This window comes from Felis catus, chromosome B4, assembly GCF_018350175.1.
Source record: "Felis catus isolate Fca126 chromosome B4, F.catus_Fca126_mat1.0, whole genome shotgun sequence".
In the NCBI taxonomy this organism is placed as follows: domain Eukaryota; kingdom Metazoa; phylum Chordata; class Mammalia; order Carnivora; family Felidae; genus Felis; species Felis catus.
This window is the reverse complement of record NC_058374.1, coordinates 96156714-96220631: the sequence shown is the minus strand read 5'-3', so window position 1 is coordinate 96220631 and position 63918 is coordinate 96156714. Positions and strand designations below refer to the sequence as shown.

The 63918-nt window shown below is 37.1% G+C and overlaps 1 protein-coding gene across 1 annotated transcript; it reads right to left on the bottom strand.

Annotated features, from left to right (window-relative positions):
- Positions 1-13809: 13809 nt before the first annotated feature.
- RAB21 (RAB21, member RAS oncogene family) lies at positions 13810-58770 on the bottom strand. The gene is made up of 7 exons (XM_003989049.5): positions 58378-58770; positions 46520-46579; positions 45640-45747; positions 42114-42177; positions 35646-35700; positions 35094-35182; positions 13810-20198 (listed from the first exon to the last, which is right to left on the bottom strand). Exons 1-7 carry the CDS (start codon positions 58525-58527, stop codon positions 20056-20058), a joined length of 669 nt encoding a protein of 222 aa, XP_003989098.1. The 5' UTR covers positions 58528-58770; the 3' UTR covers positions 13810-20055.
- Positions 58771-63918: the final 5148 nt, after the last annotated feature.

Below are 63918 nucleotides of genomic sequence, written 5' to 3'. Positions count from 1 at the left end.
CATTCTACATGCAATTAATTATCCAGAATTGCTCAATATGCAAGCTCAAAACAAGGATTAAGTTAGCCTCTTTGTGGTGACAAATGAACAACACAGTATCATTTAATAAGAAGAATTAATCTGTGGTAGTACCACAGTCTCCTAATGGAATTCATGTTCCTCTTTCTAATTCACTCTCAGAAAGTAATTTAAGGGTTGAAAGAACTGGTTGATAATTAACCTTTTAGAAAGCTTCAGGGAAGAAGAATGGTTTTTTATTTTATTTTATTTTATTTTTTAGTTCCTATTAGTGTCCCATAAAGTAACCATTAAGTATTTACTTGGTTTTGCTCTTACGTCCCTTCGAGTGTCTGGATCCAATTACTAGTCATGCCTATAAAAACGCAGTAACAGGGTCTGTCTATGGCCCATTATTACTAAAGAGGACCTTAAGTAACCATTGGGGACATTTTGCCTCTCTCGAGAAGAACTTTGGACTTCCCTTGTAGCCTTGCCCCATTTCTCAAGGATTACCTATTCCAGTGGTTCTCAACCCTGGCTGTTAATTAAAATCACGTGAAGAATTTAAAAACTGTCTATGCTCAGGGTGCCTGGGTGGCCCAGTAGGTTGATCATCGGACTCTTGATTTCAGCTCAGGTCATGATCTCACAGTCTGTGAGTTTGAGCCCCCAGGCGGGCTCTGCACTGACAGCATGGGTTCTGCTTGGAATTCTCTCTGTCTCTCTCACTCTCACTCTCTGTCTCTGTCTCTCTCTCTCTCTCTGCCCCTCTCCAACTCTCACACTCATACACTCTTTCTCTCTCTCAAAATAAATAAATAAACATTTAAAATAAAATAAAGGGAAGAAAAGTTAAATAAAAACTATCTGTGCTCAATCCTTAGCCCTAAGATTTTTGGGAATGGGGTGTAGGTATCAGTATGGAAATTCTCCAAGTGATCGGAATGTGCACGCAGGGTTGAGAACTATGTCCAATGTTCTTTCTTTATGCTTTCCTTCCTTTGTCTTTGGCTTAAATTTGACATTTTCAAACTTACTTTAGCAGCAGAACTATTTTTAATTCCAGTATAGTTAACATACAGTGTTATATTAGTTTCAGGTGTACAATATAGTGATTCAGTAGTTCTATATATTACTCATTGCTCATTATAATAAGGGTACTCTTACTCCCCTTCACCTATTTCACCCATTCCTCCCATCCACCTCCCTTCTGGTAACTACCTTTTTGTTCTCTATAGATAAGAATCTGTTTTTTTTTCTCTCTTTTTTCCTTTTATTTGTTTTGTTTCTTAAATTCTACATATGAGTGAAGTCATATGGTATGTGTCTTTCTCTGACCTATTTTGCTTAGCATTATATTCTCTAGCTTCATCCATGTTGTTGCAAATGGCAAGATTACATTATTTTTTTATGGCTAAGTAATATTCCAGAGTGTGTGTGTGTGTGTGTGTGTGTGTGTGCACGTGCGTGCACACTATGTCTTTTTTTTTTTAAGTTTATTTTTTTATTTTGAAAGAGAGAGATCATGAGCAGGGGAGGAGGGGCAGAGAGAGAGGGAGAGAGAGAGAATCCCAGACAGGCTCTGTGCTATCAACATGGAGCCCAGTGTGGAGCTTGAACTCACAAATCATGAGATCATGACCTGAGCCAAAACCAAGAGTCAGATGCTCAACCAACTGAGCCACCCAGGTGGCCCAACATCTTCTATATCCATTCATCTATCAGTAGACACTTAGGCTGCTTCCATAGTTTGGCTATTGCAAATAATGCTGCAATAAATATAGGGGTGCAGCAGAACTATTTTTAAGGAATTCTAATAAATAATACAAATTAAAGGTATAAACAGGGTGATGGTTAATTGTATGTGTCAACTTGAGTGGGCCACAAGATGCCTAGCTAAAAAATTGTTTCTGGGTGTATCTTTGAGGGGGTGTTTCTGGATGAGATTAGGATTCGAATTGATGGACCCAGAAAAGTAGATTGCCCTCCCCAGTGTGCTTAAGGATCATCCTATTCATTAATGGCCTGAATGGAATGAACAGTGGAGGAAGAAAAATTCATCCCATTTTTCCTGTCCCTCTGCAAGAACTGTGACTTCTCATCTTTTGCCCTGGTACTGGGATTTATACACTCAGCTTCCCTGGTTCTCAGGCCTTCAAATTCAGACTGAATTACACTGGCTGTGTGCTTGTCTGACTCAGTTGGTGCAGCATGTAACTCTTGATCTTGGAGTTGTTCGAGCCCCATGGGAGAGATTACTTAAAAATAAAATCTTTAAAAAGAAAAGAAAAAAAAATAATTATACCATTGGCTTTCCTGGGCTTCCAGTTTGAAGATGGCAGATTGGGGGCCTTCTCAACCAATTCCTTCAATTAATCTCTAGATAGAAAGATAGATATAGATAGATAGATAGATAGATAGATAGATAGATAATCAATCTCCTATCGGTCCTGTTTTTTCTGGAGACCACTGACTAATACAATTTCTTTAGACAACTTAAGTCTCCATTGTTTGCAAAATCCTCATACCAGCTCATTGAGCTCTAAGATTGCCAAGTAGAAATTAAAAGTCACTTTTTGGAGGGGGGGGCACCTGGGTGGCTCAGTCAATTAAGCATCCAACTTTGGCTCAAGTCATGATCTCATGGTTTGTGGGTTGGACCCCGCGTCAGGCTCTGAGCTGACAGCTCAGAGCCTGGAGCCTGCTTCAGATTCTGTGTCTCCCTCTCTGTCCATCCCCCCCACTCAAAAATAACTAAACATTAAAAAAATTAAAAAACCACTTTCTCAGGCCTTGGAGTATCCTCCAGAAGCATTTACCAAAAATACTGGAAACATAGTGACTCCCCACAAATCCATCATATTCACAGTCCCATTTGGGTCAGGCTCTGAGCTAACAGAGCTAGTAAAGAGAAAGGAGGAACAGTTCCAGTCTTCAAAGTAGCTCCTGGTCTAACACAGAAGACAGAAAAAATAGATAATCACAACTCAGTGTTCATTCATTTGATTCAGATTTAGTGAGTGCCTATAATGTTTAGGCATTATTTTAGGTGATGGGGATGCAGGAGTAAACAAAGGAGACAAAATTCCTGTTCTCCTTGATTTTACATTCTAACCAGGGAAAACAGATATAAACAAAATAAACAAGCAAAAATTATACTATGTTAGAGGGGATAGTTGAAAAAGTTACAATTTTAAGGTAGTAAGGAGGTCTTGGGGTACAATGGAAAAACACAGGAGAGGCATCTTGAATATAGCTGTGCTTAACCTTGGTAAATGCAATTTTATGACATGATGGGGTCAAGTTGAAGACTGCAGTACTTTGAGGAATGAAGGGAAAGTAGGAGAACATGGAGGTTCCAATGTGGATTTTCAATAAATTTCATTATAAAACAAGAAAGAAGAGATGCTCACAATTAAGGATGGATTTTGTTTTGAGTGGGAGGCTTTTGATCATGTTTATATTCTAGAAAAAGGGGCAGTAGAGAGAATGTTGTTCAATATGCTGTGAGAAAAATGAGATCATCTATTAAAAGACCACCAGGTGGGAGGAGGTAGGATAGAGCTGGTGGGAAGTGTTAGCCTTGGGTGAAATAATACAGGCAAAGTCTTTTGCTAATAGTAACAACTGCTAATATTTATTAAGAATTTATCATCCTGAGCGTGTTCTAAGCACTCTATATGTAATAACTCATTTAATATTTTCAGCAACTTTACAAAGTACATACTATTATTATTTCTACTTTATAAATGAAGAAGCAGGGCAAAAAAGTTGCATTTCTCACCAGGAAATACAACATAAAATATCAAAGCCAGGCATCTGGCTTCAGTCTTCAGTCTCAATTCCTATCCTATACTGATAAGTGTGAATGGAAAGGAGGAAGGACGGTCACGCGGTTTGAGTAATGACTTGAGTTTTTACAGAGATGGAGATATCTAAGGATGGACAAAGGGTTAGGGGTATTTAGAGAGTATCAGACTGAACGAATACATAGCCAAAATTTTGAAACAAAGGGGAACATGGAGGTTGCTCACTTCGTTGAAGCCCAGAGGTGCCCTCTAGACTAAGCTCTATCAGAACAGGGATCACATCCATTTGGTTCACCGCTAGGAACACATGCAACATGTAGCACTGGACCTGGTGAATAACAGGCAATCATTAAAAATATCTGTTAGCTGAGTTAAGAAAATTGAAGGTAGATATGTGCCTGGTTAGGTTGGTATTGGGTTGAATGTTACAAAATTACCGTCTATATTAGTCTTAATTCTTCTGTGAAGGACTTACCTTTCCTTCCTATTTTTTCTACCAGGCACAGTGCCCCCTGCCCCCAGTCAAGTCAATTTGCTTGCTAAAGTTTGCCACTTCCCATTTTCATGCCATTGCAAATTTCTTCTTAAAATGTCTACTTCATCCTCAATTCATGTCTTGCTTTCAAAGTCTATGGTAAATATTACCTACTCTCAAGTATTCTTAAATGATTAAACCTACCTTTGTTAATTTTAAACTTTGTGATCTCTTGTGTCACATTCTTAAGATATTTCTTTGCAAAAATACTAAGTTTTTTTTGTTTTGCTTTGTTTTTAGCAAATGCTCTGTTTATACACCTAATTTTTATTTCTTAAGTTTTATTTATTTATTTTCTGGAATAGGCAATATATTTGCATGGCTCCTATTAAAAAATAAAAATAAAAACATATCCAATAAGAAGAATGTTTCTCTCCCCTTTTGCCATCTAACTCAATTTGTCTCTTCCGAGGTAACCAATATTATCAGTTTCTTATGTATCTTTTTGGTGACATTCTAGGTCTCTGGAGTCAAATATATATATACGGGTTACCCTTTTTTTCTTTTCCAATGATGAAAAAGATCAGGAATAAGGCAAGGATGTCAATTCTAATCACTTCTATTCAACATTGTACTGGAAGTTATAGCCAGTGCAAGAAGGCAAGAAAAAGAAGTAAAAACACATCCAAATTAGAAAGAAAGAAATCTCGGGGCGTCTGGGTGGCTCAGTCGGTTAAGTGACCGACTTCGGCTCAGGTCATGATCTCACAGTTTGTGAGTTTGAGCCCCACGTTGGGCTCTGTGCTGACAGCTCAGAGCCTGGAGCCTGCTTCGGATTCTGTGTCCCCCTCTCCCTCTGCCCCCCCCCCACTCATGCTCTGTCTCTCTCTGTCTCAGAAATAAATAGAAACATTTAAAAAAAATTTTTTTAAAGAAAGAAAGAAAGAAAGAAAGAAATCTCTTTGTTTTTATTGACTGATCATATAATATGTATAAAAAAATCCCATGTAATCTACAAAGAAGTTATTAGAACTGATAAATGAGTTCAGCAAAGTTGTAGGATGCAAGATCAAGTGGTAGAATTTGTTTCTATATGCTAGCAATAAATATTTACAAATTAAAATTTGAAATATTATATGCAATAACATCAAAAACATGAAATACTTAGAAAATCATCTGGCAACGGGGCGCCTGGGTGGTGCAGTCGGTTAAGCGTCCGACTTCAGCCAGGTCACGATCTCGCGGTCCGTGAGTTCCAGCCCCTCGTCAGGCTCTGGGCTGATGGCTCAGAGCCTGGAGCCTGTTTCCAATTCTGTGTCTCCCTCTCTCTCTGCCCCTCCCCCGTTCATGCTCTGTCTCTCTCTGTCCCAAAAATAAATAAACGTTGAAAAAAACAAATTTTTTAAAAAAGAAAATCATCTGGCGAAAGACCTGTGCACTAAAAACTATAAAACATCACTGAAAGAAATAAAGAAGTCCTAAGTAAATGGAGAGCTATACTGTCTTTATTGGTTTAAAGATTTAATAATTAGGTCTTTTCCCAAATTGATCTATAGATTCAATGCAATCCCAATCAGCATTCTAGCAGGGTTTTTAAAAATTATTTTCATAGAAATTAACAAACTAATTCTAAAAAATTCATATGGAAGTGAACCTAAAGTAGCCAAAAACAATTTTGGAAAAAAAACGAAACTCAAGGACTAGCATTACTTGATGTCAAGACCAACTATAAAACTATAATAATCAGTACAGTGTGCTGTTGGCATCAAGATAGACAAATAAATCAGGGTGCCTGGGTGGTTCAGTTGGTTAAGCGTGGGACTTCGGCTCAAGTCTGATCTCACCATTCGTGAGTTCAGGCATTGCATCTGGCTCTGTGCTGACAGCTCAGAGCCTGGAGCCTGCTCCGGATTCTGTGTCTCCCTCTCTCTCTGCCCCTCTCCTGCTTGCACACTCTCTCTCTCTCTCAAAAATAAATAAAAATTAAAGACATGTGTTTTAAAAAAAGACAAATCAATAGAATAGTGTTCAGAAATAGAACCACTCATCTGTGGACAAATGATTTTCAACAAAGATGCAAACAAAAGCAATAAAGAAAGGATAGTCTTTTCAACAAATGGGCTGCAGCAAAAAAAAAAAAAAAGTTCAATGTTTACCTTGTGTCATATAAAAAACATAACTCGAATGAGCCATGGACCTAAAAGTAAAAAGCTTTCAGAAAAATACATAGGAAAACAATCTTTGTGACCATGAGCTAAGCAGAATTCTTAGAAACAAGACCAAAACACAATCCATAAAGGAAAAGTGGTTAGATTTCATCAATATTTAGAACTTCTCTTGGAAAGACATTAGAGAATGAAAAGGTGAGATCAGGAGGAAGTATTTCCAGGTCATATAACTTTTTGTTTTTAATGTTTATTTATTTACTTTGCGAGAGAGAAGGAGAGAGAATCCCAAGCAGGCTCTGTTCTGTCAGTGCAGAGCCTGATGTAGGGCTTGATCTCAGGAACCATGAGATCATTACCTGAGCTGAAATCGAGTTAGGTGCTTAATCGACTGAGCCCCCCCGGATGCCCCCAAATCATATATCTGATAAAGACCCTATATGCAAAATGCATAAAGAAGTCTCAAAACTAGATAATATAAAAATCAATAAATACGGACAAAATACTTGAACAGACATTTCACTAAGAAGATACAGAAGTCAAATAAGCACATGAAAAAATGCTCAACATCACTTGTCATTAGGAAAATACAAATTAAAACCACAATGATATATATACATCTATTTGAATGGTTATAATTTTAAAATTTTCCCGTATCAAGTGTTGGCAAGGATGAGGAGGAACTGAAAGGAAGGGATTACAAAGAGGTATAAGGATACTTTTTGGGGTGGGGCACCTGGGTGGCTTAGTTGGTTAAGCATCTGACTTCAGTTCGGTTCATGATCTTGCAGTTTGTGAGTTTGAGCCCTACATTGGGCTCTGTGCTGACAGTTCAGAGCCTGCTTCAGATCCTCTGTCTCCCTCTCTCTGCCCCTCCCCTGCTTATATGTGCTCTCTCTCTCTCCCTCTCTTTCTCTCAAAAAATGAATAAACATTTTTAAAAAGGATACTTTTGGGGGTGATGGATATATTCATTATCTTGACTGTGATGATGGCTTCATGGGTCAAACTTGTCAAATTGCTCACTTTAAATATGTGTACTTTACTTTATGTCAACAAAGCTAATTACTTTCTTTTAAAGCAGTAGACACAGTTCTGCTCCCTGGCCTTTTTTTTAATTGTTAATGTCTTTAAAAAATGTTTTTTAATTAATTAATTTTAAAATTTACATCCAAGTTAGTTAGCATATAGTGCAGTAATGATTTCAGGAATGGATACCAGTGATTCATCCCCTATGTATGACACCCAGTGCTCATCCCAACAAGTGTCTTCCTTAATGCTCCTTGCCCATTTAGCCCATCCCCCACCCCCAACCCCTCCGGCAACCTTCAGTTTGTTCTCTGTATTTAAGAGTCTCTTATGTTTCATCCCCCTCCTTGTTTTTATATTATTTTTGCTTCCCTTCCCTTATATTCATCTGTTTTGTATCTTAAATTCCTCATGAGTGAAGTCATATATTTGTCTTTCTCTAATTTTGCTTAGCATAATATACTCTAGTTCCATCCATGTAGTTGCAAATGAAAAGATTACATTCTTTTTGATTGCCAAGTAATACTTCATTGTATATACATACCATATCTTTTTCTTTTTAATATGAAATTTATTGTCAAATTGTTTTCCATACAACACCCAGTGCTCTCCCCAACAGGTGCCCTCCTCAATGCCACCTTCCCCTCCCTCCCACTCCCCATCAACCCTCAGTTTATTCTCAGTTTTTAAGAGTCTCTTATGGTTTGGCTCCCTCCCTCTCTAACTTTTTTTTTTCCCTTCCCCTTTCCCATAGTCTTGTGTTAAGTTTCTCAGGATCCACATAAGAGTGAAAACATACGGTATCTGTCTTTCTCTGTATGACTTATTTCACTTAGCATAACACCCTCCAGTTCCATCCACATATTATATCTTCTTTATCCATTCATCCGTTGATGGACATTTGGGTTTTTTGTTTTTTGTTTTACTTCATGTGCCTTATTAATTGCTTCTTCTAAATATACAAAGCTCATTCTTTTTTATAGTTACCTAGGATTCTATTATATACATACACTATAATTGATTTTATGATTCCCCTACTGATGTCAGTTTACAAACAAAGCATTGAAAACCCTTACAAACTCGTTACTTTCACATACAAGCATGTCTATAGGATATATTCCTAGAAGTAAAACTGCAAGATCAAAAGGAAATACATTTTCATTCTGATTGCCATTGCCAAATCAATCAGGCAGTTTTCAGTGCAGGAAACAGATGCCATTCTAGATATTTTAATTAAAATTTTTTTTTTAACATTTATTCATTTTTGAGAGACAGAGACAGAGCGTGAGTGGGAGAGGGACAGAGAGAGGGAGATAGAATCCAAAGCAGGCTCCAGGTTCCAAGCTGTCAGCACAGAGCCTGAAGTGGGGCTCAAACCCATGAACTGTGAGATCATGACCTGAACTGAAGTCGGACGCTTAACTGACTGAGCCACTCAGGCACCCCATCATTCTAGATATTTTAAACATGAAGGCACTTGTTATAGGCACCTTGGTACTTAAAAGGTCATTGGAAGGGCTGAAAGATCAGGGTTTAGAAATCTAAGTGGAGCCTCCCAGAATGAATCCCACTGTGATACAGAACTGATTCACTGGAGGCTACTACCTCTGGAGTCATTGTGGAGCCATGCTGGAAGCCAGAGGCTATCACCACCTGCTCTCACTCCTGGGAAACTGGAGAAAGAAGATATACCACAATCCAGGGATTAAAATGTTATTTTAAGAAGCTGCTGCCACCAGGGCACCTGGGTAGCTCAGTCGATTAAACGTCTGACTTCAGCTCAGGTCATGATTTGTGGGTTTGAGCTGCGTGTTGGGCTCTGTGCTGACAACACAAAGCCTGTTCAGGATCCTCTGTCTCCTCCTCTCTCTGCCCCTCCCCCCACTTGCACACACTCTCTCTCAAAAATAAATAAACATTTAAAACAAAACAAAAAAGGGGCGCCTGGGTGGCTCAGTCGGTTAGGCAACTGACTTCGGCTCAGGTCACGATTTTGCGGTTTGTGGGTTTGAGCCCCGCGTCAGGCTCTGTGCTGACAGCTCAGAGCCTGGAGCCTGCTTCGGATTCTGTGTTCCTCTCTGTTCCTCCCCTGCTCGTTCTCTGTCTCTGTCAAAAATGGATAAACGTTAAAAATATTAAAAAAAAAAAAAAAAGAAAAGAACAGAAGTTGTTCCTGCCACCATCACTACTTCTCCAAATCCAGAAAGTTGGAGAATAGACCTTTGATCACTGCTGCATGGGAACATTTCCCATATTCTTACAACATGCAAGAACTTCAAAAGATCGCCTCTACCTCATTTCTCTTTTCAAGTCATGCGGAGAACACATAATTGGGAAAATCTAATTAGCTTCCAGAACACTAGCAGCACAAAAAAAAATCCGGGAAATTAATTTTTTCCCAACCTTTCTGACTAGGAAATAAAATTGGTGGTTGAAAGAGTAAATCTACAATACATAAGCACACCATTTTTAGAGCTTGTTCTAATTTACACCTCAACCAGCGCAAATACTTGTTCCCCAATTCTTATGAATAATATCTAGGATGTAGCACAGTGTTTTTATAAAATTAAAAAAAAATCTCCTTGATCAAATATGTTAAAAACTAGTATAACAGTATAGTTTTATTTTGTACTTCTCTTAACAGTTAAGTTGAACTTTTATTTTCAGTCTATGTCATTTGTATCATTTTCTGTGGAAACTCTGTTTATAGTTTTGGATCTTTTTCCTTTTGGACTGTTGAATTTTATCTTACTGAATTTTAGGAATTCTTTATATATTATAATATGCATGCTATGATTTGCAATTTTTTCAAATATGTAATTTCTTTTTGCTTATGGTAGTTTTTGTGATGAAGAATTTATTTTATATAGTGAGATATGTATATATATCACTACATTATTGTAAATTTGTAGTGCATACCATTTTTATTGCTTCTGGATTTTACATCAAATTTAGAAAACACTTCACCACACTAAAATCTTTTAAGATTCTCCTATGATTTCTTCAAGTATTTTGAGCTTTTCAGTTTTCACATTTAAAACTGGATTTTATTTTGGTTGAGGTATGAATCCAACTTTTATTTTTTCCTGCAAATAGCTACCCAGGTGTCCTAACACCTTTTAATGAATAAGCCATATTTCCTTCACTGAATTGAAATGTCATCTTTAGCTTGTGCTAACTCTCCATATCTGGGTCTATTTTAGACCTATTTGATTCTAATGATCTGTCTAGTTATATGCCAGTACCAAACTTTTAATTACTGGAGTTTCTATTTTTAATATTTTGTAAGACTTGTCTGTCCTCACTGCTTCTCAGAGCTTTTCGGGCTAGTCTTTTTTCATAGGAACTTTGGAATCAGTTGTCTAATTTTAGAAAATCCTGGTATTTTTGAGATTGCATTACATTATACATTAACTTAAAAAGAACTGGCATGTATATGTTGGTAAGTCTTCCTATCCAAGAATATGATATGCCTCCCCATGTTTTTGTGCTTTCTTTCCAGGAGAAACATAGCTTTCTTTTTATGGTCTTGCATACTGTTTATTACTAGGGATTTTCTTCTTTGTTCTTACTTTAAAAGGAGCTTTTTCTTCCATTATATCTTATAATTGGCTGTTGTTTATATAAATGAAAGCTTTTAATTTCTGTGACCAATTTTATACCCAGTGACTTTGTTAGTTTTAAGATACTTTCAGTTGATTCTTAAGCTTTGCACTATCTTCTACAGATACTAATTTTACCTCCTCCATATTTAATGTCTCTAAATTCTCTCACATCTATTAGATAATTCTCCCCTAGGATTTTAAGTTCCTTGAAGGCATGAATTATAGTAGTACATTTTATATATCTATCTGAGCATCAGTAAAATGCTCTACATAAAATGTTAGGAAAACAGAAATACCGAGTGCCTGCTAAATTCTGAATCTGCTTATTTATTCATACCTCTTTTGTCAGGTCCTACTTTTAAATGAACCCAAAACTGAAATCCTTTGAAGTGTCACATATATATTTTGCAACAAAGTAGGCCTTTTAGCTACAATTTTTTTCTTGAATTTACATATGAAATTGCAGGCAAAACCTAAAATTTTTAGTCTCAGATTTGCTTAAACATTCTTGGTGAAATTCATACATTGTCTATAGCAGGTTTCCTAAAGCATTGTATAATTTTATTTATTTATTTATTTATTTATTTATTTATTTATTTATTTATTTATTTATTTTTTAGCGTTTATTCATCTTTGAGACCAAGAGAGACAGAGCATGAACGGGGGAGGGGCAGAGAGAGAGGGAGACACAGAATCGGAAGCAGGCTCCAGGCTCTGAGCCATCAGCCCAGAGCCCGACTCGGGGCTCGAATTCACGGACTGCGAGATCGTGACCTGAGCCGAAGTCGGACACTCAACCGACTGCGCCACCCAGGCGCCCCTAATTTCATTTAAAAATTACATATTTTAGGTAAAATGTGAGGTGGGAGGACAGAATAGCAATTAGAGCTTAAATCAAATAGATCCAAACCAAACATATTTTCATGCATGACAGAAGACTGAATTCTATACACTATACAAGAAAATCAGTCTTCTTACTTCACATACAATCTTACATTAGAATATTTCCAAACTATACCAGTTGCCTACATAGCAAGGATAAATCAGTCATGTGTGCATCTTAAAGATACTACGTCAGTAGCTCCACTTGATAAAGCAAGTATTTCTTCCCCAGGCCTGTGCCACTACTATTGGCCTTAAAATCTTTGAAGGGGAGGAACCACCCATGCCACTTCTTCAGTTAAAACATTTTCAGGCTTTAAAATATTAACAGGGGATTCTGTTGTGGTGGTGGGGGTGAAGGGGAGCCTTATATTGTATAGCTTTTAGACAAGATGAATAATTTTTCACCCAGGAAACAGTAAAAGGTCCTCAAAGTATCATCAAGTCCTTGCTATGTCATTTTTCCTTCACAGGACTTTTATATTTTGAAGAATTGTCACTAGATCATTACAATCATTCTTTTGTGAATTAGTGCAGATGAATTAATACAGATGAGTATGTTACTTCTTGCTAACTCATGAAATAGTTATTTAAAAACTGATGATTTCACTCTATTTTCTCCCAAAAAGAGCCAAGAAGGGAACCGATAATTTAACTTTTAATATCCTTAAAAGGCATTGGAAAGATTATCAGAAAATCCAGGTATTTGTTAAGCTATCTTTCTGGCCTAGGTCTTCAATTTCAGATAGGAAAAAAGGGACCCATACTCATTTGAAAAGTGCATTTAGAAATACACAACTTGGGGTGCCCGGGTGGCTCAGTCTGTTGAGTGTCAGACTCTTGATTTTGGTTCAGGTCATGATCTCACGGTTTGTGGGTTTGAGCTCCGCATTAGGCTCTGCACTAACAGCATGAAGCCTGCTTCAGATTCTTTCTCTCCCCCTCTCTCTGCTCCTTCTCCTACTCTCAAATAAATAAATACATAAATACATAAACATTAAAAAAAAAGAATACACAACTTAGGGGCTCATGGCTGGCTCAATTGGTAGAGCATGTGACTCTTGATCTTGGGTTTATGAATTCAAGCCCCACAGAGAGCCTACAAAAAAACGAAAGAAAGGAAGAAAGGAAGAAAGGAAGAAAGGAAGAAAGGAAGAAAGGAAGAAAGGAAGAAAGGAAGAAAGAAAGAAAGAAAGAAAGAAAGAAAGAAAGAAAGAAAGAAAGAAAGAAAGACACAAATTATACTGTGATACACTCTCCAAATTGGCCTACTATGACTTAGGAATGGATTGTGTCCTGGATTATTATCTGGCGACAAGATATCATCTGTTAAAAGCAAAGAAAACAATACAATTACCTTTTAAAATTCATTTTTTCCCTAGCTTTAATAAAAAGCAGCCGTCTAAATAATCAAAAAGCATTTGTTTCTTCACTACTATTACAAAATTTGGAAAAGCAATTTGGGCTTAAGGATCACTTAATTGTCCCCTTGAAGCTAGAAAATAAGTTATTCTATTTTAACTTGGCTTGAAAATGTATTATTTGCAAGACTCAAAATCATTCTGTCCAGATTTACCTTAAATTCACTATCAGCTTCAGCTACTGTCATTCTAATTACCTCACCCCAAAAGTTTGACATGTACATATCTGATCAAACCCAGAATGTGAACACGTGTGCTCAGCTGACCTCATATCTACAGATAAACTACTTACCTCCTAGACAATAGGCAAAGTCATCTTTCCCCATCTCTAAGCTCTAACTCTAAAGGAAGGCTGGTTCCTCTGCTGTATGTGCACTGGGAACAGAGCAGGTACTCAATAAATGAGTGAAAGTGATAGAATAGTCATGATGAGCAGAATGTGTTTTAATATTTTTTTATAAGACCATCCAGAAACAATTAACAAAATCATGTAAACTGCTTAATTTCCCCCTTGAATTATTTTCATTATAAGTCAAATATGAATAAATTTGTTGTTCTGGGGCGATACACTTAACTTTGTGTCAAGGCACTCACATGCTAAGCTAGAGCTTAACAGTGACAGAAACACCTGGAAAGTAATTGTGGGGGATAACTGTAATGCTCAAGTAAGATAATATGCTAAGAGAACAAGGCCAGCTCAGACTTACACAGGTATTACCACACTCCTCTTTCCCAACCCTATTTCCACAAGATATAGAAACCAGTGACTCGACTTTCCCAGAATGCTAGTTATTCTTCAAGCTTAATTTATGATAAACATAAAACATATTAAGAATCTAGTTAACTTCTAGTTCAAGAACTGTCGCCACTGATTTAACGTCCTTTAAAGAAATAGGATTCTGGTTTGTTCTCGGTAAATACGTCAGTTGGATTGAGGTTGGAATTTGATATAGAGGTTGATTTCAGAAAACTGACAATTCATAAAGGCCAAATATAAATAAAAACATATATGAGAGATACAGACACATACCAACTGTTAACAATTGTTACCTTTTGGGAGGAATGGGGAGGGGCGCCTCGGTGACTCAGTAGGTTAAGCTCTTGACTCTTGATTTTGGTTCAGGTCATGATCTCAAGATTCGTGAGACGGAGCCCCGCGTTGGGCTCTGCTCTAACAGGGCACAGTCTCTCTCGCAAAATAAATAAATAAACTCTAAAAAAAAAAAAAAAAGGAATGGGGATGGGGGATGTTGGGGGAAGGGAAATCTGAAAAGGCACTGTTCTTGTTTTCATTAAAGACAGACCAAACATAAGTTTTAATTTTTGGTGCCATGAAGTCTTGTTATGTAACTATTCCAAGTTGTGTAGAGACTTGTTTTATCTTGCTCTGTACTTTCCCTGTCGGCTATACCTTCCCTCTTTTTCGTTCCCTCCCTCAAATAAAAACCTATTCTGAATAAAGACTGCTAAATTTTTGAATTGTATATATTGTCAACAGTAGGCCAAAAGTAATGTACTTCAAATGAATTATAAGCAGATGCCTTTTTTCCCCCCGACTGTTCATTTATTTTTGAGAGACACAGAGACAGAGCATGAGTTCGGGAGGGGCAGAGAGAGAGAGACAGAATCCAAAGCAGGCTCCAGACTCTGAGCTGTCAGCACAGAGTTCAACACGGGGCTCAAACCCACAAACTGTGAAGATCATGACCTGCGCCAAAGTCAGACACTTAATCGACGGAGCCATCCACGTGCCCCAGCAAATGCCTTTCTAATATCCCAATTCACATGCTTAAGGAAGACCCTGATTCTGTCTAAGCGCTGGCTTGCATCTACATTCTAGGAGTCTAGTGAAATCTACCTAAGTGACAAGATTCCTTTTGGGAAGGTTTCATGGAAAGTCAGAAGTTATCCTGAAAGGCAAACATCCCAAAGAGATGTGACAGAAAATAAAATGAAAGTATGCATATACTGACATAACAGTTCCTAAACATGTTGGTGAGAGAAAAAAGCAAGTTGCAAAACATATGCGTAGTAAGACAAATTTATATAAAAATTTAGAACCCACAAAACTATGTATTTCTATAGGTAAATATATATGTATATAAATGCACAGCAAAAAGGTAATTGAAGAGAGTATATACTACAAAGCAATGTTTTCCATTTGGGAGAGGGTGCCTGAGGGGCACTTTCACAATATTTATTCTTTTTTTCCTAGAATATATTCTCAGATAATTAAAAAAAATGAGCTTCTACATTTCTAGGAAGTACTACATGTGATAGTTTCCTTAAAAGAGCTTGCTACCAATGATACAGTTTAGCAAATACCACTGTTGTCTGTATTTCAACATTACCGTACTTTATCTCTGCTGTCCCTCACCTTTCTCTCATTGCTCTACACAAGCTCGAACTTAAGGAAGTCATATTAGCTTTTTCTTGAGTATTTGATAATGAAGAGATGATACAGTTGTCTGGAAGTATCAAAATCAAGGTGAGAACTGATACACTGGGAATAAAGATAGACAGGTTCATCTTTTGGATTTAATGTAAAGCACTTAGAAATACGTGCAGGCCTCCGAAGAGGACAAGATGCTTAAAGAATAAGATTCTTACTGGGTGTGCCATGTAACATCAACTTGCCATGTTAGTGTATCTACTGAAAATTTGTGGTAGAAAGGCTAATATTTAAAAGCACGCTCAGCTTCTCAGAAGAGATGATACATAAATCAGAGAGCATACGCAGTGTTAAAAGTCTATCAAATTAAAGTGGTATTTGTTTAGAAGAGAAGCATTGTTGCTCGAAAGTGGAAACTCTTAAGAGTATTTTTACATTTTTTCATTACATGATTAATATTATAATACTTGCATTTAGGAAAATTTGCTCAGAATTCTGATTGACTTGTTTTCTTTGAAAAGGGAAAAGACATTGAAGCCAGACATATATGTAACATGAATTTTGGTCCAAATACATTATTGTTTTTGTTGACTGAAAATTATAGAACAGCAAAATACTAGAATCAACGCCTATTACAAAATCAAGTGAATGTATATATTCAATGAATCCCAGCTTTTAGTTATTAAAACCTAGGTAATACATTTTGAAATTTAGAAAAGAATAAAGATCTACTTAGTCCCTGTACTTTAGACATTATCGTAAGGCTCCTGCTGGTTGCAACGATCTACACCCTTTTCTACAAGATCTCAACAGCTTTACTAGCCACAAAATATGTATTCCCTCTTTGCCAGACTGCATCTATAAAGAAAACTATATGGCAAACGGAGGTCAAAAGATGAATTTCAAAAGTTAAAGGCACAGATCAACATCTCACTTCTGGAGAGAATATAAGTGGTAATTATAAGGATAAATTCTATTATTTGGAGATAACATCAATGATCTAGATTCCTGGTAGCATTTACAATACAGAAAATTGCAAATCATATTACATAGTATGCCAATTCATTTTGTGTATGTTCTAAATATTTGGTACAATGCATAACTTGCCTTATTTAGAAATGATAATGTATTTCAAAACAATTATAAAAATGTCAGGTTGTAGAGTTTCATATCTACCTGACTTCTAGTCTACTCCTCACTAACCTCCTGTCATATATCCCAAATTTTATCTCTTCTTGCTGAAAACCTATATCATTCTTCTTTCTTACTCTAATGCCAAATAAAATGTAATCATTAATAACATATAGCTAATATTAAAAACAAACAAAAAAAAAAGGACTTCAATTTAGCTATAACAGCCATAGCTTTAGGGTGTTTTCAGGTGATTTCCCCAGAACAAAACAAATTCAAACACTCATATTTCATACAATCACATGATGCTTTTTTTTTTTGAGATTGCTGTTTACCCCCAAATTGTTGCAATATACATTTTTAAAAACAATGATCTTCCTCTATAATCACAAAGCAAAACGAGATGCAGAATACTCATCATCATTACAGAAACGATTGTATACTTTTAACATAATATTCAGGTATTTTTAATGACTATCTTATACCAACTTTTAATTATATATACTAAATGTATACACTTACTAGCTGAAAAATATATTGGTTCTACCTACCTACTACTTTTAATATACAATACAACAACTCATGTCTTCTTCCTAATAGTACAATTCATAAGGACAGGAACACAAAAGATATGTTAAAGAAGTGAAGAAAGTATCAGAGAAATTTCCTCAGCCTTAGTTTCTCATCTCTTTCTCTCTCCTTTATGCACATACTCCAATTGGCTGGTCCTCTTTCATTCCTCCTTCATCCTACCTAGAGAACTCTCAGACTTTAGAGCAAGGACAGGTATTCCCTATTATTTATTGTTGCTATTGAATTAGCTTAAATTACAAGGTGAAAAACAGAATGAAATGCTTGAGGTTAAGAATGATAGACAGAAACTAAGGGAGAGTAAAGAAAAAAATATATGGAGAGTGGTTGTACCCCATCAATAATTATCTGGCAACTTTGGAGCAGAGGTTCTTATCTGGACTTAATATCATTAACATAGGGTCAAAAATTGAGAGTACAACTCTTCAATTATCAGGCTTTATGATTTTACTTTTTGAAATCAAGCTCAATTTCATCTCTCATTAGTTTAAAAAACAGTTCACTCTGAACAAGAGCTTCTTTCCCATCTGCACGTATGATAGTAGAAATGGCAAGGCTTTCTTTACTACCTGTGGAAGAACCAGAATAGCAAAAACAATTTTTCCTGTATTTATACTCATGATTCCTCTGGTCTCCCATGATGCCCTGCATAAACACAAACTTCATAGGAAACTGAGAGACTATACAATCAACAAAACAATACAAAACAAAATGAAACAAATGTTAGCTTATCTCTCTGACTCTTCCCATACCATCCTCCCCACACACACACAACAGAGAGAACAGTGTGTTGAGTTTGGGAAGGAGAGGAACTAAAGAAGGTGAAGTGAGGGCTCACAGAACCCTTAATACTAAGTTAAAATTTTAACAGCATAGCATTAAGATGTCAATCCACTCAACTTTAAACCCATTTGGGAAACCTTAAGCTCTTAAAAATATGGTAGTACTTCTTTAGTAACTATAACCTCTTTACATCCTCTTAATTGCTCATGCCAACGACTTTATTGCATACTACTGCTTCTTGTAAGAAGTAAATCCAGGAACCATTCCATTTTATCTTAGACATAACATTTACTAGTTTTCCAAGCATGACAGAAATGGAAAAATATATATATTAGAACAAGAACAATGTATGTTAATTTCCACAATTTGTGATCCTTCTGTGAGCACTGTCTGATTCTATTAAAATTAACAAATTTAAGTTCAGTCCTATGCTTAGGAAAAAAAAAACAACCTAATGAGACTAATTTACAAAGTATACAAGAATATAATTTTATAATAAATCTTTCCAGTGTTTGCTATAACCGCATTACATGAAATGTTTCCCTTCACAGAAACTCAGGACAGCTCTTATAAAATGGAACAAACTTTTCTGTGTTCATCTCTGGCAAGCAATGAACAAATACAATTTGCTCACAAAGGATTTAAAAGTGCTGCCCCAGGAGCATGAACTACCCATTAACATGCTGTATGAATGAGTCTTGGTGAGTGGCAACTGTCTGGTACCTCTTCCTCTCTTCTGACACCAGTGAACCCATCTCATATAAAGCCTAAGAGAAAACTAAAGCCATTGCAGAAGTGAAATTCAGCATGCTCCACTCAAATACTTCTAAGGTAACCACTCTAAAACAAAATCAGCAGAATTCATCTTTTATCCAAAAAAATCCCCCCCAAACAAAAATAAAAACAAACAAAAAAAGCCCCCCCAAACCCCAACAAACCAAAAGGCAAATGCTGTTGTTCAATCATCAGAAAGACTTACAGAGGCAAAAATATGACAACAGCAATAATTCAAGTAAAGTATATGTGAAAATTGAAACACGCCACTTTCAAGTTAAGACAAAAGTGAAGGGGAGCCATGATCTTTATGTCAGAGTCAAAAAGCTTAGGCATTATCACCAAATGTTAATTCACTTTACAGTCATCAATGAGACTACTGTATGTAGTTTTGCACCTTGCGCTTGTAAAAGCAGATAAAATATTTAATATGTAATTTTACAATGTATTTTACCAGCTCAGCATACAGGTTGTATATAGATTATATCAAAGTAGTAGACAGTTAAGGGGCCTGTGCAAACCCTGCAAAAATAGTACTTCAGGTATCTGCTAATTTAAAAAAAAAAAAAAGAAAACAAAAACAGTTTGCTGTTTAGAAGTGATACAATTCAAACTACCACAAAATACAAAGGGCTGCAAAAATGTATACCATTCCAACAACATATATAAGTTATTAAATAAAGATTTGATTTAAAAGAATATAAATGAAGCCTTTAAGTAGGTCTTTTCTACATGCATATTATTCCTTATTAAAGAAAAAAATATGTAAAAAGGCCATTGGTAATTGCTTTGTTAACATTTGTAGAAAAATGCCAATTCTCTGGTCACAAACTCCACTAAGTTTAGCACTTAAGGTCTCTGCAGTGTTATAAACGTAATTTAAAATACTGTTAATTCTATAATTCCATTGGTAAAATAATGTGACTTGGAATATGGCAGTCTTCATGTTGAGGGCAATGATCCACAGTTTGTTTGTTTAATCTCTTAAGTGTGATCAGTTATCCAGAAGAACAGCACCCTCCGCCACCGCTCTGGGCTTGAGGTTCATCATCAATAATCTGTACACCCCGCCTTGTGGCTCCTGGTTGACTGGAGCCATTGCCTTTTGCTCTCTCATCCACTTGTGCTGTTTCTATCATCCCTAAGAGAAGGAGAAAACAGAAATTTAAGACCACAATCTATGAATTTTCTCTTTCTATAATTTCAGTATGCCACCACAATAGCCATTTCTGACTTCCAACCAACAGGAAAACTAAATATAATGAACATTTTGTCAGCTCACTGAATAGCTTTTCCTGCAAGTTTAAAAAACTTAATAGCAACTGCATTTGTCCAAATGCATAATGGCCACAGTGACACTGAGAGAAAAAGGTTTTTACTTTGAACAAATGTCTGTATACAAGTAATACCCTCAAGATTTTCTAACATACTTGGCGATATGTCAAAGTTTGTATTATTCTGGGGTGCCTGGGTGACTCAATCAGTTTAGCACCTGCTTCAGCTCAGGTCATGATCTCATGGTTCATGAGTTTGAGCCCGGCATCAGGCTCTGTGCTGAGAATGCAGAGCCTGCTTGGGATTCTCTCTCTCTCCCTCTCTCTCTGCCCCTCCCTCATCACACCCTCTCTATCTCAAAGAAAAAAAAAAAACTAAAAGAAAAAATTAATTAAAAAAAATAGTTCATATTATTCTAAGTACAACTGATATTTAGGGAACAAGATTTACTCGTCAACAAATAATGTAATACCTTTATGCAAATAATATTTGAAAGAATGAAAGAGTTTAAGATGAGGGAGGAAGAACAGAGCTGGAAGACTCATACTATCTAACTTAAAGATACAGCACATAGTTACCCCAATGGAGTGTGAGATATTGGTGAAAGGAGAGCTCTAAAGATCATGGAGCAGAATCTGGAAATAGACCCCCACATATATACTCACTTGATTTTTTTTTTTTTAGTAAATTTTTTTTTTTTAACATTTATTCATTTTTGAGAGACCGAGAGAGACAGAGCACAAGAGGGGTGGTGGGGCAGAGAGAGAGGCAGACACAGAATCCAAAGCAGGCTCCAGGCTCTGAGCTGTCAGCACAGAGCCTGATGTGAGTGAGGCTCAAAGTCATGAACCATGAGATCATGACCTGAGCCAAAGTCAGAAACCTAACTGACTAAGCCACCCAGGCGCCCCTGGTCACTTGATTTTTGATGTATGTGCCAAGATTATTCAATGAAGAAAGAATAATCTTTCAAGAAACAGTATTAGAACTGAACATTTACATGTAAAAAATAAACCTTGATCTATCTATATCTCTGACCATATTCAAAAATTAAAAAATGAATTATGAACCTAGATGTAAAACATAAGGTGTGCACAGTTATCCAGAAATATCTAGAAAAAAAACATAGGAGGAAATCTCTGTAGGAAAAAAATCTTTGTGATTCTGATTTGGGCAAAGATTCCTCATATAAGACACAAAAACCACAAATCATAAAGAAAAAATGACAAATAAGACCTTATTAAAATTTAGAACTTCTGCTCTGAAGACACAGTTAAAAAATGAAAATATAAGGCACAGATTAGAAGTAAATATTCACAAAATATGTAGTGGGAAAAACGAAGAAAGAAAAGAGGGAGTCCTTAGAACAATGGTTTCCAAATTTAGTTGTACAGGAAAATCCAATGAGATGAAATTAGAAAACATTACAAATTCTAACTTCTACTTATTTTTCTTCAACCTTTCAAAATCTTTATTTTTTGTTTTACAAAAATGTGTAAAATATATGAGTATTTCTGTATGTTCAATAGTTTTTAAACAAGCATATTAGAAATACTCAAATTTTTTTCTAGGAAGATATATGAAATTTATAACACTTCTAAGCTATAGAGCTAGAACCGTGGTACTCACAGTATGGTCTGAGGACCAGCATCATCGCCACACGGGTGCCTGTTACAAATGAAAAGCTCAGGCCCACACCAAACCGACTCTATCAAATATGTATTTTAACAAGATCCCCAAGCGATTGATATGTATACACAAGCAGCAAGAATACAAATAAATTCTCAAATTTCAGTGTGCATCACAATCATATGGAAAAATTGTTAAAACATAGATTTTAGGTACCACCTCCAGAGATTTTGAGTCAGTTGGTTTAGTAGGGCAGAAGAATCTTCATTTCTAAAAAATCTCAAGTGATACTGATGCTGTTGGTCAGGAGACCTCATTAGAGAATTAAAGCTCTACAAGAATTATGAATGACTTTCAGTTTTTTGTAAAACTGAAATTTACTCCAAAGTTTGTGTTTATGTCCATTTTTCTAGAGACAAAAACCATAGTTTCATCAAATTCTCAAGAGTGTGTGGTCCATAAATTAAGGAATATAATTTGACAAAATCATTTCAATCCAATATTCCACAGACTAGGGTTTTCCTAACTATGGTATACATTCTATTGGTGATAAACATTTTCCCTTCTCTCTTTTAAAAAACTTTTTAATCTGAAAAACTTCGAACATAAATAAAAACAGAAAAAACAGCATAATGAAAATCCTTATGTCCATCATACAATTTCATCTATATTCAGCAAGCATCCCTAACACTATCTTTTTTTTTTTTTTTTTAACATTTTTTTTTTTTGAGAGACAGAATGAGACAGAGCACGAGCTGGGGAGGGCCAGAGAGAGGGAGACCCAGAATCCGAAGCAGGCTCCAGGCTCTGAGCTTGTCAGCATAGAGCCTGACGCAGGGCTTGAATTTACAGCAGTTAAGATCATGACCTGAGCCGAAATCGAATGCTTAACTGACTGAGCCACCCAGGTGGCCCCCTACCACTATCTTGAATCAAATTCTAGACACATAATTTTATTTATAAATTATTTTAATAAGATCTCTAAAAAATAAGAACTCTTTTTTAAAAAGAACTTTTTTAGGGGTGCCTGGGTGGCTCAGTCGGTTGAGTGTCCGACTTCAGCTCAGGTCATGACCTCACAGCTCGTGAGTTCGAGCCCTGCGTCGGGCTCTGTTCTGACAGCTCAGAGCCTGGAGCCTGCTTCGGATTCTGTGTCTCCCTCTCTCTCTGCCCCTTACCCACTGGCATTCTGTCTCTGCCTCTCTCAAAAATAAATAAACATTAAAAAAAATTTTTTTAAGTTAATATTCTTTAAAAAATAAATAAAATAAAAAGAACTTTTTAAAAAAGCAGAATCACAATAACTATAATCACAACTTAAAATTTTTATAATTTTAAAAATAAAGAATAATTCAATTTACTTAAACTAAAAACAAACAAAACACTTCACCCATTTCTCCACCCCGCCCCGCAAACCCCCTGCCTCTCTGTTTTCTGTATCTATGAGATTGATTTTATTATTTACTTTTAGATTCTACATACAGGAGAAATCATGTTATTTATCTTTCTCTGACTTATTTCACTAGGATAATGCCCTCAAGGTCCATCCATGTTGTCACAAATGACAAAATGTTCATTCTTTTTTATGGCTAAATAACATTCCACTCTCTCTATATATACAGGACGTTTTCTTTATCCATTCACCCACTGATGGAAACTTAAGTTGTTTCCATATCTTGGCTATTGTAAATAATGCTGCAACGAATAAGGTTTATCTTCCCATGTTAATGTTTCTGTTTTCTTCCACTTACTACCCAGGAGTAGAACTGCTGAATCATGTCATAGTTCTATTTGTAATTTTTTTAAGAAATCCATACTGTTTTCCCTAGTGGCTGGACATATTTACATTCCACCAATAGTGCCCAAGCGTTCTCTTTTCTCCACATCCTCGCTAACACTTGTTTCTAGCCATTCTAATAGGTATGAAGTATTATCTCATCTCATGATAAGTTTGGGTATTTCCCTGATAATTAACGATACAGAACATCTCTTCATGTACCTATTGGCCAACTCTGTGTCTTCTTTGGAAAAATGTTTATTCAGATCTTTGACCAATTTTTTAATTGGATTGTCTGTAAGGTTTTCTTTTTAATCTATTGAGTTGCAGGAGTTCTTTATATATTTTGGACATTAGCCCCTTATGAGACATGATTTGCAAACACTTGCTCCCATTTGGTAGGTTGCCTTTTTATTTTGCTGATGGTTTTCTTTGCTGGACAGAAGCCTTTTAGTTTGATGTAGTCTAATGTCTCTTTTTGCTCTTGTTGCATTTGCTCTTGCTGTCAGATTAAAAAAATCATTGCTAAGACCTATGTCAAGGAGCTTACTGCCTATGTTTTCTTCTAGGAGTTTCAGGTCTTAGGCTTAACTCTTCAATTCATTTAAATTAATTTTTGTCTATGGTGTAGAATAGTGGTCCAGGTTCATTCATTTGTATGGGGCTGTCCAATTTCCCCAACACAATTTATTGAAGAGACAGTCCTTTCCTAGCTATATATTCTTGGCTCCTTTGTCGTAAGCTAATTGACCATATATGAATGAGTTTATTTCTGGGCTCTGCATTATGTCCCATTGATCTGTGTGTGTTTTTATGTCACTGTTTTACTATAGCTCTGTAATATAGTTGAAAATCAGGGAGTGTGATCCTCTAGCTTTGTTCCTCATCTCAAGATTTCTTTGGCTATTCAGGGTCCTTTATGGTTCTATACAAATTTTAGGGTTGGGTATTCTCCTTCTATGAAAAATGCCATTGTAATTTTTTTAAATGTTTATTTTTGAAAGGGTGCAAGTGGGGGGAGGGGTAGAGAGAGAAGGGGACAGAGGATCTGAAGTGGGCTCTGTGCTGACAGCAGAGAGCCTAATGCAGGGCTTAAAGTCACAAGCTGGGAGATCATGACCTGAGCTGAAGTCGACTGAGCTATCTAGGTGCCCCACCATTGTAATTTTGATAAGGACTGCACTGAATCTGCTTTGACTAGTATGGCATTTAATAATATTAATTCTTCTAGCCTATGAGCATGGAATATCTTTCCATTTATTTGTGTCTTCAATTTCTTTCTTTAATGTTTTATAGTTTTCAACATATAAGTCTTTCACCTACCTCATTTTCATGAAATTCATTCCTATGCATTTTATCATTTTTTTTTAATGTTTATTTTTGAGAGAGAGAGAGAGACTGAGATAGAATGCAAGTGGGGGAGAGGCAGAGAGAGAGGGACACACAGAATCCAAAATAGGCTCCAGGCTCTGAGCTGTCAGCACAGAGCCCGATGCAGGGCTCAAACTCAGAAACTGTGAGATCACCTGAGCTGAGGTCAGACACTTAACTGACTGAGCCACCCAGGCGCCTGTATTTTATCATTTTTGATGTAACTGCAAATGGGATTGTTTTCTTAATTTCTCTTTCTGATAGTTCATTATTAGTGTCTAGAAACACAACTGATTTTTGCTTATTGATTTCTTATATCCTACAATGAACTATATTTGCTTATTAGTTCTAACAGTTTTTTGATGGGAGTCTTTAAGGGTTTTCTATATATAATATCATCTGCAAATACTGACAGTTTTACTTCTTCCTTTCTAACCATATGCCTTTTGTTTCTTTTTCTTTGCCTAACTGCTCTGACTAGGACTTACAATACTATGTTGAATAAAAGTGGCAAAAGTGAGCATCCCTTGTCTTGTTCCTGATCTTAAAGGAAATGCTTTCAGTTTTTCTCCATTGCGTATGATGCTAGTTGTGGGTATGTTGCACATGGCCTTTATTATGCTAAGGTACATTCCCTCTATACCCACTTGGTTAAGAAGTTTTTTTTTTTTTTTTTTATCATAAATGGATGCTGAATTTTGTCAAATACTTCTGCATCTACTGAAATGATCATATGATTTTATCCTTCATTTTGTTAACATGGTGTAGCACAATGACTAAGTTATGGATGTTGAACCATCCTTGCACCCCTGGAATAAATCCCATTTGATCATGGTGTTATGATCTTTCCAGTGTATTGCTGAATTCAGTTTACTAATATTTTGTTGAGGGTTTTTGCATTTATGTTCATCAAGGATACTGGCCTGTAATTTTCTTTTCTTGTGGTGTCCCTGTCTGGCTTTGGTGTCAGGGTAACGCTTGCTTTGCAAAATGAGTGTGGAGGAGTTTCCTTCTTTTCTACTTTTTGGAAGAATTTGAGAAGGACTGGTATTCTTTGAATGTTTAGTAGAACATTCTTTGAATGTTTAGTAGAATTCACTAGTGAAGCCATCTGGTGCTGGATTTCTGTTGGTTGGGAGGTTTTTGATTACTGATTCAATCTCCTTACTAGTAATCAGTCTGTTCAGATTTTATATTTCATCATGACTCATTATTGGTAGGTTATATATTTCTAGGAATTTGTTGATGTCTTCTAGGTTGTCCAATTTATTGGCATATAATTGTTCATAGTGTCTCGTGATCCTTTGTATTTCTGTGGTATCAGTTGTAAAGCGTCTGCTTTCACATCTTCCTCCCTCCCTTTCCTTCCTTCCTTCCTTCCTTCCTTCCTTCCTTCCTTCCTTCCTTCCTTCCTTTCTTCCTTCCTCTCCTCCTCCCTCGCTGCCTCCTTTCCTCCCCTTCCTTCCTTCTTCCCTCCCTCCCTTTCCTCCCTCCCTCCCCTCCTTCCTTAAACAAGGGGTTCGACATCCAATCCATCTGGGAAATGCTGGTTCTTCTCCTTTAATGTCTATTTATTTGGAGAGAGAAAAGTGTGACTGGAGCAGGGGCAGAGAGAGAGGAGAGAGAAACAAAGAATCCCAAGCAGTCTCCGTGCTGTCAGCACAGAGCCCTACATGGGTCTCAAATTCACGAACTGTGTATCATGACCTGAACTAAAATCAAGAGCTGGACACTTAATCAACTGAGCCACCCAGGCACCCGTCCACTTTCATTTTTATTTGAGTACTCTTTGTTTTTGGTGAGTCTAACTAAAGTTTTTAGAATTTTATCTTTAAAGAACTAGCTCTTAGTTTCATCGATCTTTTTTCTTTTTTTTTGTCTCTGCTTCATTTATTTCTACTCCAATTTTTGTTGTTCCCTTTCTTCCCCTAATTTTGGGCTTTGTTCTTCTTTTTCTAGTTCCTTGATATATAAAGTCATGTTGTTTCTTTGTGATTTTTTTAAAGTTTTATTTATTTTTTGTAATCTCTACTCCCAACATGGGGCTCAAACTCACAACGCTGAGATTGAGTCACATGCTCTTCCAATGGAGACAGCCAGGCATCCCTATATGAGACTCTTTTTGATTCCTGAGTTAGGTATCGCTATAAACTTCCCTCTTAGAACTGCTTTTGCTACATCCTATAAAGTTTGGTATGTTACATTTACATTTTTGTTTATCTAAAAGTATATTTTTATTTCTCTTGATTTCTTCTTCGACTTGCTGGCTGTTCATTAGCATGTTGTTTATTCTCCACATATTTGTGAAATTTTCAGTTTTCTTTGTGTAGCTAATTTCTAGTTTTATACCATTGTGGTTGGAAAAGATGCTTGATATTTCAGTCCTCTTGAATTTATTAAGACTTGTTTTGTGGCATGATATACAATCTTGGAAAGTGTTCCAGGTGAACTTGGGAAAAATGTGCATTGTGTTGCTTTTGGATAGAATGTTCTCTAAAAACCTGTTAAGTACATCTGATTTAACATGTCATTTAAGGCCAATGTTTCCTTACTGCTTTTCTGTCTGCATATGTATCCATTGATGTAAATGGGGTATTAAAGTCCCCCACCATTATTTTTATTGCTATTTCTTTCTTTAGGTCTGTTGATATTTGCTTTATATATTTAGGTGCTCCTGTGTTGGGTGCACAAATATTACAAATGTCTTATCTTCTTATTGGAATGATCCCTTTATCGTTACGCAATGCCACTGTCTCTTATTATAGTCTTTGTTTTAAATTCTATTTTGTCTGATATATGAATAGCTACTTCAACTTTCTTTTGGTTTCCGTTTACATGGAATGTTTTTTTTAATCCCTTCACTTTCAGTCTGTGTGTATCCTTACATCTAAACTGATACTAACAAACCGGATCCAACAATACATGAAAACAATTATTCACCATAATCAAGAAGGATTTATTCCTGGGATGAAGAGCTGGTTCAATATCTACAAATTAATCAATGTGATACACCACATTAAGAAAAAAAAAGGATAAGAACCACAATGATCCTCTCAATAGACGCAGAAAAAGCATTTGACAAAATACAGTATCCTTTCTTGATAAAACCCTCAAGAAAGTAGGAATGGAAGGAACATTCCTCAACATCACAAAGGCCATATACAAAAGACCCACAGCTAACATCATCCTCAATGGGGAGAAACTGAGAGCTTTCCCCTAAGATCAGGGACACGACAGGGATGTCCACTCTCACTGCTGTTGTTCAACATAGTGTTGGAAGTCCTAGTCACAGCAATCAGACAACAAAAAGAAATAAAAGACATCCAAACTGGCAAGGAAGAAGTCAAACTTTCCCTCTTTACAGATGATATGATACTCTACGTGGAAAACCCAAAAGACTCCACACAAAAAACTGCTAGAACTGATACACGAATTCAGCAAAGTTGCAGGATATAAAATACAGAAATTGGTTACATTTCCATACACCCATAATGAAGCAGCAGAAAGAGAAATCAAGGAATCTGTTCCATTTACAGTTGCACCAAAAACCATAAAATACCTAGGAATAACCCTAACCAAAGTGGTAAAAGATCTACACACTGCAAAGTATAGAAAGGTTATGAAAGAAATTGAAGAAGACACAAAGAAATGGAAAAACATTCCACACTAATGGATTGGGAAAAAAAATATTGTTAAAATATTACCCATACTACCAAAGCAATCTACACATTCAATGCAATCCCTATCAAAATAATACCAGCCTTCTTCACAGAACTAGAACAAACAGTCCTAAAATTCATATGGAACCAGAAAAGACCTTGAATAGCCAAAGGAATGTTGAAAAAAGAAAACCAAAGCCGAAGGCATCACAATTCCGGACTTCAAACTATATTACAAAGCTGTAATCATCAAAACAGTATGGTACTAGCAAAAAAGCAGACACATTAGATCAATGGAACAGAATAGAGAACCCAGAAATGGGCCCACAAATTTACGGCCAACTGATCTGCAACAAAGCAGGAAAGGATATCCAATGGGAAAAAGACAGTCTCATCAGCAAATGGTGTTGGGAAAACTGGACAGTGTGACATGCAGAATGAACCTGGACCACTTTCTTACACCATACACAAAAATAAACTCAAAATGGATGAAAGACCTAAACAAATGTAAGATAGGAAGTCATCAAAGTCCTAGAGGAGAAAATAGGCAACAACCTCTTGACCTCAGCCACACCAACTTCTTACTTGGCATGTCACCCAGAGGCACAGGAAGCAAAAGCAAAAATGAACTATTAGGACCTTATCAAGATAAAAAACCTTCATGCAGTGAAGGAAACAATCAGCAAAACTAAAAGGCAAATGACAGAATGGGAGAAGATATTTGCAAATGGCATACTGGATAAAGGGTTAGTATACAAAATCTGTAATGAACTCATCAAAGTCAATACCCAAAAAAAAATAATCCAGTGAAGAAATAGACAAAAGACATGACTAGACACTTTCCAAAGAAGACATCCAGATGACTAACAGACACATGAAAAAATGCTCAACATCACTCATCATCAGGGAAATACAAATCAAAACCACATTGAGATACCACCTCACACCTGTCAGAATGGCTAAAATTAACAACTCAGGCAACAACAGATGTTGGTGAGGATGCAGAGAAAAGGGAACCCTTTTGCACTGCTGGTGGGAATGCAAACTGGTGCAGCCATTCTGGAAAACAGTATGGAGATTCCTCAAAAAATTAAAAATAGAACTACCCTATAACCCAGCAATTGCACTACTAGATATTTATCCAAAGGTTCCAAAAATACTGATTCGAAGGGCCACAGGCACCCCAATGTTTATAGCAGCACTATCAACCGCAGTCAAATCATGGAAAGAGCCCAAATGTCCATCAACTGATGAATGGATAAAGAAAATGTGGTGTGTATATATATATATATATATATATATATATATATATATATGTGTGTGTGTGTGTGTGTATATATATATATATATATATACACACACACACACACACACACAATGGAATACTGATCAAAAAGAATGAAATCTTTCCACTTGCAACAATGTGAATGGAAGAATGTATTATGCTAAGTGAAGTAAGTCAATCAGAGAAAAGCAGTATCATATTCCACTCAAATGTGGAATTTGAGAAACTCAACAGATGATCATAGGGGAAGGGAGGGAAAAGTAAGATAAAAACAGAGAGGGAGGCAAACCATAAGAAACTCTTAAATATAGAGAACAAACTGAGGTTTGGAGGGATGGTGGGTGGGGGGATAGGCTAAATGGGTGAGAGTCATTAAAGACAGCACTTGTTGTGATGAGCACTAGGTGTTATATGTAAGTGATGAATCATGAATTTCTACTCCTGAAATTATTACACTGTATGTTAACTAACTTGGATTTAAATTAAAAATAAGTAAAAATAAATAAATAAACCAAGTCTCTTATAGGCAGCATATACATGGGTCTGTTTTTTTTTTTTAAGACCTCTTTTTTTTTTAAGTTTATTTATTTTGAGAGAGTGTGTGCCCACACGTGTGAGTGGGGGAGAGGCAAAGAGAGAGGTAGAGAGAGAATCTCAAGCAGGTGCCACACTTTCAGTGCAGAGCCTAACCCATGCCTTGATCCCATGAACCATGAGATCATGACCTAAGCTGAAATCGAGTCGATGCTTAACCAACTAAGCCACCCAGGCACCCTGGTCTTGTTTTTTTTAATCCACTCAAGCCATTCTATGTCTTTTGACTTGAGAACCTAGTCCATTTACATTTAAAGTAGTTATAGGTTTGTTTACTGCCATTCTATTTCTTAGCTGTTTTTGTAATTCCTTTTTGTTTCTTTCTTCTTCTCTTGCTCTTTCCTTTGAGGTTTGATGACATACTTCGGTGGTATGCTTATATTCCTTTGTCTTTATCATTTGTATATTTACTATAGGTTTTTGTTTTGTGGTTACAAAGAGGCTTACATATAACAACTTGTGTCTATAATAGTCTATTTTAAGTTGATAACATCTTAAAAAATTTTTTTTAATGTTTATTTATTTTTGAGAGAGGAAGACACAGCATGAGCAGGAAGAGGCAGAGAGAGGGGGAGACAAAGAATACAAAGCAGGCTCCAGGCTCTGCGCTGTCAGCACAGAGCCTGACGCAGGGCTCGAACTCATGAACCGTGAGATCATGATCTGAGCCAAAGTCAGACGCTTAGCCAACTGAGCACCCAGGCACCCTGTTGATAACATCTTAAACTTGATCCTACTGTAATGCTCAACATTATTACTCCCCTATGTTTCTGATGTCATGTTTTACATCTTTTCATCTTACGTATACCTCAACTAATTATCACAATTATGGTTATCTTTACTACTTTTGTCTTCTAACTTTCACACTAACTTTATAATCTGTTAATATACTACCTTTACTATTCACCCTCCAGTGAGATTTCATCTCTCATGTGTATTCCTGCTACTAATTAGCACTCTTCCTTTTCAGATATAAGAAGTCCCTTCAACATATCTTTAAGGCAAGTTTGGTGGTGATGAATGTTAGCTTTTGCTTGTCTGGAAAATCCTTTATCTCTCCTTCACTTCTGAATGATACTTTTGCCAGGTAGAGAATTTTTGGTTGGAAGGTTTTTTACTTACAGTACTTTGAACATATCATGCCACTCCTTCTGCCCTGTGAAACTGCTGCTGAAAGGTCTGCTGATAATCTTATGGGGATTGCCCTGTATGTAACAAGTTATTTTTGTCTTGCCCCTTTTAATAGTCTCTCCTTGTCTTTTGACATTTTAATTATAATGTATCTTCAGTGTGGATCACTTTAGGTTTCTCTTATTTGGAACTCTCTGGGCTTCCTGCACTTGGATGTCTGTTTCCTTACCCAGGTTGGGAAGTTTTTAGGCATTATTTCCTCAAATAAGATCTCTGCCCCCCCTTCTCTCTCTCTCCTTCTGGGATCCCTAGAATGCGAATGTTAGACTGCTTGATATTGTTCCATAAATGCCTTCAACTATCTTCACCTTTTTTCACGTTTTTTCTTTTTGCTGCTCTGACTGGGTGTCACTGCCTTGTCTTTGAGTTGACTGATCATTTCTTCTGCGTCATCTAGGCTGATGTTGAATACCTTTGGTGTATTTTTCAGTTCATTTACTGTTTTCTTTAGCTCTGACTTCTATCTGTTATATCTTCCATCTCCTGTTGAAATTGTGAGGATCTTTATAACCATTACTCTGAACTCTTTGTAAGGTAAATTACTTATCTCTCTGTCTTATTCAGGTTTTTTCCTGAGGTTTTATCTTGTTCTTTCATTTGGAACATATTCCTGTTTCTTCATTTTGTGTGACTCTCCATGTTGCTTTCTGTACAGTAAATGGAACAGGCTGCTTCTCCAAGCAGCCTATTGTATTTTTAATAGCTCCCAGTAGTTGAGGATGTGCCAAGATGTATCAGTGTCCCAAATGGGAGAATCTCAGCACCTAGATTCAGGCTGACTGGAAGCCCGATCTTTAGGTATCAGCTTTTAAAAGTATGCAGATATACAGTCCTCTGGGACTGCAAGCAGAAGCCCCACTGGCTACCAGGGCCAGGTGATCTGGAAGTGTCCCCTGGGCAGCAGTCACTAAAATTAGGGCTCTAGACAAATGTATAAGCTCTTTCCTAGGTTATACTAGCAAGCCAGAACAAGGTAGAAGAAGAGCACAAAGATGGTGCCCACAGCCTACATTCCTTGAATGCAGTTCCACAGGCCACTAAATGTGTGCCAAACCTAAAACCTGCCCCTCAGGCCACAGTCATGACAATTAGCGAATGGGCCTCCTTCACGAAAAAATTGAGCTTGTGGATCTGTTGCTTCTTGCTGTGTCCTGTGGGTGGTGGCTGTTTAAGAGCTCTTTCTCTGTTGATTACAGTCCTGTGGGACCCACAGACATAGGCCCCACTGGCCACCAGAGCCAGGTAATATAGAGGGGTCCCCTGGCAGCAGTTACAAAAATTGGGGTGCCAGACAGGGGTATGAGCTCCTTTTTGAGTAACACCAATTATTATAGTCCAATAGGACTAAGAATATAAGCTCCCCTGGCCTTTAGGCCGGGTGATTAAGAGGTGTTTCCTGGGTGGCAGGTGCAAAACTTGGGGCACCAAATGTGTGCAAAAGCTCTCCTACCAGAGATACTGGTACTCTGGGGCACAGCGAAGGGGGAATGCAGCAAAGGAAAAGCATGAAGATGACACCCGCCAGCCTCCGTCCCAGGAGAGTATTACACCAGCAGGGTCCTAGATGTGTGTGTTAGATTAGATGCCTGCCCTGCGGGCAGACACTTTTAAGCAGGTGAATCTCTTTCACTTTAAAACATTTGTTTTTTTTTATTTGAGAGAACTAGAGCATAAACAGAGAAGGGGGCAGAGGGAGAGAGAGAGAATCTCAAGCAGGCTCCACACTCAGTGCTAAGCCTGACATAGGGCTTGATCCCATGACCCTGGGATCATGACCTGAGCTGAAATCAAGAGTTGGATGTTTAACTAACTAAACCACCCAGGTACCCTAAGCCTCCCTCACTTTAAGTTAGTGTGATCAGCTGCCTCTGACCTAGGCCCTGGGGCAAGTGAGTCCAAGCACACAGCCCTTTAAGAACAGTTTTTCAGGGCACCCGAGTGGCTCAGTCGGTTAAGCAGCTGACTTTGGCTCAGGTCATGATCTCACTTTTTGCTGAGTTCAAGTCCCGCACAGGGTGAGCTTGAGGCCTGCATTGGGTGAGCTTGAGTCCCGCCTTCTCTCTCTTTGCCCCTCACGGGATTCTCTCTGCCCCTTGCTCACTTGAGCCTTCTCTTCTCTATCTCAAAAAAAAAACCCAAAAAACAGTTTTTCAGACTTTCAGTATTGTAGGTCTTGGGATGTGAGACATGCTGATTTTCAAAGTTAGATATTTGGGGGACTCATCTCATTAATATCTTAAAAGTTGAGATGCCCACTGTGGGGTTCATAATCTTCACTCCTTACGGAGAAGCTATAGGTTTTGAGTTCCCTTTTAGTTGTGGGTCATCACACCAGGGATGCGGTTTATGGCAAGATTGTGTTTCAGCCTCTTCTACCTTCTTCAGTGTCATTTTCTTATTATTTGTCCAAGGTATAGTTGTCATTCAGTAAGACTTTATGTTTTTTAAAGAGGAAATTGTATCATATGTACCTTTAGACTCAGTGTACCAATGAGAAAAGATAAGTTCAAGATCTTCTGATGTTACCATCTTGAAGCAAAACCTCAATAATTTCTTTCTTTTAATTTTTCTTTTTTTTTTTATATTTGAGAGAACGTGAGGAAGGGGCAGAGAGAGAGGGAGCACTAGCAGCACAGAGCCTGATGTGAGGTTTTAACTCATGAACCGTGAGATCATGAACTGAGCTGAAACCAAGAGTCAGATGCTTAAACAACTGAACCACCCTGGCACCCATACTCAATGTGAGGCTTCAACTCACAACCTTGAGGTCAAAAGTCACATGTTCTACCAACTGAGCTAGCCAGACACCCCTTAATAATATCATCAAATATCCAGTGAGTATTCATATAGTCCCTATTGTTTAACAAATGTCCTTTTTCACTACTTTGTTGAATCAGGATCCAAATAAGGTCCATCCAGTGCAACAGGTTGTTATACCTCTTAAATCTGTTTTAATCTGTATACTCTCCTCTATTTTTATTTTTGACAGTTGTGTATTTATTTTAATGTGTATTTAGCACATATCATATCCGCTGATTTCATATCCATTAACTAGTGCTTGAAATAGAGCTAAATAGGTATTTAAGCTTTAAATAATGAGTTTAAGAAAAAAATATTAAGTAAATAATAGTGCTGTCAGATGTGATAAATCATCAGTGTGGTCATTAATTGAGACTGTAAAACATCACTTAAAAAATATTACCAATATTTTTAAAAGAGCTATTTCTAAAATATACAAAGTCTGAATACACCTACTTTTACAAAGATCAAGAAAGAGTTCCTCAATTCCTTTGTTCTGTTTGGCTGAAGTATGATAATGTTTTGCTCCAACAGATTCTGCATACCTTAAAAAAAAAAAAGAGTAACGTCACTGATTGATGCAAAATTTTTTTTCATGTTTTTGTCATGTTTTAAGTAGCAATTTTAGTGACTTATTACTAATTAACCCACATTTAGTGAAATTAAGATGCACTGAACCAAATTTTAATTAAGAACATGAGAATAACAACACTTGAAATGTTTAAGTTAATTTGGAACCCAAATACAAGTTTTTGTGATTCACTATTTGATGATAGTTTTCTTTCGCATCACTCCTTATATTTTTTACTGAAATCAAAAAGAGAAGTGAGAATGGAGTAACTTTAAATGTCAAAAGTCCAGAAATTACCAATGTAAATATGCTTCACTGATTCCAATAGCTCATTTTAGATTAACAGGTTTCATTATTACATAAATGGTAAAATACACTGTGCAAAGAAAAGGACTTCTACCAGGAAGTGACGGGAGGGAGAAAGGGTGATCACTTACGATTCTGCTTCTTGAATGGAAACATGTCTCTCCTTTTCCAAGTCTATTTTATTACCTAGTTTGAAAAAGTAAAGATGCCAATTCTTAATATTGATTCATTTTTATAACAGAACTAAGTCAATTCTAAATACACAATTGCCATTTTAATCACCTGGAAAAATAATACAAATTCCCATCAAACTTCTACATGTCCTGAAACTATAAAGTTAAACCCTATAATATAAGGGCAGATCATGACTGTCAAGGTAAATGCCTCAACCTCCTTCAAATGGCTCAATGCAAATCCCTCCTGAAGCAGAGAAAGTAACTTTTCCAAAGAGATGGGCACTATTCTTTGATTTAGGAGATAAGTGAGACAACATACACTTGGGAACCTATGATTCTTAGCCAAGTGTAAATGGTCCCCAGTCAACACAGAGCCAGTCAATAATTAAGCAAGGCTATCTTACTATTCATGAAAGATATTAGGCTAACCTAAGGGTATTTGGTATTATGGCTCTTTAAGCATTTCACCACCACTGGAGAGGAAACTGCACTGTTTATTTAACATGAGAGAGCTTAATATATGCATATCATACGAATTTAAAATTACTGAAAATAAGTTTAACTCTTCTTAAACAATGGGACGAAACCGAAATTATGCTAAAAAAGCCACCAGAATAAAAGTGAAGAAACTGCAAAATGCAGATTCCCTATTTAAATACAGAATAGAGGTTAAGGTGAGTTGGCTGGACAGACAACACTAAAGGAAGGATATTTCAAACAAATATCTTCTATTTTGACTCACAGAGGAAAAAAGAAACTTTTGTAAATAAGGTCATCTTTTCTTGGGACATTAGAGAACCTAGATGATTTCAGATAAAGCACGATAAGCACCCAATGAAAGATGCTTACAACTGAGAAGTAGAAGCCCGGAGGTTCTGTACATGGAGGACCTCAAATAAACTGAGCACCCAATTGTGGGCAGCTGCAAGTCACTATTTTACAACATAGCCAAAGCAGGAGAGGGAAACAGATTATACTAAAGCTCAGTGATTATCAACAAATTCTATAATGAACTGTTCCTTCTTTGGGGATTGTTTACCTAAGCAAGAAAACCATATTAATTCTGATTTTCTACATTCTACTTGTCAATAAAAATTTAAATTTGCTAAATATTGCAGCCAATATAGCGGACAGTCACCAGAAGTTGTTTTATGCTATGAAGAAAGCAAAAAGCACCACCTAGTGGTCTGTGGTTCCAACAGAGGCACAAGACTGCCACGAGTCTCCGATCAAGAAGACTTTTGTCCCAATTACCTAAAACCCTATGAGTTGTTTTTCTCAATCTTTAATGCCTCTGTTTTCAAATTCCACCAGGATTATCAACATCTGTTCTTAAAAAATGAGGATACAGAAAGTAGAAAATTTGAGTACTGCCTCAAATGAATATTTGGGGGAAATTACTCAGACACTGCTATGATCTAATATTATCTAATAACATTTTAAACTTACCTAACTTTAATAAATCTGGTTATCATTAAAATAGCTATCTTAATAACCTAATTATTTTTTTAAACAAAAAATTTTTGTTTACTACTAGTTCTTTGAACAATCAGTGTTCATAGGGAGTGACAGCACAGATTAAGTCAGAAAAAAACACATTGTGGTGACTGACATCCTTCCAAAACTCAAAATTTTTTTAGTGCTTACAGTTCTTTTAAAAGCAAGACATCTAGGGGAGCCTGGGTGGCTCAAATGGTTGAGCATCCAACTTTGGCTCAGGTCATGATCTCACAGTTCATGAGTTCGAGCCCTGCATCAGGCTCTGTGCTGACAGCTCAGAGCCTGGAGCCTGCTTCAAATTCTGTCTCCCTCTCTCTCTGCCCCTCCCCTGCTCATGCTCTGTCTCTCTCTCAAAAATAAAAACATTAAAAAAAAGCAAGACATCTAAAGGATTAAGGCTTTGAGGTTCATATCTGTTTCAATATTACTATACAGCTATGTAGGGAACTTTCTAATAGACTTGAAACACCTGAAAAAAGATTACCAACAAGTAAAGTACAGTACTATAAAGATGAGGGGGAAAAATTGGCTGAAGCTATTGAAGGGGAAGGTGAAAAGCCACCCTACTAAGAAGCAAAAACTTTTATTTTTTATAAAAACACATTTGAATTAAGATCATGGAAAGGATATACCCATTGCTAAGGGCAGATGGCCTAATGGCAATAAGAGCTAGAAACCTGTTTTGCTGAGACCCAATGGTATGTGGCCTAATCAATCAAAGGAAGCCTTCAAAGGCTTTAACCCTGATAAAACTTGTTTTCCTGTCCTGGGTCACTTCATAACTATATAATTTGGGGAACATTACTAACCTCTCTTAGTATCACTTTGTACAAATGTAGCTAACAAACTTAGCACAGTTGATGTGAAAATACAATACATGTAAAAGGCCTAGTATATAGTATATAGTCAGTAAAGAGCAGTTATTAATAGCCATATTCATCACAGTGAATGATCAAATGGAAAATTAACAGTGTTAGGAGAAAATTAAAGCCCATGATAGGCAACACACTTTTTACCACGACCCCACTGGCTTCGTCTAGCTTATTTAGTTAATCCAACACTCTAGGAAATCTTCCTTTAACATCCCCACCCCACCCCCCAAATTTAGTTAGGTTTGCTTTTGTGCTACCACAGCACTCTGTACTTCCCCTTTCATAGCATTTATTGTAATATATAGTAATAGCTTGTTTTTCTCTCTCTTCCTACACATAAGCTCTGGGAAGACAAGGACCATATCTATTTTGTTCACTTATTCTTTTTTTTTATTTTTATTTTTTAAATTATTTTCTCATGTTTATCTTTGAGAGAGAGAGAGACAGACAGCACACGAGCAGGGGAGGGGCAGAGAGAGGGAGACACAGAATCCAAAGAAGGGTCCAGGCTCTGAGCTGTCAGTCCAGAGTCCAACACGGGGCTCGAACTCACAAACCATGAGATCTTGACCTAAGCTCAAGTCAGACACTTAACCAACTGAGTCACCCAGGCACCTTTGTTCACTTACTCTTGATGTAGCAGACAGACCTAAGTTAAAATCCCAGGTCTACCTCTATCTGGCTATGTACTTTGGAAGTATCAAGCTCTTAGCCCACTTCTCATGAGTGAAATGGAAATGGCAATGATACCTTCTTGTAGTGTTGCCAGAAGACTTACTGAAATCATAAATGTGTAGTTCTTAGAACAGTACTTAGAACTTAATAAATGGTAACTATTATTAAAAGTAACTATTTAATAAACATACAAATGTTAAGGACAGACTAGAAGCAAAATACTATCAAGCAAAGCAACCACAGCTAAGAATGCTAATCACTGAACTAACTAAAATTGAGAGGAAAAAGTCTTTGCTAGCCAAATATGGGGTTCTCCATTACTGGTTAACACATTGTAAGTGGTTTAGATAAGGACTATTTAATTTACATGAGAAAGCCAGGAGATGATATCATCAAACATAAAGATTCAGAAACATGATGAGTTGAAGTTCCTACACTTAAGTTTAAATAACTTAATTATACAACAAGATGGGAAAAGCTTGACAGAAGAGCGATACTTATAAAACAGTGATTCAGATTTTTGTTAACTATAATCTATGTAAAAGAAACACTGAATTGACATGGATGCTAAAAAGTGTACGCAATCTTGGCCATTGTTGGTAGAATGATAATGGGAGAATTTTAAAGAGAGCTATGTAAGTATACACTGGCTCAACAATGTCTAGATTCTAGTGTTCAAGTGTAGAAAACACACTTCTATACTGAAACAAACCTAGGAAAAAGGACTCAGCATGATGAGAATGCCTAGAAGTTAGACCAAATGAAAAACAAGTGAAGACCTAGAGAAGTGAAGTGAAGACCTTCACTTCAGGTAAACCGTCCAAATATTTGAAGGACTGTGTTACATAAAGGAAAAGCAACAAACATTTGTCAAATGCCTTCTCTATGCCAAGTGTTTATTATTCTTCACCACAATCCTGGGAAGTAGTGTTATTATTTTGAATTTAGTAATAAAACAGAAGAGGGAATAAACACTGAACTGCTATAAAAAATAGAATGAAAATCAATAGGGGATAAAAGAATGTAAATGGCTATCAATAACAAAAGGATAAATTGTGGAATATTCATAAAGCACCAGAGAGCAAAGAATAAAATGAACTACAACTATATACAAGAACAGAGGGGAATCATGCAAACATAATGTAAAGCCAAAAAAAACAAAAAACCAGATACAAGAGTTCATACTATACGATTCCATTTATATAAAATTCAAATCAAAACTAGTCCATGCAGTAAAAAGTCAAGACAGTATCTGGAGGTGGGCATTGGTGACGGAAAGGCAGCTGGGTTGGGATGAAAAAGAAACAGGTGAGCCCTCTAAGTTACTGTTTAAACAGATACATTGTGAAATTCTCCTTTTGTGGTAAGTGGGCTCTCAAAATTCTTTCATCACTGAATTACAACAAAATTCCATGTCACATTTGCCAACAGAAAAGGAGTGAGAGGTTTTTATACTTCATACCAATAATTATTAAACAGTATATAATATTAAATGAAGATTATCTGATTCTACGAGGGGCAGTAAGCTACCAGATTTATTCCTAAACCTTCTTATAGTATGAACATGAACAATACATAGTTCAAATTATTCATAAGCTTTATTTATCCAGCTATTTTTTTTAAATGTTTTTATTTATTTTTGAGAGACAGAGAGCAAGCAGGGGAGGGGCAGTGAGACAAGGAGACAGAATCTGAAGCAGGCTCCAGGCTCTGAGCTATCAGCACAGAGCCCAACAAGGGGCTCACAACTCACGAATCACGAGATCATGACCTGAGCTGAAGTTGGATGCTTAATCAACTGAGCCACTCAGGCGCCCCCTATCCAGCTATGTTTTAAAAAATGTTACTTTAGCGGTGCCTGGGTGGCTTAGTCAGTTAAGCATCCACTCTTGATTTTGGCTCAGGTCATGACCCCAGGGATCAAGCCCTGTGTCGGGTTCTGTGCTGACAGTGTGGAGCCTGCTTGGGATTCTTTCTCTCTCTCTCTGCCCCTCCTGCTCATGTTCACACACTCTCTTTCTCAAAATAAATAAATAAAATTTAAAAAATTAAAAAGTAAAAAAACAATACTTGTAACCTTGGTCAAATAACAAACTGGAGGCTTCTTTGACTTTAAGTATATGTTAGTCACTTTTTTCCCTCTTCTGAGAGATAACCAGAATCTCAGATAATCAAATCTTAAGTCATTCACCTACTGTGGCCACTTCCACTCCCAGTAAGTCCCAGTTACTAGACAAAGCCAGGCCAAACTCAGTAGTGACTAGCTGCAGCTTTGGCCCAAACTCCCATGTAGTCTACTACTCCAGGGTTCTGTTCTGAAATACTCCTGCCATCTAGCCTACCATCTAGCATCTAGACTTAAAAAACAGGCCAGATCATCTCTGTGTCCTCTTCCCCCAGACTTGCACCCTGAACTGGAACTGTAAAGTTTACCGATTTAATGGTGACACAATGTAAGAAATGTAAATTCTAGTTAAAAAAAATATTCTTAAAAAAGCCAAATACACCCACATCAATCATTCCATTCTAGGTCCTCCACTAAACCCACCCTGGTTTTTCCGAGGCCATTTTTACCCTACCAGTCATGCAGAAAGAAAGAAAACACTATGAAGTTATTCATCACAAGAATTAATAACAAAGCACAGGAGTCAGAATGATTTCAATTTGTACTCCATCTCTGATAGCTGTTTGATAATGGGCACATTATTAAATATCTCCAGGGATCAGCTTCCTCTATAAATCCCTCATAAGGTTATGAGGATTACATGAGATAATATCTACTAAGAACACAGGATAGTGTCTGGTATACTTTCCTGCTCAATAATTAGTTACTAGATCATAGAAATAATAAACTAAAGAAAAAGGGAACCAAAGAGAAATTCCAGAAGTCCAAGGATGAGTTCTACAGTTCCTTTATTTTTCCCATTAAGAATATTCCTCTACACTAGTATCATAATCTACTCATATCCTTGGAGTCAAATTTGTCCTTAACTCAAAAATGTGCATAGTTAAATGTATAAAACAAGAATGCTTGCTGAATTCATTAGCTTCAATTTTATTTGAAATTAGATCCTAAACTCTTTTTTTTCTAAAAAAAAAAAAATCTTACAGTGAAAAACTAAAGATCAAACTGAAGCAAGGCTGGCAGTTGAAGCCTTACATGATTAGTTTCCCACCTGTTCCCCAAGGCCTTCCCTGAAGTTTGAATCTTCTGAAAGATCACTTCCAAATCCTAAATTATTCTAAAATATTTGAATATTAAAATGTCATTCTTCTTTTCTCACATAACTTTAAAAATGAGAATTACTTATTTACTATTCTCTAATAAAACATCAGAAAATAGATGACATATTTTTTAAAAAGCGATGATGCTTACCAACTATACATAAACAGATTTCATTTCCCAACATTTTCCGTAATTCTTTGACCCAGTTTTTTACCTGTGTATACAAAAGAGTAAATATTAAAACAATTCCTGTTACAATGACCACCATTACAATATCCCAAGCCCCACACTGTCAAAGTACCAAGAATTTGTCTAACAGCCCATATATTTAGGTGTTACTAGAAATGATTAATGTAGGATCATTTTTTGACAGATTATATTGCAAACTGCACACAAATACCCAATGGAATGATTTCTCTTTATATCTACATATAGTATAGACAGAGACACCTCTAATGATAAATTTTCATAAATCTTGCACAGATCCAAACAAAGCTAGTTACCCGAGCAAAAGCATGTCAACTCCAGCCTCTGATAATAACAGACAGTCACTCTGAACTTAAAAATATCAGGCTTAAAATTAAGTCCTTATTGGTTGGGGTGCCTGGGTAGCTCAGTCGGTTAAGTGTCCGACTCTTGATTTCGGCTCAGGTCATGATCTCACGGTTCCTGAGTTTGAGCCCCACATCAGGCTCTGCGTTGGCAGCATGGAGCCTGCTTGGGATTCTCTCTCTCTCCCTCTCTCTCTGCCCCTTCCCTGCTCATGCGTGCGTGCTCTCTCAAAATAAGTAAATAAACATCTAAAAAATTTTTTTAAAAGTCTTTATTGGTTCCAAATAGAGGGCACAGAGCTCCTGTATCACACACTTAAAAGGGGGAAAATGTATGTATATGGACACCAAAAAGAGCGGCAAAATAAATTTTCATCCTTTAGTGTATGACAGTATTTTTCAACTTCAACAATACTGGTATTTTGGCTCAGATTAATTCTTTGTTGTGAGGGACTATCTTGCGCAGTGTATGATATTTAGCAGTATTCCTGGCCTCCTACCCACTAGATATCATTCAGTACTATCCTCCAGCTGTGACAACCAAAGATGTCTCCAGTCACTGTCACCTCCTGATAGAAAACCACGGGTGTACAAAGACTCCAGTAATAAATTATTCACTATGGATGAAGCACAGCAGTAGGCACAGTTGAGAGTAAATTCAAATTAAGTAAATTAATCTTCTGAACTCATGATTTTAAATATATTGATTACAATAAAATAGGATAAAGAACAAACTTGAATACCTCCTTTCATTTTTTATAATGCAATTTAATTTGTATGTAATCAAATCACACAGAACTTATACACTTTCCTAAAAAAAATTCACACACTTCTTTATATTATAAAAATTACATTAAATACGTGGTAAGTAAGCACTTATTGTGCATCTGGTCCTACAGTACAAATGTAACAGCTCCATACTCCTGCTCTCTGCAAGAATGCAGAGGAACTATCTTTAATAAACCCCAAACCTTTACAAAAGCAAAGGTAATCAATATTATCACCTTATCTTTCTCTTAGCACTGAACCATAGTTTTCTCAGTACAGCCACATCTTTTTGTTTCATTCACATTTGTATAAAATTTTCAGAGAAGCAATGAACTTCCATCCACAATTGATTTCACATAAGAAAAATTTAACAATATACAATGTACATCCTCATCATTTCAAAGGAACCATGCCAGAATCCAATTATGTATTACTCTACTCGCTCTACAGATATTACCACAATCTACTATATCTAACCAATTTTTAAAAAAAATTGTTACTCATCTGCAATTAGATCCCCTTCTGCAGGCATCCTATTCATTACCCCTATACATTCTGTGGTGAGTTAGAGATGGTCACAAATTCTTTATCTTCTTATCAAGAGACAGTTCTATTTCCCCTCTCTGTAAAGCAGGGCTAGACTTGTAACTTGCTTTGACCAAGAGAATGTGGCAGAAGTAATGCTATGCCAGCTTCGGACTTAAGAGGGCCTGGCAGCTACTCTTAGTATCCAGTTGTTATATAAGCAGCTTAGGCTAAAATATGGAATAATGAGAGAGCATGTGGAGAGAACACTGGAGGATAAGAAAACAGATGGAGTGAGAGGCCGTATGGGGGAGAACAGGCCTTCCTGGATGGTTTTTACCCAGCCAAACTCCAAGTTCAATGCAGCTGCACGAGTGACACCACATGACCTGCCCAGTCAACCCACAAAATCATGAGATTAATAAATCATTGTTTTAAGCCACCAGGTTTTGGGGGATTTGTTATACAGCAAGAGACAACTGGTCACTTTTCAACTGAAAAGACTCAACCTTCTCTTAATAAAACACTCAAACCATTTCTATTTGTGCCAAAAGGTAGGAAGAGATAACAGATAACAGCCCCCCCCCAAAAAAAATTCAAGTATCATTAAATCTACAAATTACTTATCATTTCATTTTTCTACTCCTTGAATTAAATTTTTCCACATGTAATAATCCAAAGACTAACTTGTATAGTTGCTTCATCTGTTAACTAATGGGAAACAAATGGAAAACACACACACACACACACACACACACACACACACACACACACACACACAACCTGAATCTATAACAGCAAGTAATTTCAACAGGAACAAACCTGAAACTTAAGGAAAGAAAACGTTCTGCCTTGGAAATTGCCCCTTTTAGTTCACACCCTTGAACATTTATTCTAAGAGGGGCTCTCAGAGAAAGGTTCAAATAAGCAATTAGTCACCATCCTGACTGTGATGAGAATTCAGAGGTAAGTTTAATGATAACTTATTTTTGGTTCCAAACAACTTTAAAAATTCTACTTTTGTGGTGTATGTTTAAAAGAGGGGTTAAAAAAAAAAAAGAAAGAAAAAACTTTAAAATAAATACTACCTAGACTGTCCTTTAAAACTTGTATCTTCCAGGACACTTACTGAGAAGAAAGAGCTTAATTCGATTTAGTTCTTATCATCTTTTTTTTTTTTTTAATTTTTTTTAATGTTTTATTTTTATTTTTGAGGGAGATATACAGAGTACAAAAAAATTTTTTTAAAGGTGATTTAATGTTTACTTATTTCTGAGAGTGAGACAGAGCATGAGTGGGGTAGGGACAGAGAGCGAGATGAAGACACAGAATCTGAAACAGGCTCCACGCTCTGAGCTGTCAGCACAGAACCTGATGCGGGGCTTGAACTCGGGAACAGCAAGATCATGACCTGAGCCAAAGTCGGACACTTAACTGACTGAGCCACCCAGGTGCCCCTCTTCTTTTTTTATCTTTACAATTAGAGAGCTCATGCAACCATACCAAGTATTCACATGCCTACTATATATGGAATCAAGAAATATACGTAATTTTTCTTTAACAGGGAGAAAAAAAGCCCTTCAATTTTTCTGGTTTTATTTCAAATTATTTCCCTTTCCTAATATCTGAGAAAGCCATGTAATAAACTATTAATATCTCTGTTAATCAATTAAATACTGCATTAACAAATACTAGTGGTAATCATTTATGTACAAACTATATTTTACTTTTAAAACCAAGATTAACCACATTAGTAAACAAAGGCATGTGAATGGAGACTTGAAAAATCAGTGTTGTTCTTCAAATCATCTACCTATAAGTAAATGGAATACCTTCTGAAAGGAATCTTCATCTGTTATATCATAAACTAAAATAGCTCCATTTGAATCTCTGTAGTAAATTGGACCCAATGCATGGAATCTCTCTTGACCTGCTGTATCCTAAATAAAGCAACAAATACTTATTAGATCAGAAGAAAAAAATAAATCTGCTATTGCAACTATAGTTAACTTTTAATTAACTGGAAAGTGGTGAAGTTACAGATAATCTCAAAACACTGTTAAAAGAAAAAAGAACAGGTTACAAAAATTCTTTAGAAGTTATAACCAATAATGTTTTACCATTATACAAAGGTTACTTCTTCCCTCCCAACCCTCTTACTCCTCATCAATCTTCCCACACCCACTAAAAAAAAACAAAAAAAAAAACAAAAAAAAAAAACAGTTCAATTGCCAGAGGATCAGAATGCCCAAGATGGCACTGTAAGCCAGGAACAGGCCTTGCCCTAAATTTAGGTTTCCCACAAAGGGAGATAACAAGGAAAGACAGTATGCACCAGGACCACTGGCCAAAAGGTAGTCTGATGCATTACCCTACTCTCTACTAGGCACTCCCTTGGAAAGCTGGAACATGAAAACACAGAGGGAAAATAGGACAGTCAGGCTGTTCTCCCACCCTGTTCTTTCTCTGATATGGAATCCCTGAGTTTACTCTTTCCCCAACTCAAAGGTTATGATAAGCAATATTCGTGTATACAACTGTATAATTCTTAGCCTGATTTCATAAAAAAAAAAAATGTTTATTAAAAAAAAGTTTCAGCTAAACTTCACTTAAAAAAAAGAAATTCAAATTCCTATTTTTTCAGCCAATTAGTTATTAAATTATCAAGAATAGCAGAAGACTTCACAAACTCAATTGAAAAGGTTAACTTACCCATATAGCAAGGTTTACTCTTTTCCCACCAATATTTAACTTCTTTGTCAAGAATGATGCCTAAGAAAAGAGATATACATTAAACAATATTTCATGTTTCTTACCCTAAAAACTATAGATGGAAGAATAATCTCAATATGAAACAAGTTATCTGAGAGAAAAAGTAATCACTGATTTTTTTATTAATGACTAAACATTACTTTCACTGAAGACAAAACATTAGTTATATCCTAATATAAAAAACAGTTTTTTGTTTTATGGACACAAGTTATGAAAAATAAGAAGAAAAAATGGTAATTAAACATTTTCCTAGATCTTCCCCATAAAAATTTCTCTTAGAGCATTTCATTTAATGTCACCTTACCCAATCATTATAGAAAGAACTAAGAGATTTCTAAGTGAGATAAAACATATATTTACTGGTAGTTTACTTAACTGTATGAATACCAATATTACTTGAAATATTTCCGCAATTATTTTATAATTCAATTATTTAATTCATATCTAATAATTATCTTAAGTACTAATGTCACAGAAATGAAAGGAAATGGTTCCAGCCTTCAAGGAGCTTACAGTCTATATACAGCAGAAATAAACATGTAAAGAAAAGTAGTACCATGTGACAATTGTTAAAATGGGAGGGTCTTGCCAAGTACACTCTAAAGACAGTACTGAGAAAGGAAATGTAAAGCCTGCCTGGATGAGAGAAGGCTTCAGAGAGAAGGTGATGGTCTCCCCTTTAGGAGTAGTATGGGTTTTCCCTGACAGATGGGTAAAGCCACCAAAGCCTGAAACATATAACTCCCTCCCCATGGAGAACTCCAAGGTAGTACGGTCAATGCCAGAGATGAGACTACAGAAAAAGACAAAGGCTAAATGAATATAAAAAAAAAAAAAAGTGCTAGGGTTCCATGTCTAGATGTAGAGACTTTACTTTGTGGGTCTTAATAACACCTGTTCCAAGACTCTAGACGTGTCTTTTAATGTATATTACAGTGAGATGTATTTGGGATATGCAGCATATTGCTCTGCATTCCCTCTGTACATTCATAATACACACTGGCACACTAAGATTCTGCCAAAAAAAAAAAAAAACTAACTACATCTATACGAGCATTTCCCAAACTCATTTGACCTATTTTCCCCTAGAGAAATGCCTAATTCATCCTAAGGAATACGTGTTAAGAATAATATTGTTGATGATGGAGAATCATTGAAGGGATTTTAAGCACTGGGGCAGTATAAGATCTATATTTTAAGAGAATGACTCTGCAATAGGAGAGGAGGTTGGACTGGAAAGGACAGGACTGGACCTGGAAACAGGTGACTATTACAGAGTTGGAGAGAAAAACAAAAAGGGCCTGAACCAAGTCCACAAAGACAGAAAAGAGAAAACAGAATCTAGAGTGATTGAAGAGGAAATATAATCAGAACTCAGAGTCAGGTGACATTTTAAAAAAGGAACAGAGAACCAAGTCCAAAGTTGTGCAGAGACAGTCACATTTAGGTGTATCTAAAAGAAAGTACAGAGAAATAAGGTAAAACAGGTAAAAAGCTAAGATGGTGAATTATTACTAAAGGAGGAACCTAGATTTCAGGAATTGCTTTCTGCTGTATGTACACCAAGGAAATTTAGAACTAAGAAAAAGCCAATGAATTTAGTGATTAACAAAGGAATACACAGATAGATACAAATGGCAGAGTGGAGATCAAATCCAGGAATGCCTTCCTTCAAAACCTTAACTACACTAAAGATATTTTATTAAATGAAACAAAGATTACATAGAAAGGAGCATATATAAAATAAATGGCAAAATAACAAAAGAAATAACTTGGAAAATGAGAAGACCAAATACATATTTCCACAATGAATTTAAATAAAGGACCTCTCCCACTCATTAGAGCATAGGGGCTAAGAATATGAACTTTGAATCAGAACTGTGGATTTGAATCTTACCTTGCAACTTATTAGTTGTGTGACCTACTTGACACCAACCATTTTCATGGGTTCAACATCAATGCTATATGAAGAAACTCAAAATCTGAATCCCACCCAAATACTTAATATATAGGTCAACTTAAATACCTCTCTTGTCTCAAATATATTTAAACTGATCTTCCTTACAAAATTGGCTTTCCATTCCAACTTCAGTATTTTGATCACATTCCCAAGTCACTGAGGTTTAGACTCTTAGAAATATTCTAAGTATTCTTCCTCCTCTGACATTCCATATTCCAAAAACAAAAACAAAACTACCAAGACTTGTCTTCATATTTCTTCTGGAGTTCTCTGACAACCAATCTCATACTACTATAACAACTTTGGTCTCACCTCACACTCTAGTCAACATGCCAAATTATCTTCCTAAAGTCTCCATGATTAAAAAAAATCTTACCATAACTCATTCAAGTATTCTAGTAAGATATCATTTTTAATAAGTTTGCTTGAACTATATCCCTGCTGGCAGCTAATATCAAAATAACTTTTTTGTCATGAGTTTTGTGAGGATTTCTCAATAGACAGGAATCAATTAAAGCTGATAAAGCTCCATCCTTTCCCTTTTTACCATTTCCTCGGAAACTTACCACCACCTTCCCATGGTGAGTTTAAGGGACAGTGTTGAGTCTCTCCTAAGGAACCCTGGATATACAATTTTATGGAAAGCTGCTCATCAATATTGATTATAAAAGAAAAAAGGAATAGCCTAAGTGTCCCTCAGTATGCAATTTTTAAAAGGTACACAGACAGCCCATCCATACAGTGAAACTCTACACTTTTATTTCTACTACTATTGCTAATACTAGCTAACAATTACCAAATGCTTACTTTCCACCAAGAACTGTGCTGAGTACTTTTTATAAGAGCATTCATAAGCTTTTCCTTTATAAAAGTTAGGGAACCATAATCTACAACTAAAAATCTCTAAGTGTTATCTTTGTATCCAAGGGCCTGCACAATTGTCCATGTCCATAGCTTCTAGTATTTTTCCACTTACTTTCCAGCTTATATGGTTTATATACATTCCTCCAATTCTGCTTGTCCATAAAATTCCCCCTCTAATTTGGATGTATTTTTTTCTCTATTTGAATCCCATCTATCCAAGTCCAGTTCATGACCCAAACTCTTCTTCCTTGAATTTTTAAGCTTTCTCATACCACCCATACAACCCACAATGAGTTTCTCTATCCTGAAGAATTACAGGGAACCTAATCTTTAATATATACCATATACTGCCTTGCTTATATTGTAAATTATCTTTTCATGGGTAGAAATATGTCAACTAGATTACACATTTTTATTTAGCATGCTCATGAGGCTTACAATGAAATGGTCAGTATTCTAAGAGCTTTTCAATATTAACTCATTCAATGTCATAGTACGCTGAGTTAGATATAATTATCCAAATATTACAGATGTGGAAACTTAAGACACAGGAAGGGTATCTTGCCCAAGGTCACATAGTAAGTGACAGAGTAGGATTTGAAATCCAGGTAGGCTGGCTCCAGACACGACTCATAACCACTATGCTAGCATATCTTCCACACTGAGATCTGAGATAATACTTCTCTTATGGAGAAGGCAGAAGCCAGTGCTGACACACAAATACAACAGACATACAAATACTGTTATTACAGATAAACATATCTACAATGTACCTGGATAAATCGATGAAGGTAAAACACAATTTATGAAGAGATGTGCTTCTAAAAGTTTCCTTGTAAATGTAATTATTTTATTTTGTATTTTTTAACTTTTTTTTAAACATTTTTATTTATTTTTGAGAGACAGAGAGAGACGGAGCACCAGCAGGGGAGGGGCAGAGAGAGAGGAGGAGACACAGAATCTGAAGCAGGCTCCAGGCTCTCAGCTGTCAGCACAGAGCCTGATGTGGGGCTCAAACTCACGAACCGTGAGATCATGACCTGAGCCAAAGTCACCTGCTTAACTGACTGAGCCACCCAGGTGCCCCAAATCTAATTATTTTAACTGAAATATCTACTATATTATCCAAGGATCCTCACTAAATCTTTTTTTTTTCTCCTTCATAATGAACTACTTAAGTCCCACTATATGGAAAATTCCTCGTGTAATATAAAGTGTCCCATTCTATATATATTCTAAGTTTTTAATATGGTACAGACATTTTCTTAAAGAACAAATATCTGTTTTAAAAGCAAATACAATTAGATTGGAAAATAAAGGTGAAAGATTTTACATAATATCAAGATGGAATAGCAAAAAATTAAAAGGCTGACATTTGTCTTATCTTTTTTAACCACCTCTATGAGGCATACTTAATTTGGGCAGACCACTCAGATGCCACTTGTAGTTATACTTAATCTAGGGCAGTGGTTCTTAATTCTGTTACATAAAAGTGTAAGGGAGAAATAATCATGGGACTTCTTTAAGAATCTGATGAGAGCTATGAACTGATTTACTCCCAAGAAAACTGCTCACATGCACATACCAAAAAACAATTTCACACACTTAACCCAAGGGATTTCTAAATCCCTGGCAACATCTCAGTGAAGAATCCCCAGTCTAGAAAGGTGAAGGGAAAGTGGCATTACAGTATCAATTCAAAAGGTTCTAGAAATATAGGAAGAAAATAAATAGTACATATATACTGTGTGCCAAACACTAAGCTGGGCTTTCTCATTTACTCTTTGTAACAACCATGTGAAGTAGCTATTTTACAGCCATTTTACAGTTGTGAACCCGAGATTTAAAGAAATACAGTGACTCACTCAAGGTCAGACAACTCATTTGGGTACTGCAGTGGGTAGAAGCCTGTCTGACTCCACAGTACTTTTTCCATTGCACAAAGCTGTTTATTCTAGAACATACACATTCCTAACCTGGCACTCCTCCACGTGGACACTAAGTGTTCCTGGATACCAACTCAACTCACAAAAATATTCCCAGGGTAGCCACAAAGTAATGAGGATCAGAGTAATGGTAGATGTCCCACCTTATTCCTCCAAACCCTGAGTTACAGCACCACTACTTATAATTCCAATGACCTCATCTTCCAAACTTTAGGGGTATTAAATCAACAATTTCATTACCTGAGGCACACATCCGTCATTTGTACCTGATACTTACTTATCAGACATCTTATCCAAAAGCATAGTGGATATTTTTTTTAAATCTCTATTAAAAAAAAATAAATAAATAAATAAATAAATATAGAAAATAAGAAAAATCGTATCTGTCTTTTCATAACTTATTTAATTATTTTTTTTTGTATTTGTTGTTGTTATTAGCCAGATCACTTGCTGTGCTTCCTAACTGCTGGCAAAGTAATATACCTAAAGCAGCAAAGTAACTGAATTGTAGGGAAATACTTTCCTGTCTTTATTATCTTTTAAGTTCAACATACCTTCATTAGTAAGTGTGTCCGTGTGTGTGTATAAAACTAAACACTGACATTATTTTTGTTACAGTCACTAACACTGTTTCAGACTTAAGTGTTTAAAGTATCTATTACTTAATATGTAAGTACTAAAGGCATAAAAAGATTCAGGCAGATAATTTATAAAACACTCCTCTGTAGCAAGGCAATAAAAATTAGCTATCAGAACACTAAGCCGCATTGCTACAATGGCAATCATTATCACAACATACAAATGTAACAAATTAACATGTTATGTCTTAAATTTATACAATGTTGTATGTCAAATGTATTTCAATTAAATAAAAGAATGAAAACTAAGCTGGCTGCCTGAATACTTCATTTCTTGTCCTTAATTTCCATAAATACAAGAATCATAATCAGTTTACAGTCCAAGTGACTATTTTGAAAATAAGAGTCAAAAAGTTACTTCTCAGGAGTGGCTCAAAACACAAAACAGAAAATGGCAATCAGACATTATATATTAGGAACTTAAAACCAAAATTCAGAAAAACTATTTTCTTTTAAGAAAAGAAAACCACCCACCCTCCATAACCTACATGTATCTAGTAAAATACCAAGAGGGGGTGACATGAAGATTTCACCTATTGTTATTTTATAAAGATAACGTAGGGCACTTGGGTGGCTCAGCCCATTAAGCGTCTGACTCTGGATTTCAAGACCAGGTCAAGATCTCACTCTCATGAGATCAAGCCCCCCATCAGCCATTGAGCATAGAGCCTGATTAAGATTCTCTCTCTCTTCCCCCCCCCCCCCCCCCCCCCCGTCCCTCTCCAAAAGATAATGTAAATGAATTAACTGTTCAACACTGGTGTGGCTTCCAGAACTACTTGGAAGATGTTTCAGACATTCAAAACATTAATCTTACAAGTAAGCAAACCAAGATTCCTAGACTAGAGACTATGACGCCAAGTGTAAAATCAACTGCTAGAATCTGAATGCCAAGTTTTGCTCAGGAGGTTAAGGTGCATGGGGGATAAAAGTAGTAGACTTCAAGTTTAAGAAAACATGTACACCATTACCATTTGTGGGACCTCAGAAATTGAATACAAAGCTTAGTTTCTTCATTTGCCAAACTATCAGGAAACTATCTGCCTAGCCAACCTTACAGCACTGCTTTGCTCATCAAGTGACAGCCACCTACCCGACTACACAAGGCAGATAGGCGGAATTCGAGTTAGGATTCTAAAACGGAAAATGACCGATTGTTCAGATTATAAAAATGTTACTTTTTATATAAGGGACTGGTGGAAAGTGCCAGAAAACACTCTAAGTGCACGATCTGAAAACACCTTCAAATAAGGGAGGTAAAGGGCATACAACGAAAGAAAAGGAAGTGATCATCCAAGAGCACAGACATAAAAAGACATACCAAAGAGAAAAGGTAGTTACAATCAAAATGGCACAAACATTTAAGAATAAAATCAAGAAAGCTAAATGATGGTCAAAGTACCTTATTCTTTATATTCCCCAGCTATTACAGTGTTTGATATTTAACATGTATGAAATAATCATTGACTTTAATTGCTTAGGTTAAGCATGTAAGAGCTTGGGGACTCTATATAAGATCAAGTTGCCTGAACTAGGTAAAAGATTTTGAGTTCTTAGAGAGCTCACCTACAAGACTATGTCTTAATTATTAGTAACCTAGGAGGAGCCCTGCAAAAAAGGGAGCAGTGCTAAAACATTAAAGCATGGCCAATGTCACAATTTTGTAGAAAGAAGTTAATTTCCAGAAAAGCCAATCCCAACCAAAACTCTAGAATGAATAAGCAAATATATATGTATATGTATAGTAATAATAAATGTATATAAAGCATAACATATATATGTGTACATACATATGATTATATTAAGTATAAAATTATAAACAATTTTAAAAGACAATGTAGTGATCTTTCAAAGACAGCATGGGTTCTCAAAATAATTCATGCCAAACTAATTCCATTACCTTTTTCACTGATTTACCACGAAAGAAACCAACACAAATTAAGCACCATCTATTCATTCAATAGCAAACATTTATAAAACAAACGTGTGCCAGGCACTGTGATAGAGGTTTACCTATGATGGCTGACATAAAAATCCTATAAGTAAAGGGGCACCTGGCTGGCTTGTTCAGTAAGCACTGACTCTTGATGTCGGGACTGTAAGTTTGAGCCCCATACTGGGTGTAGTGATTACCTAAAAATAAAATCTTAAAAAAAAAAAAAAAAACTAAACTAAAAAAAAAACCCTATAAGTGAGATTCTCCCATATTATAGATCAAGAGCCAGCTTACAAACGTTAGAATAACCTGCCAAGATCATAAAGGCTTATAAAGTAGGAGCCAAAATATGAAACTAAGTCTAACTTCAAAATCCTGTCCCTTTTTACCACATCATATGGCTTCCTAATGCAGAAACACAGTGTATCTTGTCTTCTGCAAGCATTTGACAAAGCATCTCATGATATCCCCTGTGGGCAAGACTGATGTAGCTAGGGCAAAAAGCTAGATTTATAATGCTAGAAGAACATTTTCATTAAAGGCTTTGTACCCGCTAGTTAATAGCCCATAACAGTAAATCTCAGGCTGGTTTCTGTTTCCATTATCATTAATATGTACAACACTCCACCAGTAACTGTTTCTCACTCAAAGAGAAAGACTATGGCTCAAGCATAGTCTGAAAAAGCCCCACCCTAAGACTGCACAACTAAAGAAAAATACATCTCTGGTCACACATCACTGGACTATAATGAGACCTGCCGCAGAGCTTTGTCTCTCGTTCCCTCTGTCTCCACTTTTCAAAGTCTTTATTAATGACCTGATGAAAACAATGAAGACATTCTTAGCAAATCTTCAGGTGACAAAGCTAAAATGAGTAGTTAACCCAGACAGTAGGGAACATAACCTTCTTTTTCTTTGCATGCCCAGAACCCAACCAAGTATCTGACCCACAGGAGCTCATGTTTCTTGAACTTAAAATCAAACTTTAGAAGGACATTAACAGCCTTTGACCCCTGGAGTAAATTTATCAAAGCCTATTTTAATGGTTCAAATACCTTAGGGACCAAAGGAAAAAAAAAAAAAAAAGCTATAAAAGAAAAAAGATTTTGAGGGATGTAATGCCTTTTTGGGGAGAGGGATTAAGATTAAGACAGCAAGCCCAATATTAATAAATGTAGCAGCTGTCTACAAGCACATAGAATCTTTTCTATTTCAGTGTTGGAAAAGGATTCTCAATAGGGAAGGTGATAGCCTGTACTTTACTAAATTCAAAGCACACTTGGAATCATTTCTACAGCTCAAAGAATCACATTTTAAGGAAAGAGGACAATGATTAAATAGTGAAATGGTTTAGAAAGATGTCATAAGAGATTCCTTTAAAGGAACCAGAGCTGTTTACCCAAAAGGTAAGACCAAGGGATATGACAGCTGTCCTCAACTATCGGAAGGGATATCTTATGTGATCAAGATTCAGAGGACAGAACTGAAAACTACAAGGAAAACAGATTTTGGCTTTATACACAGAAAAATTTATTGAAAATTAAAACTGTCCAAAAATGAAATGGGCCATCTTAGGACATAGTAAGTTTCCCACTTTCTGTACCAGTTCACCTCGCCTCCAAGATGTTCAGACAAGAGTGAACAATCACTTGACTGAAATATTAAACAAAAGACTGAAACAGTGAACCATAAACTACCTTAGGTTTCCTTCGTCTCTTAACTGTTTGAACATGATTGTAAGATAGTGTACCTTGCAAAACACAAAGTATGTCAAAAGATAGGTAGTAGGTAGTTCTGTTGAGAAAAAAAGAGGGACTCTTCCTCTGTTGTCTTCTGATGTTCTGATGCATGATCTCCTCTCCATTTAGAAATTAAAATTATACATGGTTGTTATTTAATAGGTCACAATTCTCTAAAAAAATTAAAATGAGAGGAACTGATATGTAAGCGAAAGAGATTAAATACTGCATCCACACATTGGTATGCAACAAAATCCTCAATTCTACAATATAATATCCAGACACTGTTTATGATAAGAGTTATATAAATACTAAAGTCAGGACTGCTATGTTTTTGATACTGAAAATCTACCATAAACTTCATCCTCTCCAGTATAGTTGAAGTGGTCTCTAATATTTAAAAACCTTTAGGCTGCTGTTAGCTTCAAGGATGTTTTTGAAATGCATAATGAAGGTGCGATTTTTGGGTTGAAGGACTAAATTATCTTAAAGGGGGAGGCTCAATTATAATGATTTCCTCTTTTATGTAAGATTTGTAGCGCAAAGATAACCACTAAAGGGGTGATTTACCGATATCCAGAGGCAGTGTGACTTACTTGCTCAAAATCCGAAGTCAGACCTGGGTTCAAATTTCAGCTTGGGTACCGTGCATGACTTATGGCAAAATGACTGCCAGCAAATTATTCAACTTAACCAAGCCTGTTTCTTTGCCTGCAAAATGGGGCTAATAAAACTATCTACCACCCAGCAAATTATTCAACTTAACCAAGCCTGTTTCTTTGCCTGCAAAATGGGGCTAATAAAACTATCTACCACCCAGCAAATTATTCAACTTAACCAAGCCTGTTTCTTTGCCTGCAAAATGGGGCTAATAAAACTATCTACCACCTCAAAGGCTATAATAAGAATTAAATGACAGAAGAAAAGTACAGTACTTGGTACAGTAAGAATTCACTGAATGTTAACTATTGTTATTACTTTACCTAAATGAATTCCTAAGTTCCAAACAATCATAGGTATTTATCCTACAAATTCCCTTGATTTCACTAGCAACACTCAACAATAACAACTATTAAAATTGTGTAAGTGCTCTTGTACAAGGATGCAAAGAAAAAAAAAAAAGGAGTTTCCTGACATTCACTTTTTCAGATATTGTGCTTTACCTAAGAGGAGTAAAAACAGGAGTAAAAATAGAATATGGAATCATCAGAGCATCTTTGTGAATTCTAGACTCAGTAGTTTAATAATAGCATCAAATATCAAATGTCACAACAATTAGGAGATTGTGTGTTCTATTAAATAGTGTCAATGTTCTTACACACTACACAATCACTAATGAAAGTCTATTGTGCAATTTGGGCCAGTAATAAAGATGGAGAGCTTACAACCAAGTCCTAAGTGATTTTACGTATACTTGTCTTGACCACCTTATGAGCTAGGTATTATTATTATGGCCATTTTAACAGACCAAGAAACTTAGGCTCAAACAGGTTAATTAACATGCCCAAGAACATACTAAATAGATAACAGATCACAGATAAATAGATGGAGGTGGAATATGAACCTGGACAATCAGGCTCAAAAGTACCCTCGATTTATGGGGCGCCTGGGTGGCTCAGTCAGTTAAGCATCTGACTTCAGCTCAGGCGGGAACTCACCGCTTGTGAGTTCCAGCCCCGCGTCAGGCTCTGTGCCGACAGCTCAGAGCCTGGAACTTGTTTGCGATTCTGTGTTTCCCTCTCTCTTCCCCCTCACACTCTGTCTCTTTCTTTCCAAAATAAATAAACATAAGGGGGAAAAAAGTACACTCGATTTTACTACCTGTAACTAAATTTGAGAAAGTTAGATCAGTTGCATATTTTTTTCTAACACGTGCAAACTGATTTCTTTGGAAGAGGGAGGAGGCTACAACTGCCTCAAAGGGCTGGCTTCACTCCCAATCTATGATTACATTTTAACACTTTTCCTACCAAACTTAAGGTAACTGCAGAAGAAAGCCGGCCCTATGCTACAAGCAAAGAAAGTATGTAGCAGCAGCAACGAAGCTGTTAGTTTGGGGACCAACTGTTGGCTAGTATTCACATGACGTTTCCCAGTGCATGTGGGTCGACCGACCTCACAGTATGACTGCCCCTTAAGTCAGACCCATGCAGGCAGCAAGGAAACTGCGTAACCCACGCCCGCAAGCGGTCATTTCAAAAACCCTCCAAAGATGACTCTTTCGCCAATCAGCAGGTTACTCGAAGCCAGGATAAAATGGAACTTGCGTAAACACTTAGTCATCAGTAAGCGCTGAAGTTACAAAGCACCTAGGTTCGCAAAATAAAATCCGCAGCTAAGTTCCTAATTCCGAAAGAAAGAAAAAGGGCAGACAGTCAGTGACTGTAGGGTGAAGGCACCTAGGGCACAAGCGGAAGTGAATCAAAGGGGAAAACTAGCCAAGCGATGGGGACTCCACAATATGCGCAGCCAGCCACACGGGGGACTTTTCAGGGCCCTTCCACTCCCTTCCCAACAGCCTGTCCTTACGTCTACAGGATGCCCCGACCCCGCGTGTCCCTAGGACGCATTCAGAAAAGCATTCCGAAACGAAGACAACGGTGACAGGCCTGAGATCTGTAAGCCCAGATCCAGGGGACCATGGCAGCGAAGTCCTCACAGCCCCGGAGGGGTAGGGGCCCCAAGGCTCCACCTTCCGCTCCCTGGGGCCCGCACCTGCAGAGTGGTGATGTGCTTGTCGTTGAACTTGTTCTCGCAGTAGCGCAGCACCAGCGACGTCTTCCCCACGCAGCCTTCCCCCAGCAGCACCACCTTGAATGAGTAGGCTCTGCCCGCCGCCGCCCCTCCGCTGCCGGCCGCAGCCATCCCGTTTCCCCGCCGCCCGAGCCCTAGAGCTGCGCCGAGCTCCCCACAGCCGCCGCAGCGCCTTCACAGCCGCGGCCGGCGCAGGCCCCTCCGCACCGACCCGTCAACCCGGGGCGCCGTCTCCACTCTCGCCTCCCGGCGAAGCCTGGAAGGGCCGAGGGAAGTCCGAGAATGAAGGGCCCCCCAGCCACCACGTCAGGCACCCGAGGAAAGGCGAAGAGCACTCCCTCTCCGCCTCCCTCTAATGGCGTCTCCTTCCTCCTACGTCACACTTCGGGTCACGTGACCGTGGCGGCCGCGGGCGGCCCCTGGGACTCGGCCCAGGAAAACGTGCCTGGACGTGGGTGGGGTTTCTGGAGCCTCTTCCCGGGGTGGAATTGGCTGTGACTGGAGCTCCTCCGCGCAGTCTCCGGTTGAGTTAGGTTGTCTGCGGGTCGCCAGCACTCCGCAGTTGGTGGAAGTCTGCGGGATTAAGGGATAGATGATTTGAAGGAAGCCCAGCTCTGCTGGAATGTGGAAAGGCAGAACGTTATCGTTCGTGCCCAGGGAATGTTCACCAGGCTGATGACCCCTCACACCGGGGTCGCTGTAAGCCAAATCTACCAAGGTGCCCTTCAATCTCTTGACACTCTTGGTGGGATTCCAAATCATAGCTGTTGAACTTCTTTCAGTTCCGCAGACCGTCAGGGCTCCTCATTTTTCAGGTCTCAGTTTAAACCGAAAAGGCTCGCCTCACCGCCCATCCTTGTCCCTTTGTCCATCCCTCTCCTTCTCCCCCGGCCCCCACCCCTCATTAGGTATTTCATGACACCGGTGTACATACCTTCTTTAGCAACACTTCACGGAAATTACTTCGCTGAGTATTTGTCTCTCAGTAGGCTGTAGATTTGTTAAGGGCAAGAACTGTGTAAGACTGGCCCACCTTTGAATTTCTAACTCCTGTTCCAAGCACATAATAGGAATTCTAGAAATACTTGGGAATGAATGAATGATACATCTTAAGCCAGTATGTCTTGGCTCCCCAGTTTTTCTGTCTTCCATGAAGCTTCTGACATTCCATATTGATTCCACCTGGAGAGAACTGACTTTTTGGATGATTGCTTATCTTTCCTGATCTGCCTCCCTCCTCTTTTATGAAACACACTCTTCTAAGAAACCACACAGGTGTTCTGAAATGTGGCAACTAGAAATCTACTGTCACTCAAGCAAACATATTCTTATTCATTAGACTCCTTTTCCACTTCAAGCCTGATAGTCCATTCATTCAACAAATATTTGAAGGTGGCTACCACGTGCCAGGCACTGTACTGAACATGATACAACATCTCTATCATCAGGAGCTTACATTTTAGGGGTGCCTGGCTGGCTCAGTCTGTTGAGAATTCATCTCTTGATCTCAGGGTTCTGGGTTCAAGCCCCAAGTTGGGTGTAGAGATTGCGTAAGAAAATCTTTTTTTTTTTTTTAAGCTTACATTTTAGCAGAAGACAAAAACAGTCAATTACATAAAGAATGCTTTCATCTTGATAAAGCAGTTCAGAGTATCCTGCAAAGGTGTATCAGGACTCAACCCATTTTGCATTCTAGAGTAATGCATGCATTTGGTTAGGAGTAATCTAGGCCAGAAGGGAGGATAGCTTTGCAAGTAGAGAGAACAGTATGTCCAACAGCGTTGACGTAGGAAGGAGCATCTAAAGTTCAGCAACTGAAAATGTGGTAAGAATGCAGAAAGGAAAAGAACTCCAGATGAGACCTGTAAGGAAGCCAGGGGCCAATACTGAAAGAGCCTTTCAGCAATGAAGGATTTTAATCAAGGGGCTGACATAATCAGATTTAATTAAAAAAAAAATCACTCTGCCTATAATTTGAAAAATGGATTGGAAAGGATAACACTATAATCTGATGTGCTCTCTTCTGGGGGCTAGAACTGTGTCTTTCACATTTTTTAAATCTTCAGATCTTGGAATGTAGTGCCCAAGTGCCCTTGGAATGTAATAAATAACATTTATTAATTACAACAAGTGAACACATAAATCTAAGCCTATAAAATACTAGGTTTGAGAAATGCTCTTGGACATATGGGGCTTTGTTAAACAGAATTGTCAAAACATTTTCCATTTTAAGCATCTAGTACTAGTAATTAACAATAGAAAGAGGGGCACCTGGCGGGCTCAGTTGGAAGAGCATGGAACTCGTGACCTCAGGGTCATGAGTTCAAGCCCCATGTTGGGTATAGAGATTACTTAAATAAATAAAACTTAAAAAACAAAAGAACAATAGAAAGAAAAATTGTTCTCTCCTGCGAACTTGCTATAGACTAAACCCATTTGTTCCTCCATTTGCTCATTCAACAATCTTTGCAGAGTGTCATGCAAGATGTCTCTGCCTTCATGGGGCTTGATCATATTTTAGTGTGGGAGGCAACACAGTTACAGTAATATGTAGTGGTCATGTTTGATGCCAACCTGGCATCCATACCTCCTTCTGCTTTCAATCAGAATCTGGTCCTTGCTCAGGTATCTTCTCCTCTTGTGCAGCCCATATGCCCCTACCTTCTAGCTGGCTTTCTTCCCATTTTCCTGTGGTTCTTTCTAGCTTTCAGAGGCAACTATTCATGCATCTGAAGCAACAGTTCAGAGGCTTCGCAAAGGCAAACAAAACTGAGCTGTAATTGTAAGCATCGGCCACAAAGGGGCACAAGCAGCTCAATGAAATTTACCAGGTTGGCTAGAGCACACCCAAGACTAACTCAGAAGTGCCTCAACATGAAAAAGAAAGAAACCATTGGGAGATTTTCTTCTGAGTTATAGAAAACGAGAATATTCCAAGAGACATGTAGTCTAGGAGAAGGGAGGAAGGGACAGTTTCCAAGGTATTTATCCCTAAGGTGACAATATTAATTAAAAGTGTCTCAAAAAAAAGTGTCTTGAGTTATATATTTTTGTCAGAGAAAGAATTTAAGGGGCGTCTTGGTGGCTCAATCAGTTGAGCATCTGACTCTTGTTTTAGGCTCAGGTCATGATCCCAGGATCCCAGGATCGTGATATTCATTCTCTCTCCCCACCCCCACCCCCCGCCCTGCCCCTCTCCCCCTTTTGTGTGCAGTCCCTCTAAAATAAAAATTAAAAAAAAAAAAGAACAAGAACAAGAACAAGAACAAGAAGGAATCTAAGCCAAACTTTGAGATTCTTACAACTTACCAATTTCCACTAAAAACATACACTCTCAATAGTTAAAAAGGTAGGACAAGAAGCCACTTTGTTTACTTGTGATGTGTATTTTATTTTATTTAATGTTTATTTATTTGAGAGAGAGAGAGAGCAAGGGAAGGGCAGAAGGAGAGGGGGACAGAGGATCTGAAGCAGACTTTATGCTGACAGTGGGAAGCCCAATGTGGAACTCAAACTCACAAACAGAGAGATCATGACCTGAGCCAAAGTTGGATGATTAACTGACTGAGCCACCCAGGCTCCTTTGATGTTTATTTTATATTCACATTTATAAATTGTATTTTGAAATAACCAGAACATGAAGTTGTATCAGATGAAAGTGTTTGTTTGGCATGATTGGCAATAGAATTGTGTACCAGCAATTTCTAAATTACTGAAAAGGTTCAGTTCAGAATGTTAGCAGTCTTGTTGAGTCAGGCCAGTATGCTTACTTCTTAAAACTAAATATCAGTAGTTATATAGAGCTGGAATTCTAAAGAGACTTGTCCACTTCAACTAGGCCTGAATGACTATACTTTTCCATTTTCTTGAGTAATAAATCAGTATAGTGATGGAAAAGTCTCTTACCAGAGAAATTGTTCTGCCCTGGTGAAATAATTTGAGTGCTCTTATGAGAGATTTGTGATTTTGGAGAGCTTTCCAATGGCCATGGATGCTCTAATGGGAAGTTTGTAAGTATATATATACACTGAGGATTATAACATTCAGTCCCACTTGCTTGAGGGTTTTCTCCTATTGGCTACTCACTCCTGCTTGGTAAGTTCTCATTTAAAATCTTGCCATTCCTCTATGCCACTTTCTAAGTACTTCCTAGCATATATCATTAAATATTACAATTACCTATTTATTTATCAGTATTACAGCCATAAACCCTATGGTAGTAAAGATCTGTCTGCCTTGCTCACCATTCATTATACCCTGTGTCCAGAATAATGCCTAGAACATGGGAGATGTAAAATAAATGAACAACCCTCCACAAATACCAGCTCTCTTATGCCTTCGTTTTCAATAAATCTTTTTTTTTCTTTTGTACAAACCTCCAATTCTTTGAGCCTCCATCTGCTGCTGACTCCCCAACCCTATTTGCGTATGTGTCCCTCCCTTGAATCATTTAGACTAAATTCCAGGTTGTGTGTAAACCCCATGAGGCTGAACCAAGAACAGCTGCTGAGGAAAGAACATTTACAGAGGAGCTATAATGCAGAAAATTCACCCCCATCCCCAGTCCATCTATCAGCCCTCTCTTGGTCTCTCCATCCCCCCTACTTCTAACTCCCTCATACCCTTGCCTTCCCTCATCACCAGGCTTGGCCTCCATATTGAGCAACTAAAACTCTTCTTTTACCAACATGCTTTATTGTCTTATATCCTTATATTTCTACTGCATCATCACAGAGCACCACCTTTCAAGTAAACTGGAAAAATTCTCTGAGCCACCTGGATTTTGTGCATCAATACAAATTCATAGTCATTAACTTCATTCTCAGGGCTACCTATGAGTTCCTTTTCTTTTCTGGCTTCAGCTTCCTCCCATACCCTTTTATCACTATTAGGCTTTTCTCATTCTACTTCTGGTTCTAATTTGAGTTCTTCATAATATTTCCTTATTATTCTTTAGTGTCGGTACGTCTGTACTGATCTTCCTTTTATTCCTGATATTGCTTATTATGTATTCTTTTTTTTTTTCTTGGTCAGGCTCACTAGAGATTTATCAATTTTATTTATGTTTTTTCTAAGAATTGTCTTTGATTTCATTGATTTTTCTCAATTATTTTTCAGTTCTCAATTTCATTGATTTCTACTCTTTATTATTTCCTGCCTTCTGCTTGCTTGGATTTAATTTGACCTTCTTTCTCCAGTTCCTTAAGGTGGGAGCTTAGATTACTGAATTGAGATCTTTATTCTTTTTTATTACAAGTATTTATAATGGCTGTATCCACAAATTTTAGCACAATGTATTTTCATTACACACACACACACACACACATTTTACGTTTCCCTTGAAGCTTTCTCTTCTTTGAGCAAATGCAGTTGTTGTGGAAGGCAGAATAACATCCCTCTTCTCCTTCTCCCAGCCCCTAATTACTGGAACCTGTGAATATGTTAGGTTACACAACAAAGGGGCATTGCGGTTGCAGATGGCATTAATGTTGCTAATCATTT

What these genes read in the sequence shown, in the direction of transcription:
- RAB21 (XM_003989049.5), bottom strand. Translation starts at nt 58,527, where the DNA reads ATGGCTGCGGCCGGCAGCGGAGGGGCGGCGGCGGGCAGAGCCTACTCA. An exon ending in GAGTAAACCTTGCTATATGG is followed by an intron (nt 45,748 to 46,519) that starts GTAAGTTAACCT and finishes TGCTTTATTTAG; the next exon opens with GATACAGCAGGTCAAGAGAG. An exon ending in CTTTCTTGATCTTTGTAAAA is followed by an intron (nt 20,199 to 35,093) that starts GTAGGTGTATTC and finishes TCCTTCTCTTAG; the next exon opens with GGATGATAGAAACAGCACAA.